At 46.4% G+C, this 60213-nt stretch overlaps 1 protein-coding gene and 1 long non-coding RNA gene across 6 annotated transcripts; one reads left to right on the forward strand and one right to left on the reverse strand.

Annotated features, from left to right (window-relative positions):
- Positions 1-7518: 7518 nt before the first annotated feature.
- Positions 7519-22424, reverse strand: LOC142042573 (uncharacterized). 2 transcript variants are annotated; one of them, XR_012653806.1, is made up of 6 exons: positions 22104-22424; positions 11541-11603; positions 9487-10882; positions 8824-8946; positions 8593-8744; positions 7519-7664 (listed from the first exon to the last, which is right to left on the reverse strand). It is a non-coding gene; the product is annotated as an uncharacterized LOC142042573 (long non-coding RNA). The 2 variants fall into 2 exon arrangements; XR_012653805.1 differs by lacking the exon at positions 11541-11603.
- A 2179-nt stretch (positions 22425-24603) lies between these two features.
- Positions 24604-51896, forward strand: SLC41A3 (solute carrier family 41 member 3). Of its 4 annotated transcripts, none has more exons than XM_075052779.1 (11): positions 24604-24740; positions 26545-26863; positions 37454-37561; positions 38369-38440; positions 39237-39381; positions 41911-42057; positions 44675-44819; positions 45538-45617; positions 47438-47572; positions 48361-48509; positions 50955-51896. In XM_075052779.1, exons 2-11 carry the CDS (start codon positions 26573-26575, stop codon positions 51138-51140), a joined length of 1458 nt encoding a protein of 485 aa, XP_074908880.1. In that variant the 5' UTR covers positions 24604-24740; positions 26545-26572; the 3' UTR covers positions 51141-51896. The 4 variants fall into 4 exon arrangements, with proteins under 4 accessions (XP_074908880.1, XP_074908881.1, XP_074908882.1 ...); XM_075052780.1 differs by lacking the exon at positions 24604-24740 and adding an exon at positions 25310-25449; XM_075052781.1 differs by lacking the exons at positions 24604-24740; positions 26545-26863 and adding an exon at positions 28176-31855.
- The last annotated feature ends 8317 nt before the right edge of the window (positions 51897-60213 follow it).

The raw sequence follows: 60213 nt of genomic DNA on the forward strand, positions 1-60213 counted from the left end.
TCTAATCCCTAATGTTGGCAAGTCCAACATTTTCAAGAGGGCCCCATAAGAGACGGAGAAAGGAGTTGGAGCTGGAATTAGACTGCTGAAAAGTTTTATTTAAACAGGGAAAGGTTTGGGTGGGAGCAAGTTAGATGAAGTTTAAAAAAAAGGATGCTGATACTATGGGATTTCCGTGCCTGGATTCTCCTCTCGGGTTCCCTTCAGGGTCCAAGTGAGTCACGCAAAAACCAAACATTGGTCGTGGACTTGATTAGAAATATGAACCTCAGCTCCTTTGCCAGAGCTGGGAATTAGTGGCAATAGGTTGTGCTGTTGACTTCAGAGTGTGTTGAATTTCCTAATTAAGAAGTGAAGGGACCGTTTCCAAAAATGCCTCTAGATAGAATAGCTTGTTATTATTTACTTTTACTAAAAGGTTATGTTTCTGTGACCACCTCTGCTGGCTTGTGGTACGTGAGACAAAAACCAGTTCAAGATACGGAATGCTGAACTGTCCAGCTCTTGCACCACACGGCAGTGCTAGGCAGCAGGGAATGAGGCAGGGAGAGACGCAGCTTTCTTCTTCGGGAGGGCCTGGTGAAAACTGCAGTTCCTATGCTTGTAAGTGTGGGAATTACATCAGGAAAAAGGCCAGATAACCTCTCCAGTGGGTTATCCTGCAGTAGTCCTGGTCCTACTGTCACCTTCATTCTTCCTAGCAGATGAGGCACTGATGGAAGAGCTCTCTGAAATACGGGATGCTGTTTTACCTTGCAGAAACCTGCTTCTGCTGACTGAGCAGTGTTGCACCCATGGTTAGTCCACACCAATTTGTACTGGTTTAGTTCAGGGTTTGACAAACATTTTTCTTTCGGCAGCAGTGAGTGCAGCAAGTAGTTGGCACTGGTAGAACTGAGCTCTACAAACCAGTGATGATCCACATTACCACGGCTTGGCTACCCCAACATAGAGTAAGTGTGTTTTCGTTGTCCTATTGCAATGTGTGCTGAACCTCTGCCTAATCCTCAAGTGGCATACATTAGCATTATGGCTTGAAATCAATGCTGGCAGTAGCAACTCTGCATATTATTTTGCACAAATGCCTTTTTTGCTCTGTTCTTTGTCTGTATGAACACTTCAGCCATATAACTATGCATGGAGCTTTGCATACATGTGGGTGTTTTTTTAAAATCAAGCCCCTACTTTTCAGAACACCAGTGATACAGATAGTGACTCAAAACCGGGTCATGGTAAACTGGATCGCTGAACAGCGCACAGTTCTGTGTTGCTGTAACATCTGTTGCTGTAGCATTTGTTGTGTACACTTGCAGTCAGATGACCTAATTCTCTTTGTGTGAACAGGGAGTGCACTTGGGCAGGGAGAGGGCTGAGATTTGAGGAGAGCCCTGTGCAGGAATCTGTGCATTCAATGTAGTTGGCTAGAGGAACTCAATTGCAACAACTGAATGAGAAGAAAGAAAAGAAACATGTAAGGCTTGGGGGGAAAAAAGGAGGGCAACTTAACTTGGAAAAGGAAATGAGCAACAGAGGAGAGCAGCACAACTTTGTGGAAGAATATTAAACATCAACGAGGGAGTGGGCAAGGAAAGGAAAACCATCTGAAATCAGAGAAGAAGCCTTTTAAAATAAAAAAAAAAGTTCCGTGCATAAAGATGAGAACTGGAGAAGCAGTGAACTTGTTGCAGTGAATGCTGCAAAGGATTGCTTAGCACCTGAAATATGCCCATAAGACCCTTTTAATGGTATGAAAGGCAGTAGCTCAGGAGGTTGTTGAATTTGGAACAGGGGGTTGTGCAGCTTCTGGGCACTCTGGTGAACAGTCTCCTTTGAAGCACTCTGATCGCTTGGGAAAAGCTGGGATTAAATGACAGAAGGGAACAGAAAGTTCAGCTGGGGCATGTGGCTGAGAAATGTGACTGTGTTTTCTTTAGTCAGTTGGCATTTCTTGCGTACCTTTTAATTTCTTGTTCAGCATATTGTTCAGTGGCTACTCAGCTGACCTTGAGTGTTTTACTTCTGAACATGTGAGAGTTGCATCTTTCCACACCTTCTAATGCTTGTGGCGCTGTAGCTCCATCCATATGGCAAACAGAAATGAGATGAAACTGGTTAGTTGTTAATACTATTATTTCCTGAGGGCATTCTGCTTTCCAAAATAATCTTAACTGTACCAATGTAGTTAATTTTTAACTGCCTCCTTTGCATGGATCCTTTTCTCTTCCTAACTAGTTTAAATGTCTAACATGGCTGTGCATAGATAGAAATGGCGATGAAGAGCGAGCGCAAGAGTGATGGTGAAATGTGCATGCATGCAGTGAGGGTGATCCAGACTTCAGTTTCTGTGGAATTGTTCTGTTCACTAGTGTCTCCAGGGCAAGGGCGTGCTCTGGTTTCCTTCTCCCTTTCTATGTCTGGCCAGGACTGTCGGGCAGCAGAGTGTGTAGTGCCATGGAATATGTGCAGGAATTTGGCATCTACCTTAGAGCGAATGAGCAGGAGAAGACTGATGGCCAGGTTTGCGGCAGAAAAGAAATGTTGTCTCTGCTGTTTACTGGTGGAGGAACCTGTGTGGGTTTGGGGCTTTTGTTGCTTCCAAAAACTTTTAACAAAGGGATCTTCTAGGAGAATTTGCTCCCATGCAGGGGAGCTCATGGCAGAGGTAGGTGGAGAGGAGGAGCTGGGTCCATCCATGCAGGACTGGTCCCTGTGCCATTGAACATGGTTAGCGTGATGGCTGTCCCTATCCTTTGGACACCCTTAAGATAGTCTTAAACTCTTTGAGAGTTATTTGGACATTCCTGCAAAGCTGGGAGTTGTACAAGTAGTTGGCTACATTGATTGCTAAATGCAATGCCTATGTGATGGAGGGAGGAAGGTAGCAGTAGTGGGTACCCCATCTTGTGTGACTCTCTCTAGACAGTTGTAGCAGGCAAAGTGGGGAGGAGGTTTGTGTAGCTTCCTTGTCCTCTTGTGCTTTCTCCGAGGACCATTTTGCTGGTCAAACCAGATATTGAAAACTCTGAGCTAACCTCCCCTCAGAAATGGCCGCAATGTTGCACTTGGACTAAGGAACTACGGATCTGCCTCTCTGGCTTTCTTGACTCCCCTCGTTAATGCCTTGGTATTTCTTATGGTGGTTGTGTGGCTCTGGAGCCACAGCTGCCTCATAAGTACAAGTCCTCATACACTGACTATGTCACATAACCAGCAGTAGGGACCTGTGGGACTTGGGAGGCTTCTCTGTGACTTCAGATCTATCTGGAAGTAAACCAGGAGGGGGCTAAGCCTGCTGTCACTGCATGCACAGCCTCGTGCCAACACACACTAGAGCAGTAAGACCCCAGTGGAGCTGTTATCCTTGCTTGTGTGACGTATTCCCAGACTTGCAGAATGATATGGTGTGTCTTGTGAGTTTTGGCTGCGCAAAACTTTTGGTATGCAAAGGAAGGTTGGCCACTGCTCCTCCAGTTGTTCATAAAGTGATACGTGTCAGTGGTAACCCTGCGTGTAATATCAGAAACAGCAGCTACAGATGGAAAATCACCAAAGTGCAAGTCGTACTGACATGCTCAACGCCTGACATCAGATTCCTCGGAAAAGATCCTGAGGAATCTGGGAACCATGGCACATGATGGATTATTTCTGGTTTGGCCTGTGTCCTCCATGCAGCTTATATCTGTCAGTCTCTGCTCCTCTTGACAGCTGGAGGGTTGTGGAAATGCAGCACATCTCTCATTGCCTTTACTATTCCTGTTCTGCTAACAGGCTGGCGTATGTCTGAATGTGACACACGCGAATGTTGATCGTATGTCCTAAGGTGACAGAGTCCTGGAGTACAGTCTGCTCTGTTCTTTCCAGCAAGGATGCAAAAAATAATCATGCATATTTGCTGGAAGGAAAAGACATGCTAAAACTCCAGCTGTTACGTTCCTTCAGAGTTTGTAAGCAGTTATGCACCAAGAAAAACAGCTTACCACGGGTTACAGAGAAGAGGCAGACTTAAATCCCATTGCTGTCTTCTGATCCCTGCCAATAAAACCTGCAAAGACTGCTTCTAGCTCTTGCTAGCTCACAGAGGGGGGTATTCCAAGGTCTTCCGTTACAGTTTTTCCACTGACCCTATTGCAGAATCAGATGTTAACAGTCTGTCCAGAAAGTCAGGGGCAGCACTTGCAAAGTGTGGAGCACGGTGTCCCCTGGATGCCAAGTCCTCTGCAAGGCTCTCAGCACTGTGCAAGTGTGGGGTGAGACACAGGGAGAGATGTTCTGTGTGATCACGAGCTTAGGGCCCAGCCTGTCAAGTGCTAAGTGCTCCTGTCTCCTTGGTGCTGCCAGTGGGATTCAGGATATTCAGTACCCAGTGCACAGAGTGGCTTGCTCAGATCTGACAAGAGAGGGTTTTACTACAGGCTTGGGTGATCCTACTTTAGTGTGGGAGGGATGGCTTAAGCAGTTTCTTTTCTTTCAACCTGTTTCCAAAAGCTCAAAGAACAATGCTACCAACTCCATGAAGTTCTTGATATTTCAGCTTTCTCCCTCTAAGGGTGTCTAACAGTGGGAAATAAGCTGTCCAAACCTCAACCTGAAGCACAGATTCAAAAAAAAGCAGAACCCAGGCAAAGCTGTTGGATAATTCCACATCTGTAATGGGTCAAAAACCAAGGCTGAGGCCAAGTTTGTAGTGGCATTTCCACTCCAGATCCAAGTTTTCTTTTAGAGCCTTGTGTTTATATAACCGGGGTACACTGGTGGATAGACTCACACAGGCTGTGCAGCAATATGTTACTGAGTAGCTATTTTGTGTAGTTAATGCTGGTGTCAGTATTAACTGCTCTGTCCTCTTAATAACATTGAACTCTCATTATACTCTGCCTAGTAATTTATTTCAGGATCTAGGGCTCAGTGAAGGAATCAACCCATCTTTGTATTCATTCTCTACAGGATGGTGCTTTTCTAGTAGAGATCCCAGGGAAATAATGGCACTTATAGGAAGGGTGATTTCACTTGAGGATTGATTGAATCTCACTCACACAGGTAGAAGGAGCAGAGCAAAAGCTTTTGTGGCTTCCTGCTTTGGAAAAGGAGGGGAGCTCACTGCAGAGACCACTATTTTCTGGGCACCAGGGCCAAATTTGTTCTGTTAGCAAATCTGCTTACATAATGCATGAGACCTTCTAGCTATGCAGAGGGGGCAAGATGAGCCAGTAGCTCTTGCAACAGTTCCAAAAAAAGAGTGAAAGTCCTGGACTGCTTGTTCACGGCCTTCCTGGTGTTCGCACAGGCGAAGTCTAATGCCATTCCCCTGCCATATTGTTTCCCATGAGTATCTGCCAAAGAATGCCTGATGCAAAAAATAAACCATGGCAAATGCCGTCTGTTTCCATTACTGTATGGGGAATGACTGGCTTATGTAACGTGCAGCGTGAAATGCAGAGATCAAATATAAATATTGCTTTATTGTGGAATGTACTGGGAGCATAGTTGACATTTTTGTGGCTGATGAAAAATCAAAGCTCATTATCACTCCTGAGGTTTACCCTCTGTGTGCGTGTTTGTGTGTGGGTCTGTCTATTTCTGTATATTAAAGGCTCTGGGTCAAATCCTGATATTCTGAGTCTATTTTTACTTGGTTGCTACTCAGGCAAAACTTTCATTGACACTAACTGGAAAGCTGCCTGAGTAAAGGGCGCTGAGGGAATTGAGAAGCTGGCTGTAACTCAGCTTGATTTTTATTTCTGAAATTCCCTATCTTGAGATTTTTCTTTATATTATATATACTTGCTAACGCAAGTTTAAAGCCGGTGCAAATTTACATTGCACCACTGCAGCCAAGCATTAATTTTATGCATCTTGGATCTTTCTTGCTCTGCATTTGGGATAGGTGTCCTGTGTGTCTGTGGGTCTGTACTTTGTAGGACTTTCACCATGGAAGGGGTGGGGGTCTGTGGGTGAAGCCAGCCAGATGGCAGCGGAGCTGTGCTGACTTGCGCTGGCTGTAGATCTGGCATGCAGAATATCTTTTCTTTTTTTTCTTTTTTTTCTTTTTTTTCTTTTTTTTTCTTTTTCCCCCTCATCACTGGAAGCATTTGGAGTTTGATGGCAAGGATTCAAATGAGTCCCCTCCAATCTCAAAGCTCTCTCTGCTTTTTTCCTTCTAACCTGCTGCTTCTAAGCTTGTTCTCTCTGAACTGTCGCCACTACCTCGCACAAAGGCAGCAGGTTGTCATTTGGCATTGAAGGCCCCACATGAAAGACACCTGTGGAAGAACTGGCTTGTGGAGTGAAATGCAAATCCAGCAGATGAAACAATCCTCTGGCAGCGCGTTGAAAATGTCTGCCACGTGGGAACTTTGAACTGGGGGCAGTCAGAAAGGAAGATATATTTCCTTTTATCATTAGCTTGTTTTTTTGATTTTAGACTCACTAAAATCATGCACTTGCTTCTCAGGAAGAATTTGGTTTGAGGAAAACCAGATAAGTCCATCCTGGACAGATGGTGCTGCAAAAAAAGGGTGGCAGAGGGGTGTCGTGAAAGGAAAAGGAGCAGTGAGTGTAAAGCGAGGATGGAGAGAGGGAGTATGTCTGATACAGGCTCAAGCAAGTCTGGGAGGAATGATGTAAACCAGCCCCTGAAGTGAGCAGGGGAGCTTGTGGTACATGAAAATTGTGTCAACAAGAAGAAACTTGGGTGAGTGTGCAGGGGCTTTCTGTTTCCTTCAGTGGCACTAATGAGAGTTTTCAAGTTGCAGCTGCGTACTGGACACAGCCAAAGGCTGATCACATCCTGATCTCCACTTCCCTGGTGCTACCACTCAAACTAGTTTGAAGTTTGGGAACTTGGTACCAACCCACCCAATTCCTTTCTTAACACCCTATGATCCAGCCTGTGTTTTAACTAATTGGGTCATTTTCTAGCTATGCTTGGAGAAGTGTGGGTGAGACCATGCTTTGGGCCACAATGCTGGTCATGGAAAATAAGCTATATTCTGATGAATGCTATGTTTTGGTATTAGGAGAGCAGTGGTGGGAGAGTTGTCAAGGGCTTATTGCTTTCTCTGCAGAGAATAGATTCCTGAATTGCACTGTGACAGTCTGTGGAACCCACAGTCCTATTTGCTGGTGTCAGTCCTCTGAATCTCTCCAGAAAAGGGGTCAGTCCAAAAAATCTCTCCACATTATGCTCCCACACCCATTAATCATGGGTACAGAGAGGTGACGTCCTGCCACTACAGCCTTCGAGAGGAGGTGGTGAATAGGTTAGGAAGTAAACAAGTTGTTTGTTCTCAGTGGTATATGAAGCTCTCTGGGGATAGCAGAAGGAGGACTGCTCTACTGAGAGATGCTCCTGATGAACATTAATCACCACTAACTTAATGTTCTGCAAACTTAATACACTTTAAGTGAGTTGTATATAGTGCTCATTGTCTGGCCAGACAGTTTACCCCAAGAACTATGTTGGTGTGACTGCTGTTCATTTCAATGCTAATCAAGTTTAATATAAGCTTAAAATGCACACCCTGTTTAAACCCCAGTTTACATTGATGATGTAGGTAGAACAAGAAATTTTCTTTTTGTCAGTCATCTTCAAAGGTCAGCCTTCATGTTTCTTACCCACTGATATGAGAGGTTATCCCAACTGTTGGCCCAGACAGCTGATTCAGCTGCAAAAAAAGATACATTGGGCTTCAAATGCACCCCTGAACTTCTGGGGAAGGCATGCTGCCTTTCTTGGGATATCTGCAGAAGCAGTAAAATGCAGAAATCCCTTGTATTACAAGCCTTTTTCATGAGGTTGCTGATTGACTATTTAGGAAGCCAAAAGGGCTGAGTAATTTGGATAATTTGCATAAGAAGCCTCTGATGTTTCTCAGCTTCATTCATTACTATACTTAATATGTAATTACAGTTAGGTAAAATACCATTAGCCATTAATTCCCTCTTACTGATGAAGATGGAATTGAGTTACCACTTGAAAGTGTCTTATTTCATGCTTCTTAGTGCCTGAGCCTCCAGAGAAGCATCTCTGAAATATCTCTGTAGAGCAGGCAAAGCATGACTTTCCTAGAGCTGGACTGGAGTTGTGACACAACCTGAACAATCAGTATTTAGGATTTTAGTTCAGTTTCTCATGTTTCTTGACATCTGAAAATGTTTAAGAGCCTTCCAGAAGGCTCCCAGGATTTAATGAACTCCCCAACCAGGTGATTTTCCTGGGGTGGGGATGGTCAGTGTGACTTTGTATGTAGCTGAGAAGCTCTAAGGGCTTTTACTGGTACAGGTTTCTGCTCCCTAGTTCAGGGAGGGAAAGATGGGCACTCCATGCAGCAGAGAGCTAAAGCATTTCACACGGGATGGTGTGCACAGCACAAGGTCTCTGTTGTAATCTTTGGCCTCCTCCCTTATCTTTCCAGGGCATATCTGTGCAGATGGGAACAGGCAGAGCTAAGCTCTGCTTCCCGATCTCCCAGCTGGCTGGACACAAGCTGGTCCCGGTCCAGGTGCCGTGTAGGTGCATTAGCAGAGTGCAATCCCAGAACTAATACTCCTTGCCCTGTGGCACAAGGATGGGCAAAGAGAGAGTGCACTTACCTCTGTCCATAGACACTGGCACACCTAACCCCTTTGCAAGGTGCAGAACCACTGGAGGAGAAGGGATGTCCAGGAGTGTGGGCAGCCCAGGAACATTCCCAGAACTACCTCTGCTCCATGTTTTTATTGCAGGGTCCTGAATCATTTGGCATCTGAAAGCACCAGCAAATAAGAAGGTGTCCAAAGTGAGTTTCTTTGCTTCCCTTTAAGTTCTGGTTCATTATGACTTACCTTACATTAGTATTGTGAAGCTTTGTTTCTTAATATTTGCTCGTTGGACAAGATCCCAAAAGGAGGGTGTTAGACAGGAACACCTGTGTGTGACTCCAGCTTCAAATCCAGATTTTCATGTCCCTGAGGAAATGTAAGGGAAGATGTGCTTTGCATTGTGGGGCAATGACTGGATTAATCACCCCCAAGGAATGACTTTGCCTTCTTAAATTACCCTATTAAAAGGACTTCCTGATAGAATTTCAGGGATAATCTTACTGACTGGTGCTAGAGTAAGAGACTCGGTATATATGCATACATCCATGATACACTTTACACATTCAGGTCTAAGGAGCCCCACAGAGCTTCAGTATCCAGCGAGTCTGAGTGCCTGTGAGCTCCTGTTCCTTATGATTTGTCAACAGAACTCGTGACTGAGTCCACAGAGAGTTAATTATGATATATTTGACATGCCTTATTATAAACCACAGCTGCAGGCCTCAATGTATACAGCAGGCTTCCTGCAAGTCTGTCATTTAGACAGATCAACCCAACATTGCTGCAAGGTCACAGCTATTCAGGAAGCTACGTTAACTATAACTGACACTTGAGGTGAATGAATTTACTTCATCCAATAGTGGAAAAAAAATCACCAGTTGTCTTTGGATAATGAAGTGTACTTACGGGTGTACTGTACACACAGACTTGTGACCACCTCTGCACTATTTCATGGTCGTCTTACTTTGATTTTCTGTTCCTTCCATTCTGCAAGAGAAGATAGGCCCCTTGCTTTGTCTTGAAAAGAGCTAGTGACATAATGGAGACCAGATCACAGGACTAAATGAAATGATTCATAGTTTATTAGATGTTAAGGTCAGGAGGGACCATTATGACCAAATGCTCTGACCTGCACAACATAGGCTGGAGAATCACATCCAAAAATTACTGGAGCAAGTCCTCTATTTGTATGGGAGCTATGAAGATATCTTTTAGAAGAAAGGTCTTAATTTAAATTACCACAAGTGGTGGGAGGTCTCTCCGATTATAGTAATTGCCATGGAGCCGTGACATCCCTCTGCCCCCAGCCAAAGTGCTCAGGGCTCAACTATAACATGATCATTTTACCCTGCACACCTTTCCAGAAGGAGAAGTTCAAAGCAGAAAACAACAGCAGGGTTTCAGAGAGGAGAAGGCTATGAATTGACTATAGCTCAGGAAGTCAATGCAAACTGCCCGTTGAAAGGAAGGAAAGGAGATGGGTTAAGGTAGGTTTTACTGAGATTCATGAGGCTATTTCAATTCATCTAAACCAGGCTCTGATGTAAGTAGAATAGCCTCCTGTTGGTCTTGAGCTGCAGACAGTGCAAGGGGCACTTTGAGATTGCTCCCGTCCAGTCCACAGTCTAGTAGATGATCCACAGGGGTGCACTGAAGAGTAAATGCAAAGCATAGTTCTCTGCACTGAGCAGAAAAAGGCCTGAGGGTGTTTTGCCCTCGAGTGAGCTTGATCCTTTTTCAAACAGATGTGTGGCATGTTTAAAAGCAAAGGGAGGACGGGACATCAAACGCTTCAGAGCCTGACCCTGCCAGGGGATCTGTTTCTGCAAAATACTGGATGTCCTCAAGTCACTGATGAGTGTGAAAGCCAGAGCTCTCCAGCAGATAGCAAGATCAGCTCCTTAGTAAGAGTAGTGGTGTGTGGCAGGCAAACTTCCCCTGCCTGAGCCAAGAAGGAAAGCGAGCATCTTCTCTAGGCATCTCTTGTACTCTGATACACTGGTTCTGTATTTCTCTATGTGCCTAGTTTGATCCTCTGGACAAGAAGCTTCAGACTTAAAAGAACACGAGCATAAGCTCCCACAGTGCCTCTGTTCACAGCCCGGTTGCTGTGCAAAGCACTCATTCCTCTCACAGGCTGCTCCGAAGCGTGGCTTTTCTGATAGCTCATTTACTGGGAGTATGCCTGACCTTTAAAGGGTTCACGTTCAATTACCCCTCTGTGTCACTTTCTGGTCACCAAGCAAATATCTCAAGCAGCCAAGAAGGCAGTGCAGCTGATGAGGATGTTTCCAGCCAAGTCCTGTAGCAGGAGGGGAAAAAGAGACATGGGAGTTGTTCAGAAAGCCACATGCAAAGTAAGAAGTGATCTCTTTAGGAGTATCCATTCCCACTTGCCCTCCAGCTTGCCTCTAGGTCACAACAACACCCCTTTCTAAAAAGTTTTTATTACCACTACTATTGTGGTTTGGGGATCTAGCAATAATGGAGTCTTCAGGGCAAAATAATATATATATACACACACACCTATCAACCCCATTGACTATCTTCATATGTAGCTTGCAAAGATATTGCATGAATAATTGATAGCATGGTTCATGTTGTGCCATTGATTAGCTAGCCGCTGACTGAACCGTCCACCCAACCCTTTGAAGATGAAGTGCTGAATATTTATTGTCATCATCACAATTCTGGCTTTCAGTTCCATGGAGAAGGGCCAGCACTGAAACTCCAGCTCCAGCCACCCTAAACATGGGTGTTGTTTGGAAGCTGATCCACAATCAGGTTCCAAGTTTAGCAGATCTTTTTCATGGAATGAATAAAACCCCAGGTGTGACCATCTTGGGGTCAATCTCTGGCCTCACTGGAATCAGTGGGACTTTTGCCAGTGACTGGAGTTGCAGGCAGGAGTTCAGGCTTGTGAGGTTCAGGATAGGATTGTATTTACAACTTGTCCTTACCTTCTTACTTAAGCTTGTGCAGGAGGAGAAAGTGTTCCTCGGTTTGTACCCTTTCCTAAGGACCTAAGTAGAAGCAGGTAATTAAAAATGTTGTCTTCAGTGTCTTGTTCTCAGGCAATAGGGAAAACTTTATAATCTCCTGCCCCATCGTCTCCCACTGTCACGTACACATCCCCTTTATTGGACGTTCTCACTACATGTGGTTTAGCATGTTAGCCCAGCATTTCTGGAAACTTGTAATGAATTTTATTCTCCAAAGGACATTTATCCCTGTAGCCAGAAACGTCCCTCAGACAGCAGACTTTCACTCTTTCGGGAGATGCATGAGATCAGATGAGGGTGAGAGTCCTTTATGGGGCTCTGTTACTTTGAGGACCTCAGCCAGAACCACTCTCTTCTCTTGCTCACTGTAGTCAGCCTTATCCGGCAGCATTGTTGTGCCTAGGGACAAGTCAGGTTTCTCTGTCTGAAGAAGAGTCTTGTATTAAGGTGGTGTTTTTCTTCTTCATATCGATACACAGAGGTTGGAGATGGAAAGAAAAAAGGGCTGCTTCTTGCCATCACCCCTGTTCCTTTTGAACCTGCACTGTGGCCAAACTGAGTGTGTCTGTCAGCCACACACGCTGCCAAAACACACTTGGAGCAGCTGCGTGCTTGGGAACGCAGGGAGCCGAGAGCCAGCCCGGCACCAACTGCAGAGCAGCTGCTGCCCAGAGGCACTTTGTGCGCTAGCTGCTGAGGACCACATCCCATTGCGGTGTGGCAATGCTCGCTGTGACCGCAGCTCGGGGTTCTGACATCCAGCTTGCTCTCTGCAGCACTGAACCACATTAATCTGCCCCTTTCCAACTTCATACGCCATTTCCAATGTTTTTAACTTCTGATGAATTCTGAGCTTGAGAATTAGTTTCTGTGGGCATAGGTGAAGGAGAAGTAATACACTGAAAAATGAGTGTTTTAAGAAAGTGTCTGTTCTACTTCTGGAGAGGATGGACTGCCAGTAGGCAGAGGTAGAGAGAGAACTTTCTCCTGCCTGGGACAGGGCAGGATGTTGGGCTGATGCTGGCAAGAAAAACAGCTAGGGGACAAGGAAGAGTAAGTGATCTATATTTTACTCTGGCAAACTCTACCAAGCCGTATCAGTATATCTCCTTGTGTGCTTTACTTTTTCCTTGCTCTAAAAGGATCTTTGGATTTAACATTGTGAGCATGGGGAAATGAATGCTTAACACTCAGATTTCAGTGTATCCTTGCACAGAATCCATTGGCACATGCAATAGACACAGTGAGCCGAGGCACTTGCCCTGCGAACTTTAAGGATTAAGGTTTTAATGTGGGTAAATGCTGGGCAGATTTCCTTTGAGCAGCTCTCCCAGTGTTCCTGTGAAATGCAAACCTCCCTGTATAGCCGCAGTGCTGAGATAAGTAGTTATGCCAAAATAGTTGTTAACCAGATGAGAAGAAACCCATCTCGGTCCACAGGCACAAGCTCTGCTGAACCCAGAAGCCACTTGGCTGTTGTGGTCACTGTAGTCTGTGGTAAAAGCCTTCCTCATGTACGAGCAGAGAGGTGGGTGGTGATGCTAGGTTTAGGTTAGTGATGAAGATTTTTTTCTAAGAATCATATTGTCTGATTACTGCCCTTCAAAATTCAGTGTTTAAGGCAGATTCCTTCTGTAGTCAGCAGAGAAAGATAAGCACTTTAACTGGGTCCCATCTGAAGAGAAGTGTTGAAGATGGATTGGATGTAATTGCCCCCTCTTACCCTCCTAATGTTCAATGGGTTTGATCCCACCTGTTTCAATTTTGATATATGCAGTCAGTGACTCTAGTTATGCCATTGATATTAGTCAAGTTACACTGGGTTAATAGTGCTTACCACTCACATTTTCCCTCTTATCTGCGAAAGGCAAAGATTTATGTAGCTCAGCTGATGTGCAGTAGCTCAGTAACCAGAGCAGCTCAATTGAGTGTCTGAGAATGAGAAACGCAGTTAACTGCAATTTATAAAATACCCAAGGATGTATCTCCAAGTGTTGATAGTTTGTTACCTTGAGGAAGTATCTAGTTGATATTTATCATAGCTAGTTAGCAAATTGTGGAGCGGGAAGGGAACTCTGAAAGCCATCTCATCTGTCCTCTGCTATAGCTACCTGTGTGTAGATGCTTATGCCTTTAAAGGTATCCATTGTTGGAGGCATATTGGCCTAATGCTTCATTATCTCTGTAGTTTGAAAGCTCTTCCTAAGCTGAAGTCCAATTTCCCATGTCTTTCTGGATGCTTGTTAGCATTTCAACGTGGATAATTAAACTGGTGTATTAATGGACAACAAAATAAACTAAAAATTCCCAAAGGATGTTTAAGTGGTCAAGAGAGGAGAAGGGAGGCTTACAGTACCTCTGCAGACATAGCTAGATTTTGGCAGTGACAAGATAGTGACTGTCTGCAGTATTAAAGAGATGTTTTAGGAGATGCTTTGTTCAGGGGTGTAAGGTTGAAGCATTTACCATTTTTTTTCAGCTATTTTGCTTGAAAAAACTGCAAAGGACTTTTGAAGGGCTCTCCCAGCTCAAGTTAATGAAATATATTTTATTATATAGTGATGAGAAAAGTAAGGAGAACTTCAGCAAGATCTTTTTTGCACCTGTACAAGTCTGACTCTAGTACTTTTTTTAGCCTTGTGACCTGGTATTTGTTCAGTTAGAGTGATAGTCCCCTGGTGTTATAGATGGGAAGGAAGTTGTTTTAATGCTCATTCACAGCCAGAGTTTTCTGGGAGGGTGCAAATTCTTCAAAAGCTCATTAAATTATTACCTTCATCCCAGAGTGCACACTGCAAAACATTTCTCCCCAGTCTTAATGTCACCATCCGTTCAGGCTTATTATTACACAGCAGATCACAAGATGTAATGTACTACTAACATTGCTGCCGCAGGCTCCAAACAGACCATCACAAATATGGAAAGCTCAGGGCCCGCATACCTATTATGGTTCTCATTACTCCAAATTGCTTTGCTGCCAGCTCAGGGTTTCCAGGCAGTGCAGTGCAGGGTCCATTCACCAGAGTGTCTCTCTCTTGCGGCACAGGGGAGTATTAAACACATGGTGCTCAGCAGATTGGTTCTTGTTATTAGGTAGGATCTCCAAACAGAGAAGCCTGCTTGTCCGTCATTTCAAGGACTCAGGTTTTTTTGCTTAGCACACAGATACATAAATAGATTTTGCCTTAAGATACCAAAGCTGGTTTGGGTCCTATTTGTGGCAGAGGCTAGCTACTAATGGAATAAAAATCCATAAATGCAATCTCTCATGTGTCTGCAGCTTTTTTTACCCAAGTGTTTAAGAAAGCTTTACCACAGACCATGTTCAGTTGTTAACTTTAATTATCTTGGTAGCATAAATGAGAAGACTGAGACACACGAGACTAAAATGCTGCTCAAACTAGCAGCACATGTAAATGTAAGCTTTGCCTTGCCTCTTCCAAGCTTTCTTTTACAACAGCTGGACCATGCTGCCTCTAAAGTGCACAGCAGTGCCAATATCCTTCAGGGTAACATCAAAGCTTTTGGTAAACAGTTTAAATAGCTATTTAGCATATATCATGTGCTATGACTTCTCATTGTTTCTGAATCAGAAGGGCTTTGAATCCAATATAAACCTCTCACTGCTGATAGAGGGAAGCAATAATTCTGCTTATGGCCAGAAGCATAGAGAGGTTTGGGTAATGTGAGGGTGCAGATTCCTGAAAAGCCAAGGCATGTGATGTCTGCTCTCAGCATGTTGGTATGAGACTTAAAGGCAGCACGTGGGCTTGTATACCCATGGGCAGGCTCTTGACCCACACTTGCAAAATTGACACATGCACTTCTTGCATTCAGGAACTGAGCATTTCCACGCACAAAATGAGTGGTAGCACACAAGCAAGAACATACTGTCTTTTCCCCTTGTGCAGGCTGCAAATAAAAAATGAATTATATTTGTCTCCAGTGTTGTAATGTTACATGTATATATACTTGCATGTAGTCAGATTTCTAAGCTAGTTTGATGGAGTATCTGGCCTCACCATGTCAGGATGAGATCTTCTTGCATGGTGGCATATATGAACGCTTCAGGTTAGAGTCTGAGCCTGGAAAGATGTTCCTCATTATTAGAGAGAAGGGACTGGACAAGGAGAGATCAGGGAATAATGGAAGGTGATACAATCTAGGTGTTAGAGAGTTTAAACAAGGAAAATGTTTTTTTTTTCTGCTTGGAGTCTTCTGCTGGTATGTCTGTAGCTTTGCATAAGTTAGAACTCCTTGTGTCTCAGTTTCCTTAAATGTACCACAAGGGGAATGCAACCCAAGTTGTAAAGGGAGATCTGTGTATATTTTTTAGCCAAGTATCCCCAAAGTCTTTCACAAATAGAAAGTCAGGTTCAAAACAAGCTCAGCTGGTCCGGGTAGAAGGAAATACACAGAAATAGTGTCCCCCTGCTCCTGGAATGTACCCGTGTCTGGGACTGAATGTTACAGCAGCACTTTTTCACAGCCTGGCACAGCAGTTCACAACAGGGTAGAGAGATCAGGCACTGCATACCTCTGAAGAAGCAATGGTGGCGTAGATTTGAAGAATGTGATTTACCCAGGCTGGAGCTGGGAGATCATCTGCATAACAAGCTTTATTCCTTCAATCTGCACCCATGTTTGACAGCCCTTCTCTCACCGTATCTTGTGCCTTTGTGCTATGGTGGCAGAAGACTGATTTCCAGAGACTGCATTGCGTTGGCAGGGCAGCTCCAGAAGCAGCTGGGAGCTAAGTGTCTGACTGCATCCAGCTGTTGTCTGCACATGGGCATCGCAGCTACCGCATTGCCTGGCTGGATGTATCTAGTGACTTTCCAGCCATGGGAAATACTTAGGCAAACCTACTTTCAAGTGTACATCCTCCAAAAGATCTGATGCAGTGTTTCTAACCTTGCACTTTAGATGGGAACATGCCCTTGAATTTGGCCTCAAAAGACAGAAGTGGTCTTGCTATACTATAGGACAGGGGTTCATGTGGTACCTGTTGCTGCAGCACACAGCATCAAGAGTGTATTCAAACACTAATTTTCTTTTTCAAAATTAAAGTAAGACTCGGCAAAACCTTGGAAGTTCCTGTCTTTCCTTCCTCCAGACTGTACAGTTCTAAGTCTGGATCTTCTGAGGGGTTGAGAATATTAGCTCCTCTCTAAACAGTAAGTAATTGTGCTATTGGACCCTAGAGCTGTGGAGGATTAGACCCGGAACTATGGTAAGTGTAGTAGCTCATACTCGAAAAAGAACCGAACAAGTACCCAAGCCTAATACTGCCAGGGTTAATCTGCTGGGAGCACTTCCTATTAAATATAGAAACCAGTTTTCCATCTCACAAGCCAGTTATAAATAAATACCTTTTTTTTCAGGAGAGCCTGGCATGGCCCCAAATGAACCTGATCAGCCTCTGTTGCAGAGCTGTAACAGGCAGCTGCAAACCTACTTAACACGTGAAAAGGCTGACAAGCTGCACTTCAGCTGCAGAGCAGGATCACAAGTTTTTCCCCTTGTTTCTCTCTTCCTGTAGGTGAGATGCTCTGAGCAGGGCTGCAGAGGCTAAGGATGAGCTCTGCCCAGGCCTTTAGTGTTTGTCCCCTTCTCCTGCCTGTTGAGGAAAATAGACTGATGGGGAAAAGAAACTAGAGAGAACCTGGTGCTTTGCTTCATGTGTGGGAGAAAAAGGAGAAAAGTTGTGACTAAAATAGAACTGTAAGTGCTGAAGAAGTTGTTGCTGGTGGTTTTCAGTGAGGAGAGTTTGTCGGATTTGGGCTTGCACAAATAAGTGATACTGTGAGCAAGAGTTTGCAGGTGTGCAGGCCTACAGCCAGCTTCTCAACATAGGGAAGGAGCATGTGAGTGCATGGTAATTGATGGGGAGAAATAAAAGCTCAGTATTTGCACTGTCCTGCAGTTTGAAGGACACTGAGTCTGGATCCATAACCTGCCTTTTTGAGCCTAATAACAGCAGAATCAGGACATTTATGTAACATTTATATTCTTTTCAGAATACTAGTTAACAAATAAGCTGCTTGAGGAAGCCCATAAATTGCTCGAGGATCCTTCGATAGAAGGCATTACCAAGGGAGAAAATATGTCTTGATTATTCCCATGCTACTTGTAGGTCTTCCCTGCTACATAACCCACAGATTCTGCTCTTAAAAGGTAATCTATAACAATTCTCTGTGTCTGTTCTACACCAATGGTAATATGTTGCTCCCCCAGGTGACTAAGGGTTGGCTGAATAAAGAGCATAATATTTGAGAGGGGTTGTCAGAGATGTACTGGTCTGTGCCCCGATGTTGTTCAGATGTGGAGTAGAGAGGAGAAAGGCCACAAGCATAAGGGTGGAAATGGGACAGTGGCTTGTGGCACCAGTAATGTGGGCATAGGCAAATGGCAAAATCCTCCTTGCTCCATTTCCCTCATTGCAGCATTCTTGCAGGACACTAGCAAGGAGAGCATCCCTCCTAGCACAGGGGTGTACTGGGGACAAGTGACCCTCACAGTAGCCATTGCAGGAGGCCTCCTCTGGTTAGGGAGTCTATAGCTACGTTCCTCTCCAAGAAGGCTTCTGCTTGAGTTTTTTTCTCTGATCAACTCTGAAGTACAGAGTATGCTATTAAGTCAATCTCAAAATTCATGGAGTTGGGTTGAGCTTGGTGCCTCCCATGGTTTCCGAAAGGTCTATATGCTATCTTATGGGAGTTTTGCATTGGGATGTTTGGGGATTAAAATGCATTTGCATAATAACTACGTGCAGTTTGCATATGCATTTGGCAAGTTGTGAGACAGGATACACAAACTGCACCTTCCTTGTTAAACAAGGACTTTGAAAAGGTGCCCCTGAAAGTCTATGGCTATAACTGTCCTTTTTAAAAGCCTCATTTTGGTAACGAATGTGTTTGTGGTCAGTCTTCATAGTCCTCTTTAAGCCTTGTGTTTTCTGCTTAGACTTGTAGGCTTGGGCCAAGCTTGAGGCCATTTCGCATGGTGATCTCTGGGACACCTGTCAAGGAGGAGCTGGACTGAGACGAACAACTCATTCCAGATGCCACCAAGCAATCCTTAGCTTCTAATGACTGCTAGCCATTACGGCTCTGGATACAACTATAATTGGTAATCTGGGAGTGAAGGGGTTTCTTCTTCCCTTGACTAATTACCTCTGCTATTTAGACCTGCCCAAATCACTTTGATGGCATACCTTGTTTTGCTAAACAATCTTGCTTGGACTTCCCAGATCCTTCCTCCAGAAGGATTTAGCTTTTCTGGAAAGAGTTCAGGCAGGAACGTTTGTTGCTATTTGCAGCAGCAAACAGCTAAGAAATCAAATGCAAAGATTCCTAATACAGATTGGCAAAAGGCAAGAATGAAGCAGTTGCCTGAGGAAATATCCTGACAAACGAGAAAGATGTTTCAAAATGATCATTTGTGAGTCACTTAATAAAATCACTTCAGCACAGCTGTGCCCTAAGGAATAACCATCTAGATTTAATTCATCTTAAGTAAGAGGCATTTATCTGTGGGGAAAGGATGCTGGATGAGAGCTTTGTTCCTCTTCCTTGGGGGCAATGATACAGCTTTGAATATATTCAGTGGTGCCCAGTATTTGGCAAAACTGTGTGTTTTTGAAAGATAGTTTATTTTAACAGCTACAAAAAGGTGCAGTAAAAGGATCACTACGTTACTTTAAGATATTATTCCCAGGCATAACTGAATGGGAGAAATGACGTTCCTGTTACCCACTTTTGGAGCTGCTCCATCCCAGCAGAAAGATTTCCTACTGCCATCTCTATCAAACTCAAAGCACTTAAAAAACAGAGATGAGAGTTACCAGTCATAAGGCTGTGCCCTGTATCAAGACATTTCAGGTATAACATATTCTTGAATGGTTCTGCAGGTTATCTTGAAGTGGTCACTACAAACTGGAAACCAGAGAAAGACTGAGTACTGCCAGCTTTTACCTCATGTTCTGATGTGCACTACAGGGAACCAATTTCAGTGCTTAGCAGAAATACAGCCATCTTGTTTCTTGGCATAGGTGCAGTTATGCTAAGTTGAGCATGCTGAGATGACTAAGAATAATCATTCATTGTGAAATCCTACTGAATTTTCTGGGGTCAGGAAGATAACTCCTTTTTTAATACTAAATATTACTTTATCTGAAGAGAGCATATGTGGTGTTGCCATTAGTAAATTTGGGAGATGAAGCAGACTGGGTAGCTACTTTTTGGTAGCTAGGAAAACTCTTGATTTTTGGTTTTTTCTATCCTTCTTAGTCAGTAGCCTTAGCTGTCAGTGATGGTGAGAAACAGACCCTGCAGGGGCAGCAAAGAACAGGGGGAAAAGTCACCATTTGAGAGCCGATAGTGGTGTTAGTCAGAATAACGGAAGAGCTTAGAGGTGACTCGTGAATGAAAATAACTGGGTAATTAGCAGCAGTGAACATTTATTTAAGAAAAACAGAATCATTCAAATTAACCTAGTACCCAGCTGGGTTGACAGCTTACAGGCAGTAGTCTGTTGATTGGCTGACAGTGACACTCTAATGCACTGCTGGTCTCCTGTTGTACATGCAACCACTCAACGTTTTAGTTATGAAAACCCATGGGCCAATGTGCCAGTCTTTAGAGGTCTAGAGGGACAAAAATGGTCACTGGATTGACAGAAAAAGTGTTCTGCTGGGGCAGATAGGTTTGGTTCTCTCTGATTCAGCACTATCGCTCAATATTGGGCCCCATTCAGCCATACACTTTTTGGAAAGATGTTAGTTAATTGGGATGAGTTTTGAGGAGAGCTACACGAGTGAATGGAAGCTGATCTGCTTGCCTAAAGGTGAGGCACTTGAGGAGAACCACAAGAAGGGAAAGGGCAGTTTGGAAATGAGCTTACATAGTCATAAAGATATAACTGCATTCAGGGGCTGGAGGCTGAAACTGGTCAAATTCAGCCTCATGAAGAAGCGCATACTGGATGAGTTCTTAAACCTTATGGCTGATTCTCCTCCATCACTGGCAGGTTTTTTGTACGTCGGGTACTTTTCTAACAGAAATGCTGCAGTTCAACCAGGAGTTAATATAAAGACGTACTATGTCCTTTGAGTCACATGGGACAATGGTCCTTTCTGGCCTTGCAAGGTATCAACCACGGATGGGCGCAGGGTTCCAGTCTGGGGTCTGAGCCTTGTACTCAGGCTGGTGAGGTTTGGCGTTTGGGTTAAATATAATGCAAAATGAATGCACGTGTTTATTCCTCTCATTTTGCCTCAGGACACTAACTGTGGGAAAACCACAAAGTGTTTGGCTTCTTCCAGGGCTCAGGCAGTAGCCCACATCTCAGAGACCAGATGGCATGCAAAACATTTCCTGTTTTCAAGCTTTCCCTGTTGGGGTACCAGATGCGTCTTTCCTGTGGTGTCATATAGAGCTACACCGCTAATTCAGTGCAGGTAGCAGTCTAGCAGCGCAGGGCTTGGTGAGAAAGGACAGATTCCTTAACGCATGTCTGTGTTTCTCTTGCTCATGATACCTGAGAAAGCCCAGCGATGTAAACATGGTGGAAAACATGCCCTTGGTCTCATTTGCCATTCTGCTCTGGGAGTGTTGTGAAGCGTTCCTGTTCTGTGTTATCAGTTTCCGTGGGAAGGGGGCTGTTTGTGAGAATAATAACCATGTATGCAGAGGGCCTGGGTGTGCGTCCTTGGAATGAGGCAGCTGGATCCCATCCCTGGCTCACACTGGCATTTTCTGTTGTGTGGCAGCATTGGCACCATGAAATGTCAGGTCTCAAAATGGAAATGGTCTGGTATTGTTTAGGACCAATTCCAGGAAATGCCTCTTGGATAGAAGCACTCTCTCTTGCTGCCCCTTTTCCATGACCGCGTGAGGAGAAGTATCTAAAATAGGTCATTGTTATGCACGGAGAGAACCCTGTTCCCTAAGCTCCCTTGGTTTCCAAGTAAACGAGCTTTGGAGGTAAGTTAGCAAAAGAGGCTGATTCATTAGCAGCAAGGGAAATCTGTGCATTGGAGGGGTGCCCAGCTGCCCAAAGGGATTTACGTAGTGACATGCTCCTCAAATCTTAACAGAACAAGCTGAGTGATACACACACAGGCTTGAACTATATCACAATCACATGCTTGCTAGGCTCATTTCTTATCTCACGGGTTTCTCTGGAGAGTATCAGTTGCTTCAGTCCCTCATAGGGTTTTAAATTTGTAAGGGAAGGAGTCACAGTGAGGTATCTTCTAACGTGAGAAAATTCTGTATCTGTTTTCTTTTCCAAATTAGGTCACCTTGTAAGGCAGTTCTGGATGGAGTTTGTCCCTGCAGTTATGGAGGCTGTAAATAACATGTGTTACAACATGTTTGATGGGATTTCATTGCACCATCACTAGTCTATCTGAATATCATATCCCAAATTAATAACAAATTAATTTTATCTGCTGAAAGACCCCAACTGTCACCCTCCTGTCCAGAATGACATCATTTTGGGCAGTTACTCACTTACAGGAGGAACAGGGCCAACACGTTCTTCTGGCTTCATTACTGAGAGCAGGCTTGTGCACAGAGATGAGTGCTCCCCTTTGTCGGATCATCTGGAGTGCAGGGAGGAGAATTCAGTCTTTTTGGAGCATCTTCCGCCTCTTTGTTGGTGTGTCAAGCGGGGGTGCCAATTAGTGCCAGTGATGAGATGGGCACTCGTCCACAAGATCAGAAACGGAAACCCGCAAACTGCTCTTGCACAGGACGCTGAGCAGCTGTCGGATTATAAAGATCTCTGGCCCTTCCTGACCTGGGCCAGATTTGAACCATTGACCTAGAAGTGAAAAGCTTGAAATCCCTGCACGAGCCACGGGATAAATAGGACTTGCAGAGCTGCGTGCCCTCATTCCACATTCAGTTGCTGCCATCTAATGGCAGGTGGGGAGGGGAAAGGTCTCCTGCAATATAAATGTCTTGTCCTTGGGAATTTAGTACGTGGGAGAACCTGTGCAAATAGTTCTCATCAGCCCCTAAGAGTGCTGGGGAAGCACGGTGGTTTAGGCTGGTTTTATTCCTCCATAGAGTATTTTGACAAAGGCCCGTTGTGCTGCAAGTCAAGAGGAATCCCACTACAAAAAACGGTTCTTCATGCTGCTTTTGCTCTCCTGTGCTGGATTATTGCCATCCATGAAACCTGAATGAAAGTCTGTAGTTGTAAACTGGATTAACAACTGTCCCAAGGGCAACGGTAACCGAGTGATGGGTGCCTGTGGCAAGGGGAGGTGTCCAGAGAAAGTAGGTAGGAGATGGCACTGTTAATTTCTCTGAGTACCACTGGTGCACACAGAACATCTGCTTTTTTCAAGAACTTTGTTACAGAAAGAGGAGATGGAGACTAGAACACAATTAACTATCTGGAAATTATTGGGCCTGAAAGCTAACAGACAATAAAACTCACTTTCCTTCAAATATTACATAAAGGAAAAAGCAAAAGAGAAGGAGAGATGTCTCCTCCTCCTCCTTGCCCAACTCCAGGAAGTTCCTGCTGTGTTTTCTGTCTCTAAAACCCTAGGTTTGTAAGGCAGTAAGCGTTGATCACGTATCAGTTTTGCACTGCCTGTTTCCATGTACATACAGATCTTCAAATAATTCTTTTAAGCCACACTAGCTAACACTGTCTCATGGAGGAGAAAGGTTAGAGACTGCGTATTTCTTTATCCATCCATGCACTGCAGCCGTTGGGCGTCGAGAGCCATGTCCCGTGACGGGACTGCAGCCCAGTGAGCCATGGAGCAGTCTCCAGCAGCCTTAATACAGCCCCAGTAGTGACACGGGGGCTTGCATGGCCCAGCAGTCAAACAAAGTCTGTCACCAGGGCTAACTGAAGTCATAAATCAAGCTTTATATTTGAGAAATATCTCCAGTAGTCCCTAGTCACCGAAGAAATGCCATTTTATGACAGGAAACTGGGAAGAAAAGAAGTCATATCTCCGGAGAGAATACAAGCTGTAAAATTCCCCTCTGCTTGGCTGAAGTAATAGTTGCTGGAAAGGAAGTCCAGGAGTGAAGCAACATGGAGGAGAGGAAGGGAATACCAAACTTACTCTTATTTTCCTACTGGAGGAAACAGTCTTTAAAAGTACTGAGGAGAGAAGCAGAAACGAGTGCAATGTGTCCTCAAATGCCCTTGTAACTGCTGGTACTACTACCTGCACGTCTGTGAGAGAGCAGGGAAAAGCAGCACACATGAATTCTAACTCCGTGGGGAGTTAAAACATTTTAGCATGAAGTTGCTCAGCTGCGTGCCAACAAGCACTTCCCAGACTGCAGTAAGCAGCAGAGCTATCCTATCTAAAGAGTCACAGGAGCTCTGTTTGCAATCAAGGTCCAGCCACCGTTCTCTTACGTCAAAGCCAGGTTCTATCTAAACTTCTGAGAAAGTGCAGCTTTGTGCCGCTGCTGAAAGGCAGCCTTCTCAAATACGTACCCACTGGTGATACACCAGGGATTTCAGACTGGTACATGAGGTCACGGTACACGAGCCAAACAGTTAAGTCGCCTTCTGCACACAGAATGAGGTCTGGCAGGGTGCTGGGAGCTCTGGTTGTAGCTGCTGGTTAGACCCAGGTGGGAGATCCCTTGTAGAATAGTGACATTCCTGAGCTGGAACCATCACCAAAATGCCCTTGTCAGTCAAGTTCCCCAGGAGACTTTCTGCTTGCACTGTAGATGTTTTTCTTTGAAGCTCAGCGGTAAAGCCATAGCAAAATACATTTAACAGGTCTAAAACTGTCTCGGCAAGGTTGCTATTTTTTTAATCCTTGTCCCTTCCCCTCTTATTTCTCACAGGAAAACATTGTCTTCTGTCTACTCCCAGGGAAGCACCAGTTGCAAAGTGAAGACATAAAATTACACCAAGCGAGCTGAAATTTAAGCCTTGCCATTACAGCAGTGACATTCAACAGTTAAGGCGCACCCTCAACACGCAGCAGCTGCAGGGTTTTGTTACTGTCACTTATAAAAACCTTCAGCTCCCTTTGGTGTGCCCTGCTTTGAGCCAGAGCTCGCGGGCCCAGAGACACCGTTTTATCAGTAAGAGCCCTTTAGCGTAGCATGACATCTGAGAGACTTCAACAGGATATAGGATTGCTCTGGTACTGAGGTATGATTTATATCCTCAATTGTTCTGGAAATTTGAGCTGCATGATTCAGGAGACTTGCATGAGTACGGTTCCTTCAGTGCTTAATGAGATTTATGTGCTTAAATGTGATGGATGCTGTAATCACATTTCTAACATGCTGATTCAATAGGGGAGGGAGAAAAAAAATCACATCAACAGGCGTTTTGCTGTGGTTGTGGTGGAGGCAGGCTTTTGCACAGGAAGCTTGCAAATGCCAAACCAAGGGGAAAAAAAAAAAAAAAGAACCCAAAACAAAACCAAACCACAGAGGAAACATCTTTCTTCAGCTCTTAATTGCAGCCTCCTGTTTGCTCTGCCCGCGCTGGAAGCTGTCGCCCTTTCTGCTAACAGCCGCCACGGGCTCTCGGGGTATAATAATGGTAATAATAATGGCGTAGCGGGGCTTGCAGCAGCTGCCGGCCTGCGGAGAGCGGCCGGGGCGTTCGCCCCGCTGCATGCACGGCGTCGGGGCAGGCCCGGCGACTGCCACTCACGGCGCCGCGCCGCCTCCGCCGCCGCCGCTGCGCGGCCGGGGGCCGGGCTCGAACCCGCGGCCGCCGCGCAGGGCGGGCTCCGAGCCGCGCCGCCACCGCCGCCGCGCCCCAGATGTGGCGGGCGCCTCCCGCCTTCGCATCGGCCCGGCTGCGCCCGCGGCCCGGCGGGCAGAGCCCCCCGCAGGGCGAGGAGCCGGTAAGCGCTGGGGGGGGGGGGGGGGACACGGGGGGAATGGGGGACGGGTTTCCTCCTCCCGCAGAGGGGGGACTTTGTTTTGTCCATCCCTCCTTCCTCCCCCCGCGCCCCCCGCCCCAGTCGTGACTGGGACCTCCTAGCAGTGTCCTCTTCTCCCTGGATGTTGGGCAAGAAGAGGATTGATCCCGCCTGGGGTAGCGCAGGGGCTTAGGACATTAGGGGCCCGTCCCGAAAATGGGAGCATCAGGGAGCGTCTGCCAGCGGTTAACCCGGATGAGTGCTGGCGGGAGGTGATGGGGGAAGATTTGGGGCACTGCCTGGACCAGCAGTGGGGCAGGCAGCGCGAGCGACAGTTACATCAGGAAATGAGACGTGACGGCACGAAAAGTGTGACTGGTAACAATTTCGCGTGGCGATTTTTTCTTATAAGATGCTGTGTGGTCATGGCAGCTTCTCTGTAGATAGATGAGTCACATAGTGCATGCGTGTCAACTAAGGCGCCAAAGGAGGAAAAAGTATTCAGATTAGAAGGAAGATCAAAGAATTATCTTGTTATTGAGGAGCGGCGGACAGCTAGCTGAACTATGCTAGGTGCTAGGTACCACGTGTAGTACCTACCTGTACTATGTTAGATATGCTAGTCCTTGGCTGGACTGCAGGATGCTAGGATGTGAGCTGCTCCCATGTCATGGCTAGGGCTCAGACCCCAAAAAGGGTTGGATTCTGCTGGGCTCCTCAGTTCTTACAACTCCCTGTGTGAGAGCTAGTGGGTCCAAAATTCAGGCTGTGTGGAGCACCTTCTGCATCCTTCCAGGCGTTCTCAGGGTGAGAGCCAGGATGCACAGCAAGCACTCCAGCATGAACACAGGCATAGGAAGAGATGCAATTACAAAAAGAGAGATTGATTTGACACTATACAAAGTTGAAGGTAAACTAAGTACTAGTGTTTCGGTCAGCAGAGCATCTAGGGCTTTGGGAGGAGGTGATAGTTTATCTTCAGGTTTGTGGAGTGGACAAAATACCAAAGGGTTTCCTCTCTCTGACCCATCCAATGCATCTTTTTGTTATCTCCTCATTTCTGACTTTGTTTTTCAGAAAAGTTCTGTGATTCAAGAAAGCCACCATGAAAGGTGAGGAAGTTCGGCAGAGGAGAAAAGAGGGCCGGACTAGGAATGGAGAGCGATCCAGGCACAAAGCAAAGAGCAAGGGTAAACACAGAGACAGCCGAGTTGGCAGCCAGGAGGCAGAGGATGTCTCTCTGCAGGCGCAGCAGAAGCTGTTGGCTGAGGAGAAAGCGGCAATGGCAAAGTCGCAGGAAGAGTCAGCTGTCGCAATTTGCCTGCAAGTGCTCCTGCCATACCTCCTAGCTGGGCTTGGCATGGTCTTGGCAGGCATGGTTTTGGATTATGTTCAGGTAAGGGAAAGAAGCTGATCTGATGTACCGGGCATGGGATAGGTGGGGGACTTTTCTTCAGGGGCAGGGGTTTTGCCCTGGGGATGGCAAAATAAAGAAGGGTTTGCAGCAGCTTCACATGCCAACGTGTCCTTCAAAGTCAGCTATTATGTACTTCTGTGCAGCTCTCAGGAGACCACATGTGGTATTTTTCTGGCCCAAAAAAGGGAAAAAACCCTCTAGAGGTAAAAGACAATATGACACTAAAGAGCATGTGAAGGATCTGAAACATGTATGTAGGAAGGTGCAGTCCTGTACAAAGATCTCACCTTGGTCCTAGGAAGAGGGTATCTGAGCTGCAACCCCAAGGGCTGTGGTGGCATAGCGCTTTCCTGCGGTAGATAGAGCTGTATCACTCCTGGATACAGATCTGGATAGTCCTGCATCCCCTACTTTATTGCGCAAGGAGCCAGCCAGACCAGCACTGTTAACACTTCATACAACCAGTCCAGCCTGTGGACCACAATCTTTTCTAAGGTCTTGTAGCAGATGACTCAAATCACTGAGTCTTCTAACAGTCTGATTTCTGATTCTGTGACAGTCAGGATCAGACGTTTCCTCCTATGGTGCAGCAATACAGAGCTTTAAGGTAGTGGTGAGCACCTAATTTTAGGCAGTTTAAAGCTGCAGTTACTTTCCAGATTATAAATTCCTATGCCTTTGCACTCTAGGCGACTCTCACTGCTGTGTGCCTTTTTGTTAACCCTTGTTGACTAGCTAGCTGTTGGGTCAGACTGCCCTGACCTATCTTGATACAGTGACACTGAAACTATTGTGCTTGCATTGACAACTTTCACAAATCTGGGGCTGTGTTCTTTTGCTATTAGCCCTAGACTGATCTCCCTAAGCTAGAAGAGCTATAAAAGCTTAAGAGTGACGTAGTATCCTTAACTAACCTTAGCATGTACTGAATACCCAGCAGAATGTCTAGTCAGATCAGAAAACACCAAGCCAAATCCAGAACCCAGTGGCAAACTACTTTTTGTCTCCTTAGACATTATTCTGAGAGCCTTGAGCAGCCACTTTCATTTTTATTTTTCACATTGTTCAGACTTGCCCATTCCCTATGGATCTCTGACATTAATGCATGTTACCTCTTTATTGTGAGATATTAAAGCGTGAAATAGGTTGCAGATGGTTTTATCATGTTAGAGGTGTGTTTTTCTTTCAGTGTTCTTCCCTTTTTTTTTCTAGGAAGGACTGGGCCACTAATATAAACAGAATGTGAAGCAAATCTCATACTCCTCTGAAACCGCAAAAGTCTGGTTTCTGTTTTATGCAAATAAAGAGCTCACAAAGAGCTTTCATTTTAGTGCTTAGAGCCTGGGAAATCAACCCATGCAATATCTCATCAGAAAAGCAGGCCTTTGGCAATTAGCACAGTGACTCTTCCTGCATGATCATGGACTACTTGAGTGTGTCTCATCGTGGACTTGCTGCTGCTAGGAACTGCCCTTCCTTTCTAAGCCAGTCCTGGCTTCTGCCCCTGCTGCTGCTGCTGTTTCTGTGGGGCAACAGGAGATGCTGCGAGGCTTTGGGCCCCAGGCGCTCTCCATCTGCTTGTTCTCAGTCTGTCCATATAAGCTCTCTTCTCCACCCTTTCCTAAAGTGGGGAAGAGAGGAGCAAAGTAAGAAACAAAAATACATGGCCTGATCTGACAGAGCTAGCAGTCAGGAGTGATAGTACTCCAACAAGTGGGATGTATGGCCCCTAAAAAGCATCATCCCCCCATGAGTCTAAGGTGTCAGAACAGCGCTGCCTGTTGCTAACACTGCCATGTTGTAAGACCATTCACTGGAATCCCTGTTCCTTCTTTGCAGGGATGATAAGGTACGTCTGAAACTGTGCTCTTTGGCACTTGTCATCTTTCTGTTCTTCTTTTGTACTGTGGCAGTGGATGGAGGCCCTAGATCAGGGTCAGGGGCCGCCCAAGAGGCTGTTTCTGCTCTGACTCCTCCAGGGCAATGCTACCTGTTTGCTAGTTTGCAAGCACAGGGATACAGCATATATTTGTGTGCAGAGCAGGGCGGCAGTGTACCTCCCCAGGTTTTGCCATGATGAGTGGTGCAGCCATGAGGTGTGGGGTTTTTTCCCAACTAGTTATCTTTTTCCTGCTGTTCAGCAATGCTCTCTTTCTTCTCAAACCTGATGTATCTCTGCATACAAATATGGTATATCTCTTTGCCAGGAAAATATGATGCATCTCTTTGCTGACAAATATGGTGCGGATCTTTATCAGAGGCTCCTTAAATGCATAATGGAGTGACCCAGTGTACACACGCAGGTCACCTGAACCAATTACCTTCTCTGCATACTGATTCATCGGTTGAAGGCTTTTTATGGTGCTTGCTTAGAAACAGAGAGAGACGAAGCATGATAAACCCATAAACCCTGCCAAGCTGACGCTTTAGTACAGGATGTGGTGCTGCTGTGTTTTTTAAATGACATTTGAGTCATTCAGGCTTATTAATATTTCCTTTACATTAATGTTTCTGCCTGTCAGCAGTCCAGTTGGCAGATACAGTGGCATATGGGACAAGGTATGCACATTATCAAGCGTTTGAAAACCTGTGGTAGTTGTCCAGAAATTGTCCTTTATTTCCTTGAAGCCTCTATGCTTTTCTAACCAGAACTGGGCCTTCATGCTGTCACTTCTGAGTTCCTGGCTGGTATCAAGAGGTTGGGTCATGTGTGGTTATTACAGGATTTTTGTTAATCTCCCTCTTCCAGCTATTGTGGGCTCTTTTTCCAGTTAGATTAGCTGAAATGTACTCTCTTGTTAGCTTTCGGCTAGCTGGACTGTTGTTAGGTGGAAGAGACACACGTACACACCAAGCCAGCTGGGAGTGGAGAAGGCTTCGGGGGCTGTACTAAAATATCAACCTATAAAGCAATAAAGAACAGAGTCTTCTTCCATCTGTAGCTAGGGCTTGTTTTCCACCCTGCCATGCTTGCAGAGAGATCTGCTGTGCCCTCTCAGCCTATTAGGCTTCGTGTTTTAGTTTGCATGAATTCAGACCAAAAGAAACACACCGTCCAAATGGCTGAGAGCTTCCTCAGTTCCCTATTTATCTGCAAGGCAAAAGCATGTCTTGTTCTGTCCAACCCTGCCAATGCATTTAGCTCCAGACTGGGGACCCTGTCACAAGGACAGAGTCCACAAGCCATTAATCTTTATGTCTCTCTGCAGAGAGTGTCAGGGAAGGGCATGATTAGTACAAAATTGTAAGTAAGGCAATGCAATTTAAACATTGAACTTGAACTGGACCAAGAAATCTGTATCTTTTGTGCCTACCACTGAATACTTGCTTTCACTCGTTTGACTTCACTGGGTCATAGCTGGATTTGAACCTGTGGTTGAATAGTGAAAAAGCTCAGCTGCCAATGTACTAAAGCAATCCTATAACCTTCCGTTCTAAATTGTGCTTTTAAAGCTTTTTGACCCTCTGATCCAGTTAGTTTGCCTAAATTAATTATTAGAAAGGACCCCCAACAGAATACCCTGACTCCCTTCCCCACATGCATGATGTTGAGCTGAAGTCTTTACTGAGCAGGATACAAATTCTTTGGCTGTATGTGGCCACGATGCCTCTCTGGTTCTTGACTTTGTGTCAGCTGTTTGACCATGGAGAGTCTGGAGTGAGATCCCCTCTCTCAAAGACAGTATGTTCCTGGGAGTATGCAAAAGCAGTGTGTTTCACTTTAGGATAGGAAGAGAGACCAGCTCGCAGCATGCAGTGGAAATGTTCACCCTTTCTCTCCCTTGCCTGTGGTGTAGTGAGATTACGGAGCTACCTTAAATAAGCTCTGGCTATGACTCTTATCTTGGCCTTTGCAAACTAGCAGAAAGTTGAAGTGATGACAGCAGATAAGGGTGTTCACTTTTGAAGCTTATTGGCTGGTTGGCTGGATTTTTTTTTTCCCCTGAAAGCCAGTCATTCAGAGGTGCAGCTGGATCGTTACATCCCACAGAGACCATGGAGGGGACGAGGGGCCGGGGTCTAGAAGGGCAGATCTTCTCTCATCAGCCGGTTTAGCTGTGTCACTTGCCCAGGGATGGGACCTGCGTAATATCATCAGCGGTGAGAAATGTGGACTCGTGTTTTCCTTGACCTTTTTCACCTTGAAGGAGAGCAAAACGAATCCTGGTTGTTAACTCCCCACCTCCTCGGCCTTGGGACAGTGAGAAAAGTTCAACGTTGCTTATGGTGGGAGTGAGGGAACTGAGGCCGGTTCACAGCAGGCTTACATATTAAACCATCGTATCAAAGGCAAGCCGCAGTCTGACAAGAAATGTAACCTGAGGAGAAAGGACGCTAGTGCGTTTGAGCAGGCTGAGGGATTCTTGCATGACCTGTCACTCTTTCAGTGCTGTAGCCTGAGCAGGTCTTACTGGTTCTTACCGAGGTGGTGGGAGCTGAATGGGGTGTGGGCTTATTTCTATTCGTCCACAGACATCTCCACAATCTTCTTTTCTCTTTTTTAATTCCCCCCTGGATATAAATTGGAGAAATAGTGTCCGTCAAGTTTGCTGCCACCTGGGCTCAACCCAGCTGAATCAGTTTTGGAGGATACCCTTGCTGCAACTCTCTGGACGTGCTCCTAGGAGGAGAAGAAGCTAAAGGAATTTGGCATCATTGATGTAGTTCGAGGAAAAATATTTCTTTTAACTTCGAAGAGAGCTACCAGGAGGATCTGTGCGATGTCCTGATCTCCCCCCATTTGTGCTGCTGAGCATGGGGTAACGGTGTTTGACCATGGTGGTCACCCAGTTACAATTGGAACTGTGCTTCCATGGCAAGAAGCTGAGAGGTTTCACCTGCAAGTTGACCAGGTCAGCCAGTGGATTTCTCCCAGAGACTTCATTCTCCATTGCCTCCCAGATTTTCGTGCCGTTCCTTCTGGCTGGCTTGGGCATGGTAGCTGCTGGCCTCTTGATGGATGTTGTTCAAGTAGGTACATGTGGTTAGGCAACTTTGTAGTGAGAGGGTGGGCTAATTCACTGACCTTGAGTATTTGTGCATTTTTGGTTTTAACGTGTGTTTTCCTAGAAGCCAGTCAGCAGGATGGCTGTAGGCTTTTCCTGTGCTGGAGAGACACTATCCATCCTCTTTAGATCAGTACTTGGGCTCCTTGTAAAGTGGTATAGTGGCTTTCAGTGAGACTGCCTGATACTGCCCTTGGTGTGTTAGACTGGGTTTTCCCTTTGCTGTATCTAGCTAAACACCTCGTTGATGACTGCTATGAAGCAACTGGGATCAGACTGCAGCATATTCCCCTATTGCATGATAATATTTCTTTCCTTCCAAAATTGCTGATAAGGAGATCTAGGTCAGGGTTGTTATTAACTACCTGTCTCACTTAGAGGCAAGTTTATACTTCCAGTTCTTTGCAAACAACCTAATGTAATCTTTGGTCTAGAAGGCATTTAGATACTGTGATGAGAGGCGTGCCAGCATAAAAAGATTAGCATTGCCTACAGAGTGCTTCTTGGCCAGATTCTGAGGTGGGTGTAAATTTTGAATAACTTCCATTGACTTCCAAGGAGTGCTGCTGGATTTACACCGTTGTGCCCACAACCAGAATCTATCCCATCTGTCTTTGCTTTGTACCAGTGGCACAAATAGAAATGCAAAATTTGATCTAGTTTGGGCATCTCATGCCAGTGGATTTACAAATCAAAAGGCTGGCAGAGTTTCCCAAGGATATATCCTGCACTCTGAGCTCACTGGAGTACATTGGATTCTCTGGCATTAGTACCACAGCAGGAGCTAAATATGGATACTTGAGTGTTTGGAAAGACAATACCTTGCTGTTTCTTCTTACATTGTAAGAAACAAAGAAGGCAGAAAAGTTGAATTAAAGGGAATGTGAGGAATACCAAAGAAGGGTTAACTGGAGTGGCACACGCTGTTGCTATGCTGTGTTTGTCATCTCCACCTTGTGCTGTGCTTAGGCACAGACCTGTCTTGCAGCATTACAGAAGTTCTCAAACTACCCAAGATGTTATGTTAATAGTTAGCAGTTATCTCAGAGAAGGATAAAGACGTAGTACGTACCCACTCCATGCCCTTGGCAGGTGAATAGGTCTTTGTCTAAAAGAAATTGAATGCACTTGCTAAGCATTGGGCTCTGTTAAAAAATGTAACTGTATCCAAACTGATGGAAAACATAAGCCAGGTATACCTACATTGCATGTGTCCTTTAAATACAAGACTGCAGTCTACTTTGTATATTTGTTTGCTAGACTCTTAGAAATGGGGTCATGCATGAAGCACAATAATAGGAAGTGTATTTTTTGGTGAAGGTCTTTCCAACTATGTTGAAATAGGAGCCATCAGTCAGTGGGTTCAGCTCCCAGAGGAGGGAGCTAGTGCATTGAGAGTCACAACTGGCATAGGAGAGATGTGAGTGAGGTAAGCTGCCATGGCATTAACAACCCCATATTTGAAAACAAAACCAGTAGCTGGGAAAATCCAGAGATCTTAGCCTTTAAAGGTTTGGATTATTCTTCTGTGCCTTTTTGTGTCTGAGCTGCTTATTTTCAGCTTTTCTTCCTGCAAGTGCAAGAGCTGGGCACTTACGGTCCTGTCCAACTAAAACCTGAGACTAAGTTTGTTTGCTTGAGGCCAGGTACCATAAGACTCATATTGGTAATCATGAGGGCTCACGCTACTGAAACTACAGGTTTTTCTAGTCCAGGAGTCTGTGATTTGCCCATTTTTAAGGGGATGGTCTGATTGAGGAATGCTTTGCCCTATTTGCAGTCACTGCAAAACATTTTTAGGAAACTCCCTGTCTGCCTTTGACAGGGAGATACATAGGCAAGCTCAAGGATGGTATCTAGTGCATACATGTGAGTTTAATGGTGTTGCTTTTGTTCTGTTACATACAAAGTATCTTGAAATAATGTGGTTCTGCGCTGGGAGTCCAGCTGTCTCTCTTGTTTGCAGGGCTGATGTTGCTGTAAAGGCGAGAACAAAGTGGAAATTGCTTGTTTGTCTCCTATCAAACTTTTCAGGTTTTTGGCAGTTTCTGGTCTGTCCTGGGATGGGACTAAGAACTGTTCATGTTACTGTTAAAAAAAAATAAAAAATCAATAAGAGAGAGTTGTCTAGCCCAGTTGACTCCAAGGCTCAAACCCGGGTCTCTCATACTGTTATAAAAGGATGCCCAAAGAAATAGCCATTTGCCATTTTCTCTTCTTGGTTTTGCAGATGATGCAGTCTCTGTGCAGGGCCAGTAGCATTGCACGGGTCTTTTCTTGTTGGATGTTTCCGCCTCTGCTCCAGTGATTCTTGGCCAGCTGGTTGATCTGGATTCCGGGCTGGCTGGCATTGCTGGAGACCTTGCAGGGCCCTGCCAGTGTTTGGCCCACTCTTTTACAGTAAGGTGAAGAATCAGATTGAAGCTGGATGATCAGATTTCAAACGAGAGAATTCAGAAGGAAAGCTTCCCTTTCATTCTCCCCTTCCACACCACTGCAGTGGGACACAGTCCAAATAAAAATCACAGACATAAGATATCCCTCTCCTTTGTTGATAAAAGCCCATGAGATGATTAGCATTAAAAAGGATTTTGAATTGGCTTGCGTTTTGTAGTCCAGGATCTTTTGATCTTTCTGTTGACTTTTTTGGGGCAATGGAAAACCTCTGAGGTTTCTTAGCTGCTGCCATGGGAGGATGGATGCCCTGAAGAGGTAGCAGGACCTGGCTGGGACTGTGAGGACAGTGTAAGGAGGGACAGCGGGGCTAGACTGGAGCTGGGGACACTGTCTCAGTACATCATAGCCTCTCTTCCTCTATGGGACCCCATGAGCAGACGCAACTGGCACAGGCACCAGCTGCAGTGGATCATGAGGTAACCAAGTTTCTTCAGAGCTGAGCTTTAAGGCTGTAACTCCATTATGGGGACGCGAAGTGGGAAAGAGTCTCTTTCTGGCTCAGTGTCCCTGTGTGGGTTTGCAATGCTGCAGGGACCGTTTCTGTTCCTTCTAGGCCAGTTTTCATCTCGAAAGACAGAGGCACTTCCTAGACATAATCCAGCTGTCTTCATTCAGGCAGCTCCTTGCCTGCACAGCTCTAACTTGCCACATTCACCAGCTCCTCCAGCTGACGGTCCTGGAAGGTGATGGCACAGGGATCATCTGTTTATTCTGTATTTCTGCAGGCTCTAACACAACGGAGGCCTGGCTACTGTGGTATAAATAATTATGAATCTGTCCTTAGGCTCTTGATGAATCACTAATGAGACTCAAATGGAGGCAATTAAGTCAGCTTTTTTTATTAGTAAAGTTGTATGATTCTTTATTAATTGTTCAAAGCCTTTCAGTGTAATTATATGTAAGGCAGAGTCCCAAAAAATCATACCTCATGCTGAAACTTCTGTTATGATGGCTTGAGACCTGCAAAATTCATCATGAACACAAGGATTGGCGCTTACATTGATAAAACAAAGTAATATTTCCCAAACGTGACATGCACAGAAAATATAAACAGTTGAGTTTTTCTGTTGCTTTTTATTTATATGTCTTTTTATGTGTAAAAATATGCAAGGTCTTAAATATGAATGTCTGCTTGCCTGTGTATTTTAAATTATTGGCGTTTTTTAATTGTGACTATGAAGTCTGTTTTTTCTCCTCTTCCTTTTGAAGGTGTCAAAGATGTGTTTGGATCTTTATTCTTAATTAAAGAGAGAGGAGAGAGGGGGATTTGAATCTTTAAAAGAGATGTCTGCCCCTAGCTTTTCTCAGGTATTTAAGTTCCATGTTAACAGATTCAAACAAAATTGCAGTGTATCGAATAAGGTGACTATTCTCGTGTTATCTGTTATTTATTCAACAGTAACTTACCTTTAACATTTTGAAACGTGCCTGTTTCCAGGTCACCACTACCAGGAAATGTGCCCTTTTTATTGATAATAATGTTTTGCCTGTTATCTGCACCTCTGAGGAGTGTCCTGCACCACATGCTCAGGGCTGGCTCAGCTCCTTTTATTCATCCTGACTCAGAAGGAAGCTGTGATGTCTTCGCAGCAGACAGCCACACCACCGGCTTCCCACAGCTTCCCGTGGCATAGTCAGAGCAAAACACCAAGCCGTTACACCCCCTATATATTTCCCAACAGGCTGACAGCTGAATATGTCGACATTTACTGAGTCTGTCCAACCTCCTGGATTTTCAGGTTTATAGAACCCCAATGGATGTGGAGGAGGTGGGCAAGGATCTGTTGTTCATTTTGTCCTCTAGCACCAGAATTCGGGACCATCATATGATACTAGCCAGTGACAAGTTAGAATTAATGAACAAGTTGATCCTTCACATGACGTGTAGCTAAACTATGGAAATTTTTGCCACAGGACGGCACATAGGTTGGAGGGGGGAGATTGGATGAGTACCTGAAGGAGAAATCCTTTGAACACTGGTAAGTGTGCAGAAAACCCCCCACCAGCTCAGTATCCTGTGGCAGATAGTTGTAGGCTGGAAAATACACGAGAATTATCCTGTCTACTTGTCATGCTTGTAGATTCTTGTTTTATACACCTGAATTTGACTACTGGTGGAAATAAGGATAGGTTAGATGGACCTTTGGTCTGACTCATTGCCACTGCTCTTTTTTTCTTGTATTCTGCTCTTAGATGTTGGGCTAGTTGGTTTTACTTCATGGTGAGCTGCTCCATTCTGTGATTTCATCCTGATGTGAACCTCTCTGGCTGCAGTGGAGTTGTCGCCAACATTCTTGAATGCACAGGGGGTGAATGAATTATGTTCCAAGGCACTGTATGGTAGATAAATTAGAGAAGACGTGTTAATCAACAAAGTTTCTTAAGGTTTCAGATCATTTCTAGTGTTGCAGCTGATTCAACAGCTTTGTACAGTTCAGCTTCAGAGGAGCAATGATAATCAAGATATTGGCCCAGCAGTTTGGGCTTATGGGGTATCTTAATTCAAAATCCTTTTTCCAGCTGTGCTGGGAGCACGCTTGCTAACAGGAAGATTTAGGAACTGCCTGTAGAGAATACAAAAATCTCCTTCCCTCCCACCACCAGTCTTAGATGCTTAGTTAGAAGTTTGGTAAAAAAAGACTGACACAACCTTTTGTTGTTAGATCATTTCCAGATCTTTGTGTTTATTCTTGTGAGTCTTGATAGCAATAGGCGTTCCTGTATCTAATGTCAGTACAAAGGATGGAGAGCATGCTGTATTTCATTTGGCTTGTGAACCCTAATTATTTTTCACGTTGTTCTTGGCTAATGCTAAAGGCAGATTTTAATTTGTGGCTTTCCAAAATCTTCTGCTGCCCTCAGGAAGAAAGTTCCTTTCCCTGTTAGGATAGTGCTTTGCTGTGCATGAGATCAGAAAAAACATTGCAAGCTAAAAATTGCTTCCTTCACTCCCAAAATGCAGCCAGCCCAAGGTGGCATCTGCCCCCATGGGCATAGCAGACACCTGTAGAGCAGGTGGTGAGGTGGGAACCCACTCCTCTTTGAAGCAACAGCACTGGACTGGTCAGCTTCACAAACTGAGGTCATTGCCTGTGTTTTCTTCCAGCACTGGGATGTGTTTCGGACAATTACGGAAGTTTTTATCCTGGTTCCTGCCCTGGTTGGCCTGAAGGGTAATCTTGAGATGACGCTGGCATCCAGGCTCTCTACTGCTGTGAGTGTTAACAAGGTGGGGGGGGATTAGCAGGAGACATCAGGAGATTCTGCTTTTATATAACCACACTGTGTGTATGGGACATGTCCTTTTCTGCTAAGTAGAAACTAGTGGTGTGTGAGTTAAAATAATGTGTTTGCCCTCATTTTGTAACTGGAACAGAGAATTTCCATCTGCACTTTCAAGGTGAATTAATCCCTGGTTGGCCAGTTGCTGATATTTGGGGCCCTGTGACACATGAAGGAGACAAAGCCAGGGCTCCGCAGCTGTCAGCTTCAGTATTGGATTGCTTTTCTGTGGGTATTGGTCCAGGGCTTCCCAGCAATCCTGCCTTGGGGGGAGCAGACTGAAGCTTCTCAGGACCTGCAGTAGCTTTTGCTGCTCTGGATTTGATTTCTCCTATCTCCCTAAAAAGTTTGGTTTACTTTGGGCTGTTTGTATTGCATGTCTTGGGAGAAATTGAAGCTTAACAGAGCAATTTGGGAGGAACGAAAGAGGAAAAATGGTTTAATTTGTTCAGCTTTTGGTCTGTGCGGGATGTGGTGGATATGCCCACTCCACCTTTAGCTGGGTGCCCTGCAATGCCTCTGCACCTCCGTGTGAGCCTCTGCTACCCCTGGGACACTGGGCTGGAGCATGATAGAGATGTGTCAAGAAGGAAGTGCAGGGGAGGCTGGGAGATGCCGACCTGCGCTCGCCTCTTTCTGGCTTTAGCAGCCGCTTTCTCACAGGGACCAGGTGAAACTGCCTTCAGCAGCCACCTGTGCCACAGGAACAGGTTTTCAGGGTGTCTCTCTTGGCTCCTAGGCTAACACCGGACAGATGGATGATGCCCAAAAGCAGTGGAAAATGGCCACGTGCAATTTAGCCCTTATCCAGGTGAGTTACTTGAGCTGGGAGAGAAAAAAGGCCCTTTTCTCTTGCTGTGCTGCAGCCCAACAGTATCTGTTCCCAGCAGTGCTGAATCCCAGGCTGTTGATTTGGGGCAGGTAGTCTCAACAGAGCCAAGCAGAGCCCAGGACTTGACCTCCAGTAAAACTCTGTGTGGCCCCAGAGCTTGTAGTTTAGCTGCAAAACACAACTAGATGTTAATTGTCTTTGTGGACAAACTGAAATAATGAAAAAAACTCTTTTTTTCAGGGAGAGCTGTGGTACAATCCCTGTTTCACAACAGATAAAGCCTGTCCATTACTGGCAGTGTTTGGGAATCAGCCTTGGGCAGGAGGGGAGAGATGGGAGAAGTGTGACTCTTGTAGCTCTTTCTGCTTGTTAAAATCCAGCAACCAGCCTAGAGGTTGCACATGGCAAGGCCACAGGGCTTGCAACATGTGTCTGTGTGCTTTCCCTTATCTTCTTCCACAGCTTTCAGCTTGCTAGGAGTGCTGTGTTGATGGGGAGCCCATTTTTGTGTTGAGCAGGGCTATTCCTTTGCTGATGGACTCGGTGTCCTTTGCTGAAATGTTATCTGCCCTTTGCAGGCCTCCAGAAGTTTGGAGAAAAACTTTGGCAGGAATTCTTTTTAATGTAGTGGAGCCTTACAGGGATACTGCTTAATACATAAGCAGTCAGCATCTCTGCAAGGCTTAGTTGTGTGGCAATGCTGTGGTCGCATGGAGCCAGGACTGCCTGGGAGCAGATGCAGATGATTGCTCACCACTTGTCTTTTGGCTCCCAGGTCCAGGCCACCGTGGTGGGTCTTCTGGCTGCTGTTGCTGCTGTGATCCTGGGAGCCATCTCCAAGGGCTCTGTGGAGCTGAGCCAGGCTGCTGTGCTGTGTGCCAGCAGCGTGACCACAGCCTTCATAGCTGCACTTTCTCTTGGTGAGTTGTTCTGGTTCCTCAGATCAAACATGCAGCACTCAGGTGCAGAAAAAACTGTCCCTTCTTCCTGGGAGGCCCAGGTGACATCCCTTTGGTCTGACACTGGGAGGAGGGATGCAGGGAGCGTTAGTCCTATGTCTGCTGCTTTCACCCCCTCTTCATCCTGCCTTTGCTTCTTTTCTCCCAGGATCTGTTGTTTGTTGGGCTCTTGGCATCCACAGCAGCAATCAAAATGTGCTACTTCACCTGACTTGCGAAAAATGCCACATGCTATGCATGGCTGTACACACATGTGCACACACTTTCTCCATGTGTCTTGGGTGACACGTTAGCCATCTACGCTCGCCCTTTCCTAGGGGAGAATGAACTAATGCCCTGCACAAAGCAACAGAGCAACGAGCTTCCTTACAGTAGCCTGAATTAGCTTTTCAGTCCGGCCATCAGACTGACCCCCCATGTCCCAGAATCTTTGGGGCTGCTTTAATTTGCACTGGGTGGATGTTGATGCTGTGAGCAGCTCCAGAGTCAAGGGGTTATGGAGGTAGCCCACATCACCTATTTTCCCCTGTCCTCTGAGCTGCACCTGGAAAATCCAGCTGCTTTTCAGCATTGCTGGAGAGGAGGGAAGTCTTGCCTGCCCAGGTAAGTTAATGACCACAAACCCCAAAACCTGATGAACGTGTGGGAATCCCTCAGCCATCAGATCTCTCAGAGGCCTGTGGAAGAGCCACCTGGAATAAACCCTGCCTGGCCAGCCTCCATTGCTGTGTGATTAGCAAGGGCAGCCTTGAGAGTCTGTTAGCAGACAGCTCCAGACTACGGTCGAGATGGACTTGGGTCACCCAGTACACTGCGGAGGATTGTGGCCAGCCCTGTGGCTTGCCTGCTGTGAGCTCTGAGCCAGGCAGTCTACTCTGCTGGCTATTCCCATTGCAAGGGAAATGTGATGGGGTGGACGGGTAGGAGCTGCTCTGTGTTGCCTGAAGGTGATCAGTTTGTAGGTCTGCCATATGAGGGCAGCATGATACCCTGAATAGAGGTTGCTGGCATAGTTGGATACAGCAAGTTTTCTAAATGAAAGGGACAAGTTAGAGCAAGTGCATATCCTGAAGCTGGAGTCAAAGGGTGATAGTAGATGCCTTTGATGAAAAACATGGGATGAGGCAGTTGTTAAAAGAGAAAAACAGCAGCCCAGCTTTCATTAAACTCTTCCCTTCAATCTCCTTGCTCGTTGTGATATAGAGAGGCTTTGCTGCTGTACCATCACAGGCTTTCAGCTAGCAGTATTTTCTCCCCTGGACATGGTCACAGACAGCCTGTGTGTGGGTGTGCATGACAGGAGGCTGCTTTTTTATGACTGGGGAGGGAAGCAGCATGAACTGTGCTGTGGGGAGGGGACCATGGGTATCTGGGAGGGCTTTTGTGAAGAATGCCATGTTGTATGAGGATGTGTTTCTGTGTCAGGGATGTTGTATCAGGGAAGGTGCACATGTGGTATTTCTTAGGGGAGAGCCGATGCTCCTGTGCATTGCTCAGCTTTGGTGGGCCTGGGTGAACAGGCCCAGAGAGGGTTGTGAGCTGGAGAGAACCACCATTTCTCAGGCTTCCTTTGATGCATCCTGTCAGCCACAGAAGGACTTTGAAGAGATGTCGTGTCTCGTCTCAAGGCTGCCCTTGCTAATCACACAGCAATGGAGGCTGGCCAGGCAGGGTTTATTCCAGGTGGCTCTTCCACAGGCCTCTGAGAGATCTGATGGCTGAGGGATTCCCACACGTTCATCAGGTTTTGGGGTTTGTGGTCATTAACTTACCTGGGCAGGCAAGACTTCCCTCCTCTCCAGCAATGCTGAAAAGCAGCTGGATTTTCCAGGTGCAGCTCAGAGGACAGGGGAAAATAGGTGATGTGGGCTACCTCCATAACCCCTTGACTCTGGAGCTGCTCACAGCATCAACATCCACCCAGTGCAAATTAAAGCAGCCCCAAAGATTCTGGGACATGGGGGGTCAGTCTGATGGCCGGACTGAAAAGCTAATTCAGGCTACTGTAAGGAAGCTCGTTGCTCCTTGGTGCTTCAAACTCAGAGAAATTTTGGTCTAATATGGAAAATATCTTTGTGCTGTGGAATCTGGAGCTGGGGATGGCACCAGGAGGCTGCTGCATGCCTGCTGTGTGCTTATCTATGAGTGTGCTTCATGCCTGGTCCTGCTTCAAGGCAGCAGATTAGGCTGCTCAGGAGGGGAGCTTCTACATTTGGGCTGCCTGCTGGTATCTCCTTTGATCCCTGGAATTTGCTTGTGTGCCTCTGGGCCTTTGGTGCAGTTCATAAGGGCAGAGTCATGCCCTTCAGGTTGGCGAAAGCAAGAGGACAAATTCCTGGGGATGTCCAATTTCCAGCTGTATGGTACCGCTGTGGGCAATCTGCTTCTTGGTTTTCCCAGACTGCACATCCCTCTGGGAACCAGAACAGAAGCTCTGGGGTGAAACGCAGCAGGATGCATTCTCTGATGCCTGCTCTGTGTCTTCTCTAGGTCTGGTGATGATTGGAGTGATCATCGGAGCAAGGAAAGTTGGGATCAATCCAGACAATGTTGCCACACCCATAGCAGCAAGCCTTGGAGACTTGATAACCCTTTCCCTGCTGGCAGGAATCAGCAGTACACTCTTCAAATACATAGGTACAGTGTTTAGCAGGGATTTGGAGCTCAGCAAGCGAGGGATGAATCCTTGTGAAATTATTGCAGGGCGCTTACCAATTTCTGGAGTGTTTCAGAAAGGAGGCTGTCATGTCACTGGGTTAGAAAAGTGATCAAAGAGGCTTTTTCCAAGCTCTCTTTTAGTAGCAAACTGGAAGGCAGAGCCTAAGAAACATAACTGGGATTTGTCAAAGAAATGACCAATGTGTATTGCATAGCTTTGGAACAGAAGGTTGACATATGTGACACTGACTATGTTCCTGCATTTGTCACTGGCCAAGCATAACTACTTTCTGTGCATGGGTAATAGCAGGTCCTTCCTCACAAAGCAATTTCAGGGTTTTGGCATTTGTAACATATTCTTGTACCTTCTCATGTGGAGAGTCGTGAATGAACAAGATATGATCAAATTTGAGGGAGGAAAGCAGTGTTGCATTGTTTTATGCTCACAGGACTCTGAGTAGGAGTTGTGGCTATGGGGTTAGCTGTTCTGCTGGTTGGCAAAGAATTGGGCACCTGTTGACACTGAAAAGCTCAAAACATGTTGCAACTTGGTGATATATACCTGACTGTTGCTTGGAAAGTGCTAGGCTATTTACCATGAGCTTAACCTAGAATAGAAACAGGAAAATAAAAAGATCCAGCAAACTCAGTACCATTTGAAACCCAAACTGTTGCTTCAGACTGTGAGCAGAAGCAGTAAGGCAGCTGTTCTCAGTTTGCATAACTTGTTCCATATGCCAGCAAGTGAGGGAGTGAAGGAGCACACGTTGCAGGGAGAGGCCCACAAATCACTTCCGTCCAGTCCTCCTTGAGCTTCAGAGGTGCATTTTTTTTTTCATAGGCTTTTTCCATGATGCCATCACACCTGCCTGTGTAAAGTGTCTTTCAATCACTACGCCTCTGATAATACCTCCCAGGGAGCACATGGCAGAACAACATCATAACCTTTATGGTTGTGACCAGAGAGCATTCGTGATGTTTTCAGAGTAGTTTAAATAGCCTCTTGAGATGGAAAATACTCAGCACGCAGACACCTAGTCATTAGGAGCATGAAGTGAAGCAGGTAGGAGGAAGGCACTGTTGATGGTGGTTGAATAAATCCATTTCCCTCTCCAGTGTGTAGTAAGGGACAGGTCGTGCTGTGGCAACTTCTGGGTCCTACCAAAATATATCCTTCAGAAATACTGGTGAGTCTGTAAAGTTTGGAGTATGATGTGCCATCTGATGCAGCACCACCTCCTTCTGCAGAATACTCTTTTGCCAGTGAAGATCTTCAATTTTTTAGAAATTAACCCTGGTCCTTCCAAGTCCTGCATAGTGGAGATACAAACTGTGCTAAAGGGTTTCAGCTTGCTTATGGGCTCTGCGTGAGAGAATGTGGCAGAACTGGAATGTGGAGACTGAAGTCCATTCATCCTACCAGGAGTCTTTCTGTGGGCTTTGATAAGGTTTGATAGACTCCAGTGCTCTGTGTCTGCATTATTTAAGAAGGAATTAATTGTCTGAAACAACAAGGGGTGAGGAAAGGAGATCCAGTACAGCAGCTAAGTCTGTCATACAACCCGTCTGTCCTAAATGACTCCAGGTGGTAAAGTGCACTGACAAAACAGCAGCTATTTACATCCCAGAAGTGGTTGCATTTCAGTGCTAAAGACATGCATGAAGAGTGCACCTTTGTGTAAGAGCCCTTGATTCATGGAAGGTTTCATCACATCAGTGCTATCTCATCCAGGTAGCCCGAGGCCCTGGCAATGTAATTTTGAAAAATGCACACTTTGAGCCGGCTTCATCTCCCAGATTACCTGCAAAGTCTGCGTTACAACCCGCTGGCTTTGGCCCCAACACAGAGACCAGATGGAGAGCGTTGTTGAAGAAGCATTTTTATATCAAAAGGGTTGGCAGCATCCCCATTGCTTGAAGGTGTTTCTCATGCTTCTGAGTCATGTTTATTTTCTTTTAGTCCTGCACATCTACTTATTTTTTAATTCCTTTGCTTCTAAAGGTCACTTCAAGGTTATGCCCCCACCAAATGGGAAAAGCACCTAATGGAAACACATGTAAGCTAGCACGAAAGAAACCCTGGATCTTAACTGGCTTATATGTGCAAGAGAGCATTTGTTCCCATAGAGCAGACCAGCTGCTCAGCAATTCTGCTAGCTTGCCACCAAAAAAGTACCTATTACCTCTTGTTTTAGGTGAAGGCGTGAGATGTCTGTTGTGTGATACAGCTTGCACACAGGAGTTTCCCCCTTGCCATGCTGTTTGATTTGTACCCTGAAGCCAGAATTTTTGTAACATTTTGTCTTGCTTAGTTGGAGATGGAATTGGAGACTTGCTCATCTTCAAATATAACTTGCTTTGAATCCTGCTGATTTTCAAACAACGTCCTCTAGCAGTGAATTTCAGGGATTAATTATGGATTTCTGTGATGGAGTGGGTGGTTGTGTGGGAGATATCTTGCTTCATGTGATTGATTTTTCTGCTAACGTAACTCAGTCTGAGCGAGAGCCCTGCTGCCTTTCTTCCAGACTGAAATATGATTTTGCCAACCTGTGAAGCCATGGACATTTAATTCAAGATTTCTTTTTCTTGCCAGACATGAAATACCTTTCTCCTCTGATCTGTGCTGTCTTCATTGTCATGATCCCTCTCTGGGTTGCTATTGCCAAGCAAAGTCCTTCCCTTGCTGAAGTCCTGAAATCTGGATGGCAGCCGGTCATTGTTGCAATGAGCATCAGCAGGTAAAGCGAGGAACTGCTCCTGAGCCCACACGTGTATGCATGCTGCAGAGAGACCCTGTGCTCTTTTAGAAAGCCATCAAAAGTGAAACTGGAAGAGACAGCAGAGGGGTATCTGTCCAGTGGTTCTCGGCCATTGGTGGCCCTCCAGCGGGCTGTAAGATAGCGGATAAGGAGCCTCCAAATGACTGGAAAAAGCAAGTCATCATTTTATGTCTCACTTGCACATCTCTGCGCCATGTGTGCAAGCCAGGAAACCGAAAAGGGAGATGATGACCATCACAAATAGTCAGACTTCAACGTCATTTTTATCCAGCTGTAAAGACAGAAGACTGTTGAATGTAGAGCCAGGTAGTTCATTCCACCTGTGCTACACCTTTCAGACCCAGCTGAGATCTGGGAGAGTATTTAAAAAAACTGGTAAGACCAGTATAGAAGTGTAGCAAAACTTTTGGGAAGGATGATAAAGCTTTCCTGGCTACTAGCAGTTTTGCTCAAGGGTGGGCAAGGAGGTCTTCCTAATCACGTTATGCCATTAACAAAACCTGTAAGACTTATCTATTGGTGAAGACTGAGCTGTAAAAGGAGTAAATGGTGAATAGTCCAGCTCTGGCAATGGGGAAGCAGCAGTAACTTATCTCAGTGTGCTATTTTCATGGCATAGGAATTGTCCTGGGAAAAGAGATTGATCCACCTTCATTGCCTGTCTCTTTTTTAACAGCATTGGTGGGCTCATCTTGGACAAAACTGTAACTGACCCAAACTTTGAAGGCATGGCAGTTTTCACACCTGTGATTAACGGTAGGTTGGGCAGGGGGGGTTATATGCATGCTTTTATGTATACCTCCCCCTCCTCTCCAAGGGTTATGTTAGCCACTGTTGCCCCTACACAGAGGTCTGTGTTCAAGTCCCTGCTGCCATCATGAGTGGAAATGAAGCTAGTGGTCGCCTGTACATCCCTGCTTACTCATATCTTGAAGCGTCTCTGGAGCAAAATAGCAGACAGGGCTGAAAAATACAGGCAAAGCTGTGGGAAGGTTTAACAGCATCCGATGGTTGTCTCTGAGAGCTACGTTAACACCTTTACTTTCATAACATCAAACCTACTAAGAATGTCGCAATAAATCCATTTTCCCTGTTTCTCTCTGCTCTGTAATTTGAGCTGTGCAGTCATCCCCTATACAGATTGTTGATAAAGATTAATATATTAAGATTATATATGTGTGTGTATATATAAAAAACATTATGTATGGATTATATATACAGATTTTTAATATATATATCTCGACATCCTTTGTGTGTATATTTATATTTGTTTGAAGCCTCACAGTACTTTTATACACACACTCCCCAGTACAAACTGCTGGGGATCCTGGCATCGCTGAGGATCCACTGGGTTATTTTTCTGATATTGTAATGTTCTTGCAGGCCAGGCCCATCCCAGGAGAAACCCATGTTCCTAGGACAGGCTTGGCCTCCTGCCACCCCCAAAGCACGGTGTCCTCTTGCAGTGTCAGGGGGTGTCACCCAGCTGTCACCTCACTGGATCTGCATGAAGACAGCCACCTTGCTGACAAACTGTTTCCAGCACTGTTAGCCAAAGAACCTCATTAGGAAAGTACGTCAACAGCAATTTAGTTGAACAATGATTGACCCAGACATTGCTCTGTGGGGGCGGGCGACCAGTTTGGCAGAGCTGGTGGCAGAGTTACGCAGTGCTCAGTGTCTTTGCACAGGTAGTTCTTCATTTTGCATGTGCAGGGGAGTCCTGCAAAGCGTGGCAGTGCACGATTCAGAAAGCTCCCATCTTGAGCTACGTTGAGCTCGTCTTAGTATTTTCACTTTGATTCTGCTCTGGCAAATCTCACATTTAATGACGGAGCATTTCTTTCTTCAAGGAAGGAAAAATATGAGAAGCCTGTAGGATCTGGCTCACCATTATCTTTTCTGTGGCATTTCTACCCTGCAAATACTCAGGGTGGTGGAGGTTTGCCCCGTAGATGATCATCCCTCTATTTTCTGCTGGAAAACGTAGCTGCTTTTTCATGTTTGCTAGAATGAATCAGTCTGGAATTAATTTCCTTTTAATTACCTCCCATATTTGGGCTTTGATTCATTCTTATATGATTCCTTCTCATTTATCAAGTGTGTTAGATGCCTTCAGACAGACATATAATCACTCTCTGTGATGTTTGTTTTCTTTTAAACAATAACGGCTCTCTGGGTGAGTAAATCCAAGAAGTGGCCGTGAGCAGCATCTGCCATTGCCTGTGCTGCTTTCCTCAGGTGTTGCTCACAGACTGTGTCAAACCAGGTGCAATTACATCATCTTCAGAGGCCATGTGGCATTTACAGCCGGTGCTGGGAAGCAAGGGAAAATGTTTCCAATAAAGCAGTCAGGAGATGATCACTGGAGCCTTCCTGATTTTTAAGAGCTGTTCCTGCCAATTGAGTAGCGCAGCATCACCATGATGTAAGATCAGGTTTTCTCTTTCTCTCATTGCTGGTCTCAGTGAGCTTCTAAGTGAATGCAGATCGACTCACCTTGGGCTAGGTTTTAGACTGATGTTTCCTGCTGCAGTGAAGGTGGTTTACAGGTTTACTGTGTTTTGTCCTCGTAGGTGTTGGAGGGAATCTGGTCGCCATCCAGGCCAGCCGTATTTCCACATTCCTGCACTTCTGGAGCATGCCTGGAGTTTTACCGTACAAGATGAGGCAGAATTGGCCCAACCCATGCACCACATTCTTCTCATCAGGTAGACCTTGAACCCTAGGTGTCCCTGTCTCAAGGCCTGTCATCACAGATAGCTCCTTTATCAAGCCTCGTTGGCGAAGGACTAGGTGGGTTTCAAAGGCAGAACTCCCTTTCCCCCTTCCAGAGGGAAAGTACTCATATCGGAGAGGAGGATCTTTGCAGTGGGCAGCTTGAAAAAAAGCTTGTGGTATACTTGCTCACTGGCATGGAAAGAAACTGGCCTTCAGGGAGCACTAAAGAAAGTGATTGAAAAAGAATCTCAGATTTGATCTAATAGAAAGCAATTTTAACCATAGCCAGCCTAGAGCCATCACCTGTGTACAGTGTGGTGAAAATCCGCAATTCTTACATCTTCAGCAATGGATAAACCTAAGCATTAGCAAAAAACTGGATTTGGGTATGTTATCTTTTTAGATTGCAGGTTCCTCTTGATTTTCCCTTCTAGGTTGGGAGTTACTGCTAAAACAAACTAAAAACTGGGAAATTGGGTTGCAGCAAGGCAGAGCAGAAGCAGTGGGAGGCAGACAGCAGCTGAGAGGAGTGTTTGGAAGAAGTGGAGTGGATCAGCATGGAGCACGTCTTTGGCACATAGTTTCAGTGCTAGACAAAGCTGCTGGGCTGATACTGCAGATGCTCCAGGTTGCTGTGGGATCTAGAAAAAGTGTTAGCAATGCGGTTGGTGGCTGAGGACAGCCCCAAGTCTTTGCCTTAAAATGTGCAGCTGTGTCCTGTCCTCCCCACACCATCTGCAGCCGCTGTCATCGCTCTTTCTGTCTCTGTCCTCTGCAGAGGTGAATTCCAAGTCAGCCCGAGTCCTGTTCCTCCTGGTTATCCCAGGGCACCTCGTGTTCCTCTACACCATCCATCTGCTGCAGGGAGGCCACACGTCTCTGTCCTTCACCTTTGTGATGTTGTATCTGACTGCTGCTTTGCTGCAGGTAAACCCCGAACTCTCATCCAAAAGGAACATTTCAGATACCGAACAAAGCAGTCTCCAGGCTAAACAGAAGTCATGGTAAAACTTGCAACAGCGGCCCACATTTCCAATCGTTTCAGGCGTGCTTCCCACCAAGCATCATGTATCTTCTGTGGGTCCAGTAATACTTCACCCAAATTGCCAGGGTCTGGTTTCCCTCATGAGCACAATTGCCCTTAATGGTGAGTGAGGCATCAGACATGAGATAAGGAACAAGTTATCATCGTCCGCTGAGCTGCAGTAAGTGTGCAGAGACATACTTAGCAAGGAGGTACCTCTTGCTATAGGTGGTATGTTGTTTGACCGTGTTCAGTCCTGAAGTCTCTAAGCCCCAAGTATCTCTAGACTACCACTGGTCATCCCAGTAAGGGGCAAGTGAGAGGCTGTGAACCCCAGCCATGAGGTTTACCCTCTCATTTTGGAAACCAGTTTCACATATCATGGTGAAGACCTGGGGATCCCTCTGGGTAGGGCCATATGGGTCAAAACCGAAGGGAAAACCTAGGCCTGAGAAGTTCATCTTTAAAAGTAAAAGTTCTGGGTAGGCAGTGGGCAGTTCATCCAATTTGTTCTGCCTGTTCCCTTTCGCTGTTTTGCCTGCCCTGTAAACTGTGTTGTCTCACTCAGAAATGCATGCGGCTGTTGCTTGAACTCACAGACGCTCTGACTTCACTTGCCCTTTTAAATCAGTGATTCATTAATTTGCAGGGTGAGGTAGCTGACTTCTCGCTTTGCCTTATAAGCAGCCTAGTGTCTGTGGGTGAATTCCTTGTGTGTGTAAACAATCAGGTTTTCTCGACCTTTGCACAACCCTAAGCCCAGCAGTGCAGCCATAGTTGTAAAGGAAAATATTTATTCTTCTCTTTATGCATCGAGGTGACTCCTCAACCAGAGCCAAGCATGAAAATACACAGAATAAATGACAGTGTAAAGAGCAGAATCCCAGCAACGCCACTGACCCTGAAAGATTCCCATGGAGGCCAGTGGAGGAGAATACGCTCAGCCTGGTTCTTTCTTCCCCTCCATTATACTTTATAAAGAAAGACAGAAAGAAAGAGAGGGGGGATGTTTGGGTCAGCTGGAGGAAGCCCAAAGAGAAAGATCAGAGGCCTAGAAAACATGACCTCAGAGGAACTATTGAATGGACTGGGGTTAGCTAGTCCAAAGGGAGACTTGAGAAAAATCTGGTTAACAGTCTTTAAACTACCAAGTTTGTGTAGGGAGGCACAGAATAACATTTTCTCTGTGGTCACTAGGGATGAAACATGAAATCATGGGTTTCAAATGGAAAAAGGCAGATTTATGTTAGACCTTGGGAAAAACAAGAACAGAAAAAAAAGCCATTGGACTGAATGCTTAGGGTGTGACATCTCCATCTTTAAGGGTTGTTTAGCATAGGTTAAACAAATGACCATCAGGAAAGATGTGGGCGTATTTGATACTGTACTGAGGCACAGGAATGGTCTATATACTCTTGAGTTTCCATCCAGCTTTAGTTTCTGTGATTCTGTTATTTAATTTGCTTCCCCCATCTCTCCTCCTCCCTCTTCCCACACCCAGCTTGCAGTTCTCACCTTTAGAAAGGCCGCCTCTGGCTTTGGTTCCTGTTTTGCTGCGGTCTCCCATGGAGGGACCAGAGATGTGGGGTGTAAACTCTCTTTCTCTTCTTAATTCAATTAACTAGATAGTCTTTAATCTTTAACCAAAGTATTTTTTTCCTCCATCTGTTTATCAGAATTGGGAATGAAATAGGAATTAAAAGAAATCACAACAAAGATTTTAAAACTGTTGAGATTAAAAAAAAAGAAATTATTTTCTTTTTTTAACATGTCAGTGCTGCCTGGGATAACTTTGATGTAAAAACTGCCTCAAACTCCAGTTGTCCACTGAGACTTTTAGGAAAAACAAAGTAGACGCGATCTGAATTTCTAATGGAAAAGAGAAGGATGAAGAGAAAAAATGTGGCTACAAACTTATCCTTTGGGGCTGCCTGCATATTCACAGCACCCCTGTTTCTGGTGGAGTGAATGGGAGCGCTCCCATTCATGGCTTGGGAAGCGGGAACCGTACCTTTGGGAGATGCTTTTGGTGTGGCCAGACTCCTGTTTTGGGCCACGCGATACTGGTGAGCAGTTCAAGCGTGGTCCCCACGCTTGTGTCTGGCAGCATGGGGCCATGGGCGATGTCAGGCGATGCAGTGCCCAAAGGCGTGAGCCAGCTACACCCATCCCAGTGCAGCTCCATCCCAAAGAGAAACAGCGGTTCTCTGGGGAAGGCGTTAACGCTCGGCGATCCCTGTTAGCTCTGGTACTTCGGCTGTGGCCACGTCATTTTGGCTGTGAGCTGAGGGAGGCTGCGCGTTACCTTCTTGCTGCCTCACAGCAGGGCCTGTCTTGCCTCTCCTCAGGTGGGAATCCTGCTCTACGTGGCTGACCTAATTGTGCGCCTGATGTGGAGGAAGGCACTGGATCCGGATAATTTCTCCATCCCCTACCTCACTGCCCTGGGGGATCTCCTGGGCACCGGGTTCCTGGCTGTCTGTTTCCGCCTGGTTTGGCTTGTCCACGGTGCAGACATGAACCTGGGGAACTGAGAGACCGTCCGCTGCTCCGCATCACTCGTGCGACACGGTGCTTTCCTCTGGGACAACGGGGACCTTGGCGATGAGCGCTGGGTCACCCGGCTGGATTGGGCCTCCCCTGGCGCCCTCGACGCCCCATCTCTCCTCCCCATCGTGCCTTACAGCTGGGCTCGCCAGCCCCGAGGAATCAGCGCCCGCAGACTTGCGCCCTCGCAAGTGAGCAAGCCGGTTTTAAGCAGCGCCCACTGCTCCCACCCGTGCCCAGCAAACAAGGCGTTAAGGAGCATTTGGACCATTTGTGATGAGTGAGCATTTTGATCGGTTTCAGTCCCTAGCACCAACGCAGCCCATGAGGCTACTCCAAGGCCTGCCGAGGTCACTGCATCCGATCCTACTAAGTGGATGTCGCAACCTCTCTGTTGGACTCTGGCTTTCCATCAAGGGAAGTTCTTTATTCGCCTCCCTCTTCTCTCCCATCACATCCCTGGAGGAGGAGAGCAACCAGGTCTTTAAACTTGTCTCCTCCCCATCGCACAGACGCTCAGGATCTGATGCAGTGAGCTCTTCGCTGGCTCGCGCCCGGGGGGAGGTTATCTAGGGATACCACCTACCTGCCCTGGCAGCGTCACTGTTGTCTGACTGACAAGCCGGATTGATTGCACTTTGGGGGTCAGAAGGTGTGTTTTTACAGTTTATGAAATGTCCAGTAGTTAAAATGTTTCTAGAAACATACACACAAATAAAGTGGTTTAAAATAAAAGGTAGTGCTGTGGATTTGGGGATTGTTTTTTCTTGCCATGGCTTTGCCTGTTTCTAGTTTGAACTTGTCGGGCAGAACTTGCTTGTTTCTTTCTCATCTATTCAGGGCTGGACAACACAATTTTAATAGGGCTTCAGGAAAATCAGTGTTTCCTAACCAAGAAGAGCCTTTTGCAGCCCACATGTTTTAGGTTAGAATTAAAAGCCCACGCCCTCTCCCACAGTTGCCATCCACTCATTAACAATTGCTCTGCAATGAGTCTAGAACCTGCATGTGCATAAGGACCATGTTGGGTTGGGTGAGGATGTGGCACGAGGATTTGGCAAATTGACTCCTTAGGTCCTCACTCTGGGGTGCCTGGCTACCCTGTGCTACCAGAACACATCAGAGAGGCTTGTGGGTCTGAAAGCAGCCAATTCTCTCTGATATCAAAGAAGCAGTAGGGTCCTCCTGATAATAAGATGCCCAAGAGTCAAGAGTTGAGGATATGGATCAAACTTTTGAAAAATGCTGCTAAGCCTTAACTTTAATAATAATCTGCCTTTGTATGTGTTGGAGGAGGGAAAGGGGGAAGTCAAGTCTCCCAGCCTGCTGGCAGACAGATGCCTTGTTCATGCTCTTAAACACTTACATTTGAGCTGTGTTGGGTGCCTGCTGGCCTTGGGTGTTTCTTTGCTCCTGGTGCTGCTCCAATCTCCCAGAGCTGCTGCAAAGCTGAGGCCCCTGCATGGGATCAACACGTGGCTGGAGGACCCCAACAGCAAAAGCTATTCAGCGCTGGGCTGCCAGGTGTGGGGAAAAGCACTCCCCGAAAAAAAAAAGCAGCTGTCACCTCCCCCCTCGCCAAGCCTCCTAGGTTTTTTTGTGAAGAAGGATGAATTACCCCACGCTGGCTGAGCTAGAGAGTATGCGCATACCAGCTTCGTGGTGGGGGAGATTTCAGCATTCGAGGCACACGCTCCCCCCGTCTTGGGCCTCCCTGCTTTATCTCTGGCTGCAGCCTGCGTGCTGTCAGCTCTGCTCGGCTGCGCTGCCGTCGGCCCGGAGCACCCACGTGTGATAATTGCAGCAGCACCAGCTGAGGGGGCTTGCGGGGAAAGCAAAGCAAGCGTCTGATTGCCGGTCCCAGTTTGAGGGGGCTGCATTAGGAGATACGTACGTATATATTTTAATAACTTATATATATTTTAATAACTTGAGCTTAGCGTTTTATTTTCTAAACCTTTATTAGCTCCAGTTTGGCAGTGGCTTGAGTAGTCCTGGCAAATAACTCCTCCTGCCTCAACACCGTCTTTTCTCCTCTTCGCTGCACGTTCCCACTGACTTGGAGAGGTCGTCTCGGGACCTCGATGCTTTTGCTGCTGGCGTGAATCGGGTAAGGCTGACCCTAAGGCCAGGCTGACCCTAAGGCCAAGTTGCTGAGGACACCCCAGCCCTCTGTAGGGTCCCAGACATGTGAAACTCTTCATAGCACGGATTTGCCCCTGCTCCCTCCAGTCCCCCAAAAGCCCCAGACTGGAGCCTGTGGCTGGTGCAAACTACAAGGGACCCCAGTCACCCTCCTCCAGCATCAATTCCCAGTGCCCATCACACGGCTGCTGCTCTGCCATGTGATTGCAACAAAGCCCTGGCACTGGTGCATCCCTTCATTGGGGGATTTCTGGGCAGAGCTTGGCTTGTTCTGGTTGTCACTGTTGTCGTAGGACACGGATGGGAACACGTAATGGATGCCATCTGTGTCCTACTTGTGGGACCCAGCTGGGCCAAGGTGACCTGTGCTGCACCTTGCCTGCGCTGGGTTTGGGGTTTCCCCCCTTGCAGGAGGCGTTTGGGCTACAAGCTGATGCGGGGAGATTACAAAGGGCACAGCAAGACGTGCTGTTTGTTCTGCAGGGTACCCCTTGGTGGGCAGCCAAGCATCAGCCTCGTGCCCGTGCACTTAGTGCAGGGAACGCACTTAAGACTGAAAATTGCTTCCAGCCTCAAGAGAAATGATATAACCAAAGGAAATGGTTTCAATAAAAGGGGATTTTTTTTCCCCTTTTTTTAAGGGCAGCGAAAGGCTAGTTATTTGGCTGTTCAGCCTGTTTACTCTTTCTTCCTTTTCATTCTTTCTCTGTGCAAATGAGAAAGGGCCTTTGCTTCCAAAGGTTATATGTAACCCTGGAGCACAGCTTGGATCAGCGTTCTGTAACTCCATCTGAACCTGCTCCTCCAAGAAAGCACCCCCAGCCCGTCAGTGAGCAGTGACACTGAGCGCAGCCCCTGTCCCACCAGGGCAAGAAGCCCCTGAGGTGTCCCGGCATTGTCCCCCTTCCCTCCCCTTAAAAGCAGAGATTTGATGCTTAAATGCCTGCAGGATCCTCAGCTTTCAGTACATCACAGCAAGCCCTACCTGGTTTTCTGCTCCCCATGGTGTTGTATTGGGAGTTATTTTGCTGGGGAGGAGATTTGGGGAGGGGGTTGCTTTCCTTCCTTCACAAAATTCACAGGGCTTCAGAGCAAACCTGTGTGGGTAGCAGAGCCCAGACGGGGTGTGGACATTTTGTTATATTCTGTCTTTAATCTAACCGCCAGCAGCAGCCCTGGCTTCTCTGCTGCTGTGTCTATGTCATTACTGTGCCCAGCTTTTCGCTGGGTTGTAGCCACCCTGCCACAGTCACCAACACCTCTGTTTGCACTGACGGTGACTTTTATTTGTACTTAGTCCTCACAGCTCCCAAATAAGCAATGTGCTTAAAAAGGAAGAGGTGGGAGAAGAGAGCTGCTTTCTTGCTGCTCTTTAGTCCTTGGCTGCTGACCTGCCCGTTGGGCTCAGCGCTTGCCCTGGACTGAGAAACCCATCAAATGCTACGAGAACCCAGTAGAAGGCTTACCTCGTTTTAATGTCTAGGGAGAAATAAAGCAAATGTGAGTGTCAGCAGAAGAATGAGACTGGCTGTTTTTTAATAAAGCAGAAATAAATAAATAAATAAACTGCTTTGGGCTGGATCCTCCAAGCCCTGTGCCGCTATCGGACAGCTCATCCAGGTTGTAGTAGGAGGCAGTAAAAAAATGTAAAATGTATTTTTTTTAATCTCCCTTGTTTTTCCTTCACGCTGTCTTAGCAGCGAAGTTTAGACTCAGTCCTGAGATCAGCCACTAGTTGTCCCCAAATAATCTAAATCTCAGGTTCACGTCAGTGCTGTGGGATGCGGGGGTGAGGAAGGGCATGGGAGTTTTGGAGGGGGTGGGTGCCTGCCCTTCAGCACCGCAAGGCCGGCGTGTTAGGGTGCTGTGTGCTGGGGTGGCTGCTGGGACCTTGGGGGGATCCCAGCCGCATCGGGGAGGAAACGGTCAGGGGCTCCCTCATGCCCGATTGCAGAAGGGTCTCTCTTTGCAAGCAAAGAAGGGGCTGTCCCCAGCTGTAGAGAGATGGGACCAGGGGGTTGTTTTCAGGGGTAGTCAAAGCCTGCATTTTCCTCCCCCACCAGCTTCCACTCACAGCCTCCACCCTAAGAAAGTATTCTTGCAGAAAGTACTTTGTGTGAGATGCAACATCCTTCCCAGGGACAAGTGAAGTGCCAGCCAGCAAACAGAAGCAAGTCTGTCCTTCAAGCGCGACACCGCTTCCAAGACATACTTGAAAACACGTATTATTTTTTTTTCCCTTCAATGGAAGTCTATTTAATCCTCCAGCTGGTAAACAACCCAATCTGTGGTGCACAGCAAGCTCTGGAATGAAACCTCCCTATCGCTGAAGCTCAGTTTTGTGCCACTGGAAGGAGAAACTCAACAGCTTCACGTGGGCCACCAGAGATGGGGCCAGCGGCTCCACAGCGTGAAATACCCACAGCACAGGCAACGTGCCACGCTCCAAAGGCTGGAGCAAGCAGAGCTGTTAGCGGCACTCAGAGGAAGGGGCCGGCTCGCCGTTAGCTGCTAAGCCGCGTTGGACTGTGGCAAGGCTCAACATTGCGGGAAGGGAAGGTGCTCTGTCTTTTATGTTGGGGGGCATGTGTGTGTTTATATAACAAATACGATGTTGTACACACACACATATGTAGATATACATAAACTAAATGGCTGTTAAGTTTTACAATCATATACAAATATAATCACTCAACATATCATAAGTATAATCATAAATGCTGTTTAATTATTCTTGTAATACATATTTATACACATATACATATTACATATGCATGTATTATCACCTATAAATATTTCAATTATTTGCAATAATTCTATTATACATTATAATATAATAATTATTTACATTGTATATGTGTGCACACATGGACATACCAACGTGAGTATGGTTTTTTGCATCCCTGGTACTCTGACAGCTCCTCAGTAGCTCCCAAGCCTCGGGCCAAACTCCAGGACCAGCCTGGCTCACTCGGAGCTGCTTGTCCCCAAGCTCTGCAGCCTGTCTGAGGCCAGGATGGGACCCCGCCATAGTACCAGCAGCCTTTCAGGGGGCTGGGGGATTGCTACCACGGTCCTTGCTGCAGCAAGGCCAAGGCTGGCACTCGCCCCCAGGCATGCCCATGGTGCATTCGCCCCATCTTGGCTGTGTGACGCAGGCGCTCTGTGACTCAGAATTCTGAATGCTACTTCATATGGCAATAGCCATGCTTTGTTTCTTTAATTAATTATTTTTAATAGGCACTTGATGGGGGTGTATGAGGAAGGGAGGGCTTAAATAGAGTTTGCAAGGTTATTCCTTCCCTGAGGCTGAGCTGCGTGCAATCAGCCCATCTAACTTGGATTTTTCTGTTTGTCTTTGGGCTCCTGTTGCTGAGCTGGGGTGACCTTGGCAGCATTGGCTGCAGGGGCTCTCCTTGGCTACCCTGGTTCTCCTGCCTGTCACGACCCACACTGGACAGACCAGGGAGTCATGTTTAATTCGAAATTCCCTCAGGCTAAATTAAGGTGAAAGGACACCAAACGATCAGTTAAAGATTTTATTCATGACAGAAGCAAACTGAACTGGGGAGGTGTGGTAGTAGGTGGTGGGGTTTCTCACAACAGGAATTGGCATAAGACTACTTCTGTAAACTGTGTAACCCAGGGTAACCATATACATCAGTTCGGGGAATAAGGAGATCCCTCCCGTTGGGTCCCGAGGTTCAGAGCAGACCCCCTTGCTTTCTAGACGCCTCCTCAGAGAAGGGCCCAGGGGCGGCTGGATCCACTATTAGTCCCAGACTTGGTCAATGGTTTTATGTCTTAAAGGGATGAGGTGTAGGCATTGTGGAAAAGGAAAGAGGGAAGAAGACAGAGAGAGAAAAAGGAGGAGAGGAAGATTTCACTGGTCCTGGGTCCAGCGTTGGTTCAGTCAGCCGAGGGGTCCAGTTCCAGTGGGCTTGTGCACCTGGGGCTTCAGTTTGTGTCCTTTTATCATCCTTGTCCCTCCTTTGGGCGGGCACCCAAATTTGTCAGGTTAACGAGCAGTTTGTGAGCCTTTGGGCTTGGGGGTCATTTGTGGAGTAACTTCTCCTTCCCTGCAGACGTGGCCATTGTTTGATCTTTATATCAGAACAGCTTATCGGAGCAGGGAGCTGCGCACCCTCCAGCACGCCCTCCCCCTCCTGTTGCTGATGTCTGAGCTGATGGGCTTTTCACCTTGGTTCCTCACTGTGCAGGGTTTGTGTTTAAGCAGAACTTGCCCCACCACAATGTTTGAGACATTAACTCTTTCAGTCTCTTACACTGCCCCAACCTGTTGCTGACGAAGTGCCACTGAGGACTCCAGTGTGGGCAGAAAAAGGTGCTGCCCGGCCAGCGGTTCCCACCCCAGCAGACGAGCTGCTTGGTTATGGGGTAGGTGTCTAATTGCAGCCACTCTTGCCCAGGTGCCTCTGCTCCTTTTGGCAGGGTCGGTGCACTTAGTGCAATCACCTGGCTGCTTTGGCAGCCACCCACACCTCCAGTTTTGCCATGGGACGTCCCCTCCTTGTCCCCCAGCTGCTCCCGGCAAACCCCGGGTGCAGGAGCTCGGTGTGGGGCCATGGGGGTAAGGGCCACACTTAACCCCTGGGCACCAAGTGAACCTTCCCTGCAGAAATACCAAGTTGGGTGGGTTTTTTTTGGCAGTGTAAGGCTTGTATTTAAGGGCACCAAAAGAAGTCCATGCACAGGTAGAAGTGCTTCTGCTGCCCTGCGGGTTATCCCTTTGCTCTCTCTCCAGGTGACAGCGGTTGAGCTCATTCCTGCTGGGATGGTTGGTCCTGTCCTCCCCTCGTTGGTTACAGCACTGCCCGAGAAGAGTCTTCACCCCCGCTCACCACCAAACCCCGGCCAAAGCAGCCCCCGACACGGTAGGTAGTCCCACAGGCCAGCCGCACCGAAGCCTCACTGCCACAAAGACAGACCCATCCCGCAGGGCTGCGTTTTGGTCCCGTTGGCGATCCCAGCAGTGCGTTTGTACCCTTCGTCACCCGACCACCCTCTTCCTCCCAGAAACACTCCCCGCTCCCAGCGGGGTGCTGGGGCAGGACCGAGGGGGTGACCCCCTGGCATCTGGGCATCTCCTCGCCTTCCATGGCCTTGTTGCACGTCAGGAGCCGCCACATTCCCAGTTCCATGTAGAGGAGAAAACCAAATCCGATTACACTTTATAGCTGGCCTAGACTGCCTTGAGATTTTCTCCTCTAGCAAGAAAAACGATGCAGTGAAACAGCTAAAAAAGCCGCAGACCTCTAGGAGCCCCTCATCAGAGAAATGCTTCCCCAGCACCCCAAGTCTTCCAGGAAATTAAAATGCCTGTAGTTGGGATCCCCAGTCACACGGTGTCCTCGTAACTCCGTTTTCCTCCCCGTCCTGCAGCGTGTTTCGGTGCGAGCCGGGGGGGGGTCGGTCCCGGCTGCTCGGTTTTGGGACGGACAGAGCGTTTCCAGACCCGGAACGCTCCAGCCCGGGCTGAAGGTGGGTGCTTCAGAAATACAAAGTGGCCATTTTCTGTTTGCATGGGCAGGTTTTGCTTTGGAAAGTGGTATTCAGGCAGGGGGGAAAGCCAAAGGTATGACCTAAATGGGTTGGATTGTGGCTGTCGGTTGGGGTTTTTTTTTTTTTAGAAAAAGCCCAAAGGTGGGTATTTCCAGAGGTCCTACGTGACCCAAAAGACGCCCTGTTGCAGACCAAATGTCAGCAGGGTATTGCCCTTAGCAGACCACGGCCGAGGCCGGAGGGATGCTTTTACTTTGCTGTTGTTTGGGGCAGTGGGTCAGGTCTGATGGGGACGCCGGGGGACAGGCTGCCCATCAAATACAACATCACAACCGGGACCGTCTCCAAATGGTCACCATTGCAGGAAAAGTTAGAAACCAGCTGGCTAAAAGGCAAAGCCCAGAGCATGCTGTGCCCTCGCTTTCACACCACAGAGAGACCAAAGGGGCTCCCAGCCAGATATTGCCTAAACACCCAGACAGCACAACAGGGAAAGAGCATCTGTCTGTCTGTCCTTGCCACTCACTGTGCCATCAGCTTTTAAGAGCTACCTGCAGGGAACAGGATTTAGGAAAGGGGAAAAAAAAAAATCCAAGCAAAAATCCAGCCTTTTGTGACTCTGAATCTGACCCCAAATTATGATTCATGACCAAAAGCGATGAAAAGAGCTTGTGGTGACTTGAACAATGAGTTTTCCAAGCAGAGGCAGTACTAAACGGGGAACACGAGACTCCTGAGAAAGCAGGAGGAATGCACTCCAAGCCTGAACGCTGCAGATGAAATTTATTGCATCATATAATCTCTTCTTGTGCTTTGAGTTTCAGCTGGACAGGGAGATACTAAGCACAAGAAAGGCCATTTCCATAAGATCCCCAGTCCAGACTGGGAGAAGCAGTCAGACGGCCAGGATCACCAGCAATTTTATTTACTTTTCTTTTTCATTGCTTTGCTAAACCCATTCTCCAAATGGAGCAACCAACAAGGGAGTGTCAGCATAGAGATGCCAATCAGAGGCAGAGAGGAAAAAGGTTGAGCTATAAGAGCTGAAAGTTATTAGATGAAAACATTATTTTTAGAAGAGCCTGAGAGCACTGGGGTTTTATAAAACCTCCCATTGTATTGCACTAGTAAGTCAAGTGTTCACAGCCGAGCCAGCAGACACACTCTACAGCATCTATTACCGGCGTGTTTATTTACAAAAAGGCAGCCACTGAGCCAAAGCTGAACAGAAAAGAGGAGAGACTGAAATATGGTTTTAAAGAAATACAGCTCCTTGGACTGGTTTTAATTTAAAATCCTAGGACTGAGTTTGTCATTTTCTTTTGTGTTTCACCCCCTCCTCCCCATTTCTTCTTCAAGGAATGAATTGTCCAAAACCAGCCAGGCAAAGAG

The sequence above is a fragment of the Buteo buteo genome, chromosome 21 (assembly GCF_964188355.1).
Source record: "Buteo buteo chromosome 21, bButBut1.hap1.1, whole genome shotgun sequence".
NCBI lineage: Eukaryota > Metazoa > Chordata > Aves > Accipitriformes > Accipitridae > Buteo > Buteo buteo.

Bases quoted from the DNA above. Each gene is read 5' to 3' on its own strand.
- SLC41A3 (XM_075052779.1), top strand. From the start codon at position 26,573: ATGAAAGGTGAGGAAGTTCGGCAGAGGAGAAAAGAGGGCCGGACTAGG. The intron at 39,382-41,910 runs GTGAGTTGTTCT...TGTCTTCTCTAG, and splicing joins CATAGCTGCACTTTCTCTTG to GTCTGGTGATGATTGGAGTG. The intron at 47,573-48,360 runs GTAGACCTTGAA...TGTCCTCTGCAG, and splicing joins CACCACATTCTTCTCATCAG to AGGTGAATTCCAAGTCAGCC.